This window comes from Hibiscus syriacus, unplaced genomic scaffold, assembly GCF_006381635.1.
Source record: "Hibiscus syriacus cultivar Baekdansim isolate YM2019G1 unplaced genomic scaffold, ASM638163v2 tig00111273_pilon, whole genome shotgun sequence".
NCBI lineage: Eukaryota > Viridiplantae > Streptophyta > Magnoliopsida > Malvales > Malvaceae > Hibiscus > Hibiscus syriacus.
This window is the reverse complement of record NW_024063040.1, coordinates 1,458,450-1,530,538: the sequence shown is the minus strand read 5'-3', so window position 1 is coordinate 1,530,538 and position 72,089 is coordinate 1,458,450. Positions and strand designations below refer to the sequence as shown.

General features: G+C 34.3%; 4 protein-coding genes and 2 pseudogenes across 6 annotated transcripts; 3 read left to right on the top strand and 3 right to left on the bottom strand.

The window, feature by feature from the left end:
• The first annotated feature begins 20,993 nt into the window (after nt 1-20,993).
• On the top strand, nt 20,994-25,293 carry LOC120157692 (annotated as a pseudogene).
• Nucleotides 25,294-31,628: 6,335 nt separating this feature from the next.
• Nucleotides 31,629-33,041, top strand: LOC120157497 (protein DOWNSTREAM OF FLC-like). Its single transcript, XM_039168601.1, has 2 exons — nt 31,629-31,854; nt 32,564-33,041. Exons 1-2 carry the CDS (start codon nt 31,701-31,703, stop codon nt 32,890-32,892), a joined length of 483 nt encoding a protein of 160 aa, XP_039024532.1. The 5' UTR covers nt 31,629-31,700; the 3' UTR covers nt 32,893-33,041.
• Nucleotides 33,042-36,436: 3,395 nt separating this feature from the next.
• LOC120157549 lies at nt 36,437-37,655 on the bottom strand (annotated as a pseudogene).
• A 6,045-nt stretch (nt 37,656-43,700) lies between these two features.
• On the bottom strand, nt 43,701-47,463 carry LOC120157597 (endoplasmic reticulum-Golgi intermediate compartment protein 3-like). Its single transcript, XM_039168689.1, has 13 exons — nt 47,067-47,463; nt 46,888-46,961; nt 46,606-46,689; nt 46,284-46,364; nt 46,073-46,153; nt 45,571-45,663; nt 45,140-45,322; nt 44,967-45,034; nt 44,810-44,861; nt 44,593-44,646; nt 44,414-44,506; nt 44,182-44,248; nt 43,701-44,011 (listed from the first exon to the last, which is right to left on the bottom strand). Exons 1-13 carry the CDS (start codon nt 47,206-47,208, stop codon nt 43,920-43,922), a joined length of 1,164 nt encoding a protein of 387 aa, XP_039024620.1. The 5' UTR covers nt 47,209-47,463; the 3' UTR covers nt 43,701-43,919.
• Nucleotides 47,464-48,829: 1,366 nt separating this feature from the next.
• LOC120157596 (probable beta-D-xylosidase 7) lies at nt 48,830-52,055 on the bottom strand. Its single transcript, XM_039168688.1, has 6 exons — nt 51,614-52,055; nt 51,231-51,530; nt 50,896-51,065; nt 50,719-50,816; nt 49,595-50,356; nt 48,830-49,506 (listed from the first exon to the last, which is right to left on the bottom strand). The coding sequence occupies exons 1-6, from the start codon at nt 51,998-52,000 to the stop codon at nt 48,917-48,919; spliced, it is 2,307 nt and encodes a 768-aa protein (XP_039024619.1). The 5' UTR covers nt 52,001-52,055; the 3' UTR covers nt 48,830-48,916.
• A 9,532-nt stretch (nt 52,056-61,587) lies between these two features.
• LOC120157598 lies at nt 61,588-63,555 on the top strand. 3 transcript variants are annotated; one of them, XM_039168691.1, is made up of 3 exons: nt 61,588-61,908; nt 62,027-62,089; nt 62,165-63,555. In XM_039168691.1, the coding sequence occupies exons 1-3, from the start codon at nt 61,740-61,742 to the stop codon at nt 62,260-62,262; spliced, it is 330 nt and encodes a 109-aa protein (XP_039024622.1). In that variant the 5' UTR covers nt 61,588-61,739; the 3' UTR covers nt 62,263-63,555. The 3 variants fall into 3 exon arrangements, 1 of the variants encoding a protein (XP_039024622.1); XR_005519154.1 differs by having other exon boundaries at nt 61,588-62,089; nt 62,226-63,555; XR_005519153.1 differs by having other exon boundaries at nt 61,588-62,089; nt 62,188-63,555.
• The last annotated feature ends 8,534 nt before the right edge of the window (nt 63,556-72,089 follow it).

Here is a 72,089-nt window from a genome sequence, read left to right as displayed (position 1 = left end):
AACCTAGGTCACTTGGAAAACCAAACATGTACCCAACCATAGAGTCAAGACCGATACTTGGTCAAAAATAGACAACATGATGTATATATTTTGTATTTTAGTATATAAATATTTAACTCAAATTCATAATATTTTTTTATATATTTTTAAAAATTATATTAACTTATTAATATATATTTTTTTATTAATTTAATTTAAAAATGTTTTATTTTTATTTAAAAATATATATTTTATGTTAAAATATTTTGAAATTAAGATAAAATATAATATATTTAATAGTTTAAAGTAATAATATAATATATTTAGTAAATTAAGATAAATATTCAAAAAGTTAAAATAATAAAATATATTTTTTAAAATTTAGATAAGAATAATATATATTTTTAAATTAAATTAATAATAAAATATATGTAATAAATTGGTATAGAATTTTTTTTAAAGCTAATATATATAAAACATTATAAATTTGTTAACTGTTAATTATAATTAACCTGTAGTGATCATATCTTAATTAAATAAAAAAGAAAGTGATCATATATTATTATTTTTTAAAATCAGCTATAAAAGATATACAAAAAAAACAAATATAATTGATTAATCACGTGGATACAACTATAACTTCTTTTCGAAAAAAATCATCTGTAACTTAAAAAAATGGGTAGGATGTAAAGCAGAACCCGGCCTTATTTAATTACCAGAGTCGTGGAATGTGTTGAAATATTCATTCCCGTATTTATGGTACCCAAATAAAGCATTTATAAAGTATGATACGGATTTAATGTGTTTCATGACTTTTTCGACTTCGAAGTAAAATCCTGCAATCTTATTTAATATTATACGGTGGCTCTAGAATAGTTCTTATATGAAAAATTGATATCGTCAAATATAATACTTCAATTTTATTTTAATATATACTTTTTTAATCATAATGTAAATTATTTTAATTATTTTTATTATAAAAATGTACGTATCATTCTAAAACCATGCATTGTGACATGCATTAATTATATATTAATTTTTAAAATTTCAAAAAATGTAAAAAAAAAATCTTAACATTTAAAAAATAAAAAACTTCTCATATACACATGATATTCCAACTTATAAACTCAAAAAATAACAATAATCTTTGAACTACTAAAATTGCTTGATTTGTTATTTTAAATATTATTTATAGACGTTTTGAAAAATTTCATATATATTCAATATATATTATATATCATAAGATGTGTTTTTATTGTGTCACATGACACTTCCATTATGTCATATAGACATTTCAAATAAAAATAGACTGAAATAATTCAGATTGTAACTAATTTATTCTAAATGATAAAAACCCAGTAATTAATAAAAACTTAAATTTATAAATACCAGTTATAAATAAAAATCATTTAAATCCTTTATTTAAATAATATCAATCAATCAATAAATTATTTATAATAAAAACAATTATCTAACCTAGTTTGAAATAAATAAAGAAAATGGAAAGCTTATAGCACAGCATAAACCTCGAACACGTAGAAGAAGTTCCCTCAAAGGTGGGCCCATTTGGAAAAGGTCAACAAAAATAGGTTAATTATAAAATGATGCTTTCCTTGGCTTCCATGACCATGAACGCCATTTCCAAAGCTTCCTCCAACGTTGTTCTATTATAAACTAGAATCTAGGGTTCCACAGGAACTTTTGTTTTAATCTTCCAGATCTTTGCTAATTGTGTCTTCTTTTAATGTTTAAATAGGCCAAACCATTGAGTTGCCTTTATAATCCAATGCAGCAAAACATTTCACATGTTTATTGGAAAGGAACGGATTCTTTAGTAAAACATTTTAGGGTAAATTACATATTTAGTACTTATACTATTAATTTTAGTTCGTTCTAGCACTTAGATTTTTTATTTTTAGAAATCATACATAAAGTTTAGTTTTTATTTCATTTTAGTCTCGATATTAAAAACTTTAGTTTTTTTCATTTTAATACCCGTTCAAAAATCTAACGTTAAGTTTTGAAAAATTGAAAGTTTAGGTACTAAGACGGATCAAAATTTATAATTTAGGTACAAACCCATTAAGTTTTTAACGACGAGATACTAAAATGAAAAAAAAAAAAATAAACTTTAAGTATGGTTTAAAAAATAAAAGGTTAGGTACAAAAACGAATCAAAACTAGTAGTTTTGGTACTAAATGCAGAATTTACCCAACTTCTTGGTTTCCTGTCACTACAGCATCACAATTACATTGCACTGCATTTGCATGACACACTTGACGAAGCATAACGAGTAAAACATTTTCAGTTGGTTAAGGGAAGATTTATAAATTTTTTTATTAAGTTAATGCGATTATAAAATAGTAATAATTATTCATATTTTTAATTATTTTACAATAAATATTCAATTATATTGATGTGATCACTGGTGCTTAAATCTATGTTTAAAAATAATAACGAATTCTTTAGACATTAAGATAAGTTGGTTCGTGCAAAAGATTTATAATTTTAAACATTCAAAATTATTGTATAAATTAATTGATTTTAGTAATTGAAAAAATGTTATTTTAAATATTTTGAGTTTGAGCATATTATTTGCAAGATTATTTGTGAGTTTATAATTAAATGATTAAGAGGTTGTTTGTTTATTTCAGAATCAGAGGCTCTGAATGATTTGACTTTGAATGTAACATGTTGTTTGATAACTGGCTCTGAATTATTCAGAATGTACTTCTGTGCTGAATCATTTAGCACTGTTTTGCTGAATCAGTCAGCACTGAATCATTCAGATATGCGAAACAAATGGTTCTATTAAGAGGCAAACAAACAGCCCCTAAGTTTTTCGAATATATATTATCTTATAATTATTTTAGACTAATAAAAAATTGAATTTATGAATTATTTGATCTTCATTATTACTGTTTGTGTTTATATATTAAATAATAAAAATATATTTTATAAATATAAAATAATTTAAATATTTGAATTTAAATTAAAAAATAAATTAAAAAAAACAGATGGAATATCCAGTTTTTCACCAGCTAGCATGACAAACCTAATCCCCTCCTTCACAAGGAACTTCTGCGGTGAGACGATTAAAAAACGGTTAAAAAACGGTGTGACCTGTTAAATAAGTGACCAGTTAAAATTTAGATTGGTTATGTTATATCATTTAACCGAAAATATTATCAAGTGTAATAATATATTAGGTAGCGCTTATATAATGTAATAGGTAGCGCTAAACAAGTATATTTAAACCGGTAACATTGCAAATTTACCTATTACATTATAATTATCGGTTTTGATGTTTTTGGGATTGATACAATTTTAAATGTATCGACACTTTATGCGTGCACCTCGTTGTGCTTTCATTTTGGGAAAAAAATATCGACACATATTGTAAACCAATTTGCTAATTAACCAATATATTTTTACCAGTTACATTGTAAATTTACATGTTACATAATAATTATCGATTTTGATGTTTTTTAGATCGACACTTATGCGTGCACCAGTTTGAGTTCTTCAATCAACAATTTCAATGACACAAAATCCTAACAAAAAAAATAAAACTAAAACTGACATAACTTTATCCTATCGAGATAATAAGAGTATATTATAAGTTTGCGTTGAAATATGTCTGTTTCGGGAACTTCTGTAGTGCAGCGACTAAAAAACGGCGTGACCTGTTAAATAAGTGACCGGTTAAAATTTAGACCGGTTATGTTATATCATTTAACCGGAAATATTATCAAGTACAATAATATATTAGGTAGCGCTTATATAATGTAGAGAAAATAACCTCAGTGACCAAAAATCCCATATAATATACGATTTTAACCAACTTTTTCCGGATTTGCCAAAATGACCAACAAAATCGCAATGCGATCGCTAATTCGCAACGCGATCTCCATTATCGCAAATACGCGTTGCATTTTCGCAATGCGATAGTTGAAAATCGCGTTGCGATGGTCTACAGTATCGTTGCGATTTTCCCAATTCGCAATGCGAATAAGTAAATCGCAACGCGAATTGGGAAATTCGCAATGCGAATAAGTAAATCGCAACGCGAATTGGGAAATTCGCAATGCGAATAAGTAAATCGCAACGCGAATTGAGAAAATCGCAATGCGATACTGACTATCGCAATGCGATAATAAAAAATCGCAACGAGATACTTACTTTCGCAACGCGATACTGACTTTCGCAACGCGATAATACATAATCGCAATGCGATTTTCAAAGCGCCATTAGTATCCTGGCCAAGTATTTTATTTTTAAATTCCAAACATGAATATAAATATATTGGAACACTGAACTGTCCACAGTATATCCCGTAATCGCAACTCATAACCTAAAACCTAAAATCACAACTCAGTCCCATCTCCATCTCTCACTCTCTCACCCATCTCCGACGAAATCCGTCCCCATCTCCGGCGAAATCCGTCTATCTAAATCTCTCAGAGCCACCCTAACAATCAGAAATGGAAAATCAACCAAATCAACCAACGAGGGTTAGTTTTTTTAATTATTTTCTTTTTGAAATTTTTGCATTATTATTAGGTTTTTCATATTGAAATTGATGATAGGTTTACTGGTAATTTCAATAATAGATTAACCATTTCACTTAGATTGCTTATTAAATCAACCAAGAATCGCAACGCGAAATGCAAATCGCAACGCGATTTTAGTTTCGCGTTGCGATTCTCTCATTGCGATAGTCATTTTCGTGTTGCGATTTTCATTTTCAGAAACTATTCTTCTTCTGCAAATTGAAACTTGAATGAATTGCATTACTTCAACCAAAAAACAAAGACAAATACGAAATTCACAGTGTTTCAATTTAAGTTTGAAGAATAAACTACTACTATTTATGTTTATTATTGTTTTGGTATATCTTCACAGTGTAGTTTTTGGTATATCTAATTTAGTATGTTTATTGTTTTTGTAGAACTTTTATTCGGCTCAATTGACCTTGAGAAATAAAGTCAGCCTGGCCAAAACAATTGCGTCGAAGCTTTCACCTGCACAAAGAAAAATGTTTGAGGATACATGCTTCGGGCCATGGCTGAAAGTACAACATCCCGGTGGAGATGCGATGTTGACACACCTGTTTCTTCAAACCATGACTAGAGATCTACCAGAGACTATACAACGTCGTGATGAAGAGATATGGTTTGATTTTCCACCGGCGTATACGTGTTTGGGCGGGAGGAGTTTTGCTTAATCACTGGTCTACGCTTCGGACACGATGATGTAGGTCGGTACACTAGACACATTACCCGCCCATCATGGCTATCCGGGTTTTTCCTGAGCTGGAGAGGCCGAGTCTACACGTAGAAGACCTGACAAGATTTTTGAATAATAAAGATGGTTTTACTCGGATGGATTGCATGCCGGCTTTTTAGGCAGAGAGGCCAGACAACCTATTCCAAATGATCTAATCAAATTGGTAGAAGACCTAAATGCGTGGAACCTGTTTCCGTGGGGCTCGTATTTATGGAAAGCTACATGGAATAAGTTATCGTCTGCCTTGGATGATCGAAAAAGTTTGCATGGCGATGGTTCCAAATACACTTTGACAGGCTTTATTTGGGCCTTTAAGGTAAGAATTTTATATAATGTTTCCAAAATTATAAGTAATTATTTAACAATTACTAATGTTTGTTATATTGTTTGTAGATTTGGATATTTGAGGCCTTTCCCGCCATGAAGACATATGCAATAAAAACTTCAAATAATATTCCCAGGGCTATTTCCTGGAAGAGGAAACGAACCTTGCAATGGGAAGATTTACTACGGTATACGACAATAAATAATGTAAGTTAACATAAATACTACCATATGTTTATAAACAAGTTATTACTAGTACACATTTAACTTTGTTTAAGCTTTTATATTGTTAGGAGGCCAACACTCCTCTACAGAGGCTGACACCCACGGAAGCTGAGCTTGCCACTGATTGGTGGCAAGCTAGTAAGCGTTTTTTTGATGGAACGGTTGATGAACAGCCTCCACTTCGGGAGCCATCACCTTGCCCAGAGCTATCACCTCACCTAGAGCCATCATCTGATCGACCCAGCTATACACCTCCACAACGACAGCCATCACCTATTCTTTCACATCATCGAGCCTCTTCTCCACCATCACCGCAAGATAGGCGACCGGCAAAGATGTCACGACGTTTATCTCCCTGTTCTCCACCTCCACCTCAACGGGATGAGTTAGGGGAGTTACGTGATGAGGTCAATGCCTTGCGTGAGGAGGTCGGTACTTTACGCAAAGACGATGGTGCATGGCGTGTTGAGGTGTCTACATTACGCGGTGAGGTAGCCGCTCTACGTGAGATGGTAGCATCGTTGCAGAATGAGGTTCATACTACGCAACGAGGTAAGTTTAAGATTTTCATACTCGTAATTCATTCGGTTGCTGCCAATCTGTTTTTGTTAGCATTTGTTTTGGTTTTGTTTTTGTCTTTGGTTGAAGTAATGCAATCCATTCAAGTTTCAATTTGCAGAAGAATAATAGTTTACTTTCGCAACACGAAAATGACTATCGCAACGCGGAAATGGCTATCGCAATGCGAAATGAAAATCGCAACGCGAAATGAAATCGCAACGACAAAATCGCAACGCGAAATGAAAATCGCAATGCGATTTGTGTTTCGCGTTGCGATTTTGTCGTTGCGATTTCATTTCGCGTTGCGATTTCATTTCGCGTTGCGATTTTCATTTCGCATTGCGATAGCCATTTCCGCGTTGCGATAGTCATTTCGCGTTGCGATTTTAAGTTTCGTGTTGCGAAAGTAAACTATTCTTCTTCTGGAATGTTTATATATGTTATCCTTTTAAATGTTTATATAAGTGCTTACTTCTGGAATGTTATCTGAGCATTTTGTGAACTATGATAGAATAATGATTTAGGTGAATACAATGCTAGTTTGAAACATATTTGTCTTTGTTTAATATCATGTCTGTTTATTTACTGATTATGTATTAATTTTTTTTAGCGGCCCGATAAGGTGGATGCTTTACGTCGGGTTTTCCTTGCACGACGGAGTTCACGCATCAGACGGCGTGGACGTGCTATTACGTCTCCGTTCACCCCAATGGTGCGAAGACTCCGCAAGAAGAAGCCCGACTCACCGGTCATCCCTCAAGAGTCCCCTCCAATCGTTCAAGAGGCCCCTATTCTCCCTCAAGATTCCCCCCCACCGTTCAAGAGGCCACTGTCATCGTTGAAGAGGTCCCTCCCACCATTCCAGAGCCCGATTCACATGGGGTAATATATCGAAGTATTGAGAAACCCCCACCGGTTCCGGACATGATGGAGAGAGTTGGCTCTCGTATGAGTTACCGGCTAGTACCCTTCCGGTATCTGAAGTGGAGAGGAGACAACTACCGGAAACAATTGTGGATAATACCCTTTGGGCTAAGACCGCAGTTGTTTTATCTACATGAGCGGAGCCAAGGGTGTTACACTGACATCAACAAACTCAACGATGAAATGTTTTTGTTGCTTGATCGGTCTTGGTGGGGTGTGCTATTAGGGGTTGAAGACAGTGGCTATTTGGATGGGGAGGTAAGACTATATTTGTCTTATATATGATTTGATTAATTTGTTTAAAAATTAATGTAATTCACTAATATATGTATTTTTTGTAAAACAGCATATCGATGCATGGGTGTTACGTCTACTAATAATAAGGAAGCTTAGGAAAAATAAAAAAATTCGTTATATACAATAATGCCGACGGCTTTTCACGCAGTTCACTTGAAGAATCAACGAGATGAATCATTTTTGTTGGGCAATGGACAAGCTAAACTTTATCCTGCATGGTGGGAGGTCGATACGGTTAGTGTTTATTTTTTAAATTTTTTAAAGGTGTTAATAATAATAAGTGCGCAAATAAATGAATTATTACTTATGATCGCAGATGTTTATCCCTGTTTTGGAACGTCGTCACTGGCTTCTCGTCCAACTTCAGCTCCCTTCCCTGAAGATAATAGTGTATGACAGCATGATCAATTACATATCACTGTCTGATTTGAGAGATTTTCAAGGGATGGAGCTCTCATTTGGCTAAATTCTTGGATGGGATTAAGTATTGGAGTCATTCTGGACAAGAGCCAAAGAAGTTCAATGTCACAGTTGTCAGAGACGAGACCGCGCCACAGCAATCGCCGGGAGCCAGAGGGGATTGTGGTCCTCTCGTATGCCTTTGCTTGGCGCGTTTGACGACGGGAAACACAGAGTTTTACCTCCCACCGATAGAGATAGAGCTGCAGTAGGCTTGTGGTTTCGGCATTATATGGCTAGAGCAATATATTCGAGACGCTGCCTACCTGCATTCGCGTTATGAAAGTGTCCATTGTTAATTGGTAAGTCAAATGCAAGTTTTGTTAACATATATACTCCTTTTGGTTTGAAAATTTGGTTAAGTACCTAGAATTCAATAATTTGCTGTTTGTAGGTTTTAGATGTGTAGGAAGTCTTGTTTGAGCAAATGTTTGGTTTCTGCAGGTTAATCCTTAAGTGAGCTGCGTGAAATGGATGTACGGGGTCACAAAGTTGTTGATTCTTGATTCAATAATTGATGAAGAAATAAGAATTATTATTATTTTTTGATTGTTTAATTGATTTGTAAAAGATGATTTGTAAATGTTGATTTGTTTAATTGATGTGTACATAATTTGTGTTGAAATGTAATAGTTGATTTGTTGATTTTCAATCTGCTTTATGTTGAAGGCAAAACAGACTATCGCAACGCGAAATGGCTATCGCAACGAGAAAATCGCAATGCGAAATGAAAATCGCAATGCGAAATGAAAATCGCAACGAGAAAATCGCAATGCGATTTCATTTCGCATTGCGATTTCTCGTTGCGATAACCATTTTCGCGTTGCGATAACCATTTTCGCATTGCGATAGTCAAATGAATGTCTAATAAGTGATGACAACTGAACAGATCATAGCAATGTTCAAACTCAAGTTACTAATACATGCCTAACTGAAAATGTTAAAAGTGCACACAAAATACACATAATGCAAGTTTTGTTAACATATATACTCCTTTTGGTTTGAAAATGTTTGGTTAAGTACCTAGAATTCAATAATTTGCTGTTTGTAGGTTTAGATGTGTAGGAAGTCTTGTTTGAGCAAATGTTTGGTTTCTGCAGGTTAATCCTTAAGTGAGTTGTGTGAAATGGATGTACGGGGTCACAAAGTTGTTGATTCATTGATTCAATAATGATGAAGAAATAAGAATTATTATTATTTTTGATTGTTTAATTGATTTGTAAAAGATGATTGTAAATGTTGATTTGTTAATTGATGTGTACATAATTTGTGTTGAAATGTAATAGTTGATTTGTTGATTTTCAATCTGCTTTATGTTGAAGGCAAAACAGACTATCGCAACGCGAAATGGCTATCGCAACGAGAAAATCGCAATGCGATTTTCGTTTCGCATTGCGATTTTCTCGTTGCGATAACCATTTTCGCATTGCGATAGTCAAATGAATGTCTAATAAGTGATGACAACTGAACAGATCATAGCAATGTTCAAACTCAAGTTACTAATACATGCCTAACTGAAAATGTTAAAAGTGCACACATAAATACACATAATGCAAGTTTTGTTAACATATATACTCCTTTTGGTTTGAAAATGTTTGGTTAAGTACCTAGAATTCAATAATTTGCTGTTTGTAGGTTTTAGATGTGTAGGAAGTCTTGTTTGAGCAAATTTGGTTTCTGCAGGTTAATCCTTAAGTGAGCTGTGTGAAATGGATGTACGGGGTCACAAAGTTGTTGATTCATTGATTCAATAATTGATGAAGAAATAAGAATTATTATTATTTTTGATTGTTTAATTGATTTGTAAAAGATGATTTGTAAATGTTGATTTGTTGATTTGTTGATTTTCATCTGCTTTATGTTGAAGGCAAAACAGACTATCGCAACGCGAAATGGCTATCGCAACGAGAAAATCGCAATGCGATTTTCGTTCGCATTGCGATTTTCTCGTTGCGATAACCATTTTCGCATTGCGATAGTCAAATGAATGTCTAATAGTGATGACAACTGAACAGATCATAGCAATGTTCAAACTCAAGTTACTAATACATGCTTACTGAAAATGTTAAAAGTGCACACATAAAATACACATAATGCAAGTTTTGTTAACATATATTCCTTTTGGTTTGAAAATGTTTGGTTAAGTACCTAGAAAATTCAATAATGCTGTTTGTAGGTTTTAGATGTTAGGAAGTCTTGTTTGAGCAAATGTTTGGTTTCTGCAGGTTAATCCTTAAGTGAGCTGTGTGAAATGGATGTACGGGTCACAAAGTTGTTGATTCATTGATTCAATAATTGATGAAGAAATAAGAATTATTATTATTTTTGATTGTTTAATTGATTTGTAAAAGATGATTTGTAAATGTTGATTTGTTTTAATTGATGTGTACATAATTTGTGTTGAAATGTAATAGTTGATTTGTTGATTTTCAATCTGCTTTATGTTGAAGGCAAAACAGACTATCGCAACGCGAAATGGCTATCGCAACGAGAAAATCGCAATGCGATTTTCGTTTCGCATTGCGATTTTCTCGTTGCGATAACCATTTGCGCATTGCGATAGTCAAATGAATGTCTAATAAGTGATGACAACTGAACAGATCATAGCATGTTCAAACTCAAGTTTACTAATACATGCCTAACTGAAAATGTTAAAAGTGCACACATAAATACACATAATGCAAGTTTTGTTAACATATACTCCTTTTGGTTTGAAAATATTTGGTTAAGTACCTAGAATTCAATAATAATTGTTAAAAGTTTATGCATGTTAATCCTCGTTGCCTTTTTCATTTCGCATTGCGATTCTATCGTTGCGATTTGCAGTTCGCATTGCGATGGTCAAATGATGGCCTTTCGCAACGCGATTCTGACTTTCGCAACGAGATAATACAGAATCGCAATGCGAGTTTCAAAGTTCGCAACAGGTTTTAGTTTCGCAAGCCAAATTTTTTTGTATGTATATATACGCAGCAGCAACAACTCATAACCTAAATCCCTAAATCGCAACTCATTCCATCTCCATCTATCACTCTCTCCGGCGACATCCGTTCCAATATCCAACGACATCCTTCCCCATCCGGCAACAGGTCTTAGTTTCGCATCTCTTGTTTAGTTACAACCATGAAATCATCTAATGTTGATCATGTTTGGATAGATTTGTGTTTTGGAGGGTCATGGGAGAATGTTCATGGTGTTTTACAATATATGCCTTTACCCATGAATCTTCAACTAAAACTGTCATTAAAGAAGTTAACTTATGAAACCCTAAGTTACGTGTTTCAAAAAATTGAATTTAGAGCCCCTAAGTGTATTTAGGCTATCTTATCAGAGAAATGGTAATTATTTTGTTAACCGACAATGAAGATGTTGAACGATTCATTGCTTACAATGTTTCAAGTGATGATGTTACATTGTATATTGTTGAACCTAGAAGTAGTATTGTTGGGTCAGTAGCGGGTAGTAATCAACTAAGTGGGTCTCAAAACCCACAGCCTTTCTCTAATCCAAATCCAAATCAACTTTCAGCACCAAATTCCGGTTTTCGTATTGACCAATTAGACGATGATGAGCCAAGAGAAAAAATTGTGAGTACTAGTCGTATTCGAAATTTGATCTTGGTCAATACCCGGACTTTGATATTGGTCAATACACGAATTTTGATGATGTTTCAGAAGAAACAGACCCTGCGTGTAATGATTTTGATATTGGTCAATACCCGAATTTTGATGATGAAACACCCGTTGTCGAGGAAGATGTTGTTGATGATAATGAGGAGGAAGTTACGACTGTGAATGAACATGTTGAACATCCATTCTGTAATTCATATAATCCTGAAGAAAAAGAAGAAGAAAAGTCCCCGAAGAAAAGAAAATGCCACGGGAGTATAACTGAATATCCCAGAATTACTTCAGTTACCGGAAGAAGAGTTGGCAAAGAAAGCAGTTGATTGTTACACAAAAGTTATTCGTATCAAGAAGATGATTGTTTGATACAAAGGAAGACTTGAAGATAGCTTTGTATACGAATGTGTGGAAGATGGCTATCAACTAAAAGTTAACAAATCAAGCAAAGATCGTTTCGAAATAAGGTGTACGGTTGACAAAACTGTACGTGGCGTATGATTGCAAAGAGGATAAAAGATTGCGCAATGTTTCAAGTTAGGACCTTTATTGATAAACATACATGTTCAAGAACCCAAGTTTTTCCTCACCATAGACAGGCAAACAAAAAGTGTTAGGTGGTTTTCTGGCTGAGTTAATGTTTTTGAATGGCAGGGTATATCGGGGACATGAAATTATGACTGACATGATGCTCGGTTCAAGATTAGTATATCATATTCTCAAGCTTGGAGAGCCAAATGTTATGCCTTGGAATTGTTGAGGGGGTCGCCAGAAGCATCGTTTGCCCAACTGCCGGCTTATTGTCATAATTTAAAGCTGAAAAATCCTGGGTCGGTAACTCATATCAAAACAGATAGAGATGGACGCTTTGAGTTGCTGTTTATCGCCATTGGTGCTGCGGTTAGTAAATCATATATTCTGTTGACTCATTTTCTGTTAGTTACATGCATTTAAAATTTAAATGATTATATTCTTGTGTATATTATTTTGTAGATTCGTTCGTTTATTACTTGCATGCGCCCAGTTATTATAGTTGACGGAGCACATTTGAAAGGTCGATACCTTGGAGTAAACTTATTAGCAGTAGCCATGGATGCTAACAATGAGATATTGCCAATAGCTTACGGGGTTGGCAAATCTGAAACCTCCGATTCATGGACATGGTTTATGGGGCATCTTAGGGATTGCATAGGTCCTATTAGCAATCTGACAATCATATCCGATAGGGCAAACTCAATTGACAACGCTGTTAGAAGGTGTTTCCCAGATGCTTTTCATGGACTTTGTGGTGTTCATTTGTATAGAAATCTAAAATCAAGGTCTGCTGGTATAAAAAGCACAATGGACATACTGGAAGGCTGTAAAGGCTTATCGGGAAGTGGATTTCAATAAGCATATAAATTGTTTAAGACGTGTTTTGCCTCAGTGTGCTCAAACACTAGAAGATGTCGGGTTTGAAAGATGGTCAAGAGTACATCAACTTGGAGCAAGATATGGTTTCATGACGTCTAATAGTGCAGAATCAATTAACGCTCTAAGTCGTCATTCCCGGAAATTACCCATTACTATGTAATGGAGTTTTTTCGAGCCTCTATTCAACAGTGGTACTACAAGAAAAAACCATGCAGGTATTATTTCTTTGAATTTACAGGAACATTGGGATATATTTTACTAAGTATTATTTATTTAAATTTATAGGAACATTGGAACATCGTGTTACACCATGGACTGAAAAAAGATAACGAAACGTGTTGTGAAGTCAACGTCATGGAGAGTTGAACCATGTTCAAACACTTTGTTTGAAGTACTGGATATAACTTAAATGGGCTTGTCGATCTAAATGCAAGGACGTGTAGTTGTATGAAATGGCAAACATCTGGTTATCCATGTGGCCATGTTATAAAAGTTGCTCTTCATCTAAACCAAGATGATTCAAGCACATACGCTATGGATTGCTACACTACAGAAGTATATCGACAGACTTATGCCGAGATTGTCTACCCTATTTCACATCCTTCTGAGTGGGACATACCAGATGACTTACAAACAGTTTTGCCACCAACCATGGACAGAAGGCTACCTGGCCGACCAAAAAGTCACGATCGTATACCGTCTAAGGGTGAAGAGAAGAATAGATCGACATGTAGTCGGTGCAAGGAAAGTGGTCATACAAGGTTGACATGTGGATCACCAGTGCCATCACAATCATCTTTTCCTCTACCAAAATATGGATCATCATCAAAATCCAAAGCTCATATGGTGTCAAGAAAAGGCAATCAAAATCGCAATCATCTTTAAAATCCCAATCACAACTGGCTTCACCTTTTGGGTCTGTTAACTTAGGTGATTTTTAAATGCAAACGTTGTATTATGTAGATTTTGTGTGAACTGTTAACATTTTCAGTTAGGCATGTATTAGTAACTTGAGTTTGAAAATTGCTATGATCTGTTACAGTTGTTATCACTTAATAGGCAATCATCTTAATGTCCATCGCAACGCGGAAATTACTATCGCAATGCGAAATGAAAATCGCAACGAGAGAATCGCAATGCGAAATGAAAATCGCAACGAGGGAATCGCAAAGCGAAATGAAAATCGCAACGCGAATTTAATTTCGCGTTGCGATTTTCATTTTCGCGTTGCGATTCTCTCGTTGCGATTTTCATTTCGCATTGCGATAGTACTTTTTGCCTTCAACATAATGCATATTGAAATCAACAAAATCAACCATTACATTTCAATCAATTAAACAAGCACAAATAAGAATTATGTTAACATCAATTAAACAAATCAACTTGTACAAATCACCTTTTACAAATCAATTAAACAATCAAAAAATAAGCAATAATTATTAGAGAAAATAACACTTCTACTATTGAATCAACTTTTGCAGCCATACATCATTTTCACGCAGCTCACTTCTGAGATTAACCTGCATAACCAAACATTTGCTCAAACAACACTTTCTACACATCTAAAACCTACAAACAGCAAATTATTGAATTCTAGGTACTTAAAACCACAGCCTATAAACATACCAATTGTTTATGGACATTTTTATAACGCGGATGCAGGTAGACAGCGTCTCGTATATATCGATCTAGCCATATAATGTCGAAACCACATGCCTACTACAGCTCTATCTATATCGGTGGGAGGTAGATACTTTATACTTCCTGTGATCAACGTCCAACGCCAAGCATACGAGAGGACCACAATCCCCTCTGGGTCCTTCGTTTGTTGTGGTGCGGTCTCGTCTCTGCTAACTGTAATATTGAGCTTCTTTGGCTTCTTGTTTCCAGAACGAGTCCAATAATTTATCGCATCCAAGTATTTAGCCAAATAAGAGCTCCATCCTTAATAATATCTCTTAAATCAGCCAATGATGTAATTTATCATGCTGTCATATACTATGCCTTAAGGGATGGGATCTGAAGCTCGACGAGAAGCCAATGGTTACGTTCCAAAACAGGGATAAACACCTGCAATCATAAGTAAATTCATTCATTTGCGCACTTATTTATGAATACCTTTAACTCAATCTAAATAAACACTAACCTTATCGACCTCCCCCATGCAGGATAAGTTTAGCTTGTCCATTACCAACGCAAATGATTCATCTCGTTGATTCTTCAAGTGAACTGCGTTAAAAGCCGTCGGCATTATTGTATACCGTGTATTTCTTTTATTTTCCTTAAGTTTCCTAATTATTAGTAGACGTGACACCCACGCATCGATATGCTGTTTTACAAAAAAATACATATATTAGTGAATTACATTAATTTTTAAACAAATTAATCAAATGAAAATATAAGAAAAATATAAGACTTACCCCTCCATCGAAATAGCCATTGTCTTCGACCCCTAATATACGCCCCACCAAGACCGATCAAGCAACAAATAGATATCATCATTGAGCTTGCATATGTCAGTGAAACACCCCTGGCTTCGCTCGTGTAGATAAAAATCAACTGCGGTTTAGCCCAAAGGGTGTTATCCAGAATTGTGTCCGGTAGTTGTTTCCTCTCCGCTTCAGATACCGGTATGGTACTGGCCGGTAACTCATACGAGAGCCAACTGAATCCATCATGTCCGGCACGTCAGAGGTTTCTCAAGAATCCTACATATGACGCCATGTGAATCGGGCTCTTGAATGGTGGGAGGGACCTCTTCAACGATGACAGTGGCCTCTTGAACGGTGGGAGGGGACTCTCGAGGAATGATAGGGGCCTCTTCAACGATAGAGTGGACTCTTGAGGATGATAGGCGAGTCGGGCTTCTTCTTGCGGTGTCTTCGCACTATTGGGGTATACGGAGACTTAATAGCACGTGCACGCCGTCTGATGCGTGAACTCTGTCGTGCAAGAAAAACCCGACGTAAAGCATCCACCTTATCGGTCCGCTAAATAAAAATACAAATATCAGTAAATAAACAGACATGATATTTAAACAGTGAAACAAAGATAAATATATTTCAAACTTTCAACCACAAGACAAAACAAAGACAATACTAACTTCACAGTGTTAAAGTAAAAGTTTAGCAGTTTTGGCAGCAACCGAATAATTTACCAAGCATCTAAGTGAAATGGTTAATTTAAGTGAAATTACGAGTAAATTTATCATCAAGTTAAATATGGAAAATCTTAAACTTACCTCGTTGCGTAGAGTATGAACCTCATTCTGCAACGATACTACCATCTCACGTAGAGCGGCAACCTCACCACGTAAAGTAGACACCTCCACACGCCATGCACCATCGTTATCGCGTAGAGTACCGATCTCCTCACGCAAGGCATTGACCTCATCACGTAACTCCCTTGACTCATCCCGTGGAGGGAGAACAGGGAGATAGAAGTCGTGGCATCTTTGTCGGTCGCCTATCATGAGGTGATGGTGAGAAGACTCGATGATGTGACGGGATAGGTGATGGCTCTCGTTGTAGAGGTGTATAGTCGGGTCGATCAAGTGATGGCTCTGGGTGAGGTGATGGCTCTCGAAGTGGAGGAAGTGGAGGCTGCTCATCATTCGTGCCATCAAAAAAACGCTGACTAGCTTGCCACCAATCAGTGGCAAGCTCAGCCTCCGTGGGTGTCAGTCTCATTAATGGAGTGTTAGCCTCCTAATAATAAAAACTAAAACAAAGTTAAACGTCTACTATTAATAACTTGTTTATATATGATAGTATTTGTGTTAACTTACATTATTTATTGTCGCATATGGTATTAAGTCTTCCCAATCCAACATACGTTTCCTCTTCCAGGAAATAGCCCTAGGAATATCATCTGAGGATTTTAATGCATATGTCCGCATGCTGGGGAAAGCCTCGAATATCCAAATCTACAAACAATATAATAACAAACATTAGTAATTGTTAAATAATTAATTATAATTTTGAAAACATTATATAGAAATTCTTACCTTAAAGGCCCAAACAAAGCCTGACAAAGTGTATTTCGACCCTCGCCCCGCAAACTTTGCGGTCATCAAAGGCAGACGACAACTTAGTCCAGGTAGCTTTCCATATATACGAACCCCACGGAAACAGATTCCATGCATCTAGGTCCTCTACCAATAATATAGCTCCTGAGGAATAGGTTGTCTGGCCTCTCTGCCTAGAAAGCCGGCATACAAAAGTAGTAGAAGGCATACTCGGACAACATCGACGTCATTCATCCGAGTAAAACCATCTTTCTTATTAAACAATTTCTTCATGTCGTCGACGTGTAAGTTCGGCTTCTCTATTGACTCATCAGGAAAAACCCTGGATAACCATGATGGGCGGGTGATATGACGAGTGTACCGGCCTACATCGTGTCCGAATCGTAGACCAGTGATTAAGCAGAACTCCTTCCGCCCAAAACAAGTATACGCCGTGGAAAATGAAACCATATCTCTTCCTCACCACGTTGTATACTGTCAGGTAGATCGCTAGTCATGGTCTGAAGCCACAAATGGGTCAAACTAGCATCTCCACCCGGATGCTGTACTCTCAGCCATGGCCCGAAGCAGGTTTCTTCAAACAATTTTCTTTGTGCAGGTGAAAGCTTCAAAGCAATTGTAGTGGCTAGGCTAACTTTATTCCTTAATGTCAATGAAGCCGAAAAAAATTTCTACAAAAAACAATAAACATACCAAGTTAGATATACCAAAAATTACACTGTCAAGATATACCAAAAACAAACAATAAACATAAATAGTAGTTTATTCTTGAAACTAAAATTTGCAACACTGTTTTGTCTTTTGGTTGAAATGAAAATCGCAACGAGATAATGAGATTGCAACGCGGAAATGACTATCGCAATGAGAGAATCGCAACGCGAAATGACTATCGCGACGAGAGATCGCAACGCGAAATGAAAATCGCAACGCGAAATGAAAATCGCAACGCGAAATGAAAATCGCAATGCGATTTTGGTTTCGCGTTGCGATTTTTATTTCGCGTTGCGATAGTTATTTCCGCTTTGCGATTTTCATTCTCGAAACTATTCTTCTTCTGCATTACTTCAACCAAAAGACAAAACAAAGACAAATACTAACTTCACAGGCTAAACAGTTTAGCAGTATTGGCAGCAATCGAATGAATTTAATAAGAAATCTAAGTGAAATGGTTAATCTATTATTGAAATTACCAGTAAACTTATCATCAATCTCAATATGAAAAACCTAAAATAATGCAAAAATTTCAAAATAAAAATAAAAAAAACTAACCCTCGGAGGTTGATTTTCCATTTCTGAATGATTGTGAGGGATTTTTGACTGTGAATGGTTGTGAGGGATTTCGCCGGCGATGGGGACGGAAATCTTCGGAGATGGGGACGGATTTCGCCGTAGAGAGTGAAAGATGGAGATGGGACTGAGTGTTGTGTGTTTGGGTTTGAGGTTATGAGTTGCGTGCGATTACTGTGGACGGTTCATTTTCCGATTTATTAAGAAAAAATACGTGTTTGGAATTTGAAAAAAAAAATACGCGTTAATACGAATGGCGCTAAGTAAATCGCGTTGCGAAAGTCAGTATCGCGTTGCGAAAGTAAGTATCTCGTTGCGATTTTTTATTATCGCATTGCGATAGTCAGTATCGCATTGCGATTTTCTCAATTCGCGTTGCGATTTACTTATTCGCATTGTGAATTTCCCAATTCGCATTGCGAATTTCCTAATTCGCGTTGCGATTTACTTATTCGCATTGCGAATTGGGAAAATTGCAACGATACTGTAGACCATCGCAACGCGATTTTCAACTATCGCATTGCGAAAATGCAACGCGTATTTGCGATAATGGAGATCGCGTTGCGAATTAGCGATCGCATTGCGATTTTGTTGGTCATTTTGGCAAATCCGGAAAAAGTTGGTTAAAATCGTATATTATATGGGATTTTTGGTCACTGAGGTTATTTTCTCTATAATGTAATAGGTAGCGCTTATATTGACATATTTTCTAACTAAACAGATATATTTAAACCAGTAACATTACAAATTTACATATTACATTATAATTATCGATTTTGATGTTTTTGGGATTGATACAATTTTAAATGTATCGACACTTTATGCGTGCACCTCGTTGTGCTTTCATTTTAGGAAAAAAATATCGACACATATTGTAAACCTATTTGCTAATTAACCAGTATATTTTTACCGGTTACATTGTAAATTTACCTGTTACATAATAATTATCGATTTCGATGTTTTTTAAATCGACACTTATGCGTGCACCAGTTTGAGTTATTCAATCAACAGTTTCATTGACACAAATTCCTAACCAAAAAAATAAAACTAAAACTGACCTAACTTTATCCTATCGATATAATAAGAGTATATCATAAGTTTGCGTTGAGAGATGTCTGTTTCTGGGTTTTTGTTATTTGAGAAACTGATAACATGGTGGGTTTCCCAATGTTATTATTTTGTTACTGCAAAGTTTTTATTTTTTTCTTACTGAGTTTTGCTTAAAATATATAACTTTTTGTATTAAAAAAATAAAAATTCTGAAATAAAAATGATCACACAAGCATACATTTTTACTATTGATTTTGTCATTTCGAGATCGATTTTATCATATTTTTACCTGTTATATTGTTATGGATCGATACATTTTTATAAAGTATCGACACTTTATTGGCGCTATAACTTCTTTTCTTTTAAATTCCAAAAGTGTCGATACTTATAATAAAGTATCGACACTTTCAACATATCCGATAGTTTTTTACCGGTTTTGTTATATTTTTACCTGTTATATTGTTATGGATCAATACATTTTTATAAAGTATCGACACTTTATTGGTGCTATAACTTCTTTTCTTTTAAATTCTAAAAGTGTCGATACTTATAATAAAATATCGACACTTTCAACATATCCAGTAGTTCTTTACCGGTTTTGTCATATTTTTACATGTTATATTGTTATGGATCGATACATTTTTATAAAGTATCGACATTTTATTAGTACTATAACTTCTTCTCTTTTAAATTCCAAAAGTGTCGTTACTTATAATAAAGTATCGACACTATCAACATATCTGGTAGCGCTTTACCTGTTTTGTCATTTATAGACCGGTTTTTGTCATTTTTTACCTGTTATATTGTTATGAATCGATACATTTTTATAAAGTATCGACACTTTCAATATATCTGGTAACGCTTTACCTGTTTTGTCATTTATAGACCGATTTTGTCATTTTTTTACCTGTTATATTGTTATGGATCGATACATTTTATAAAGTATCGACACTTTCAATATATCCCGTAGCGCTTTTACCTGTTTTGTCATTTTTTTACCTGTTATATTGTTATGTATCGATACATTTTTATAAAGTATCGACACTTTCAATATATCTAGTAGCGCTTTACCTGTTTTGTCATTTATAGACCGGTTTTGTCATTTTTTTACCTGTTATATTGTTATGGATCAATATATTTTTATAAAGTATCGACACAAACCGACAAGCTAAATTTGCCGATTGTCAAATTTTTTAATATTTCTTCATGATTTCCACCTATTATATTATTATTACTCGATATTTCCGGTAACACTAAACTAAATTTATCAAATATCTTTTAATATATCCGATAATACCATATATTAATTGTATATTAATCTACATTTCCAGAAACAATCACCTTCACTTACCTTTACCTTTGCTCTCCAATTTTCAGTCATTTTTTCCTTTATATCCATTGTTTGCTACTAAAATTTATATTTTACTTTTCATTTATTATTATTATTATTATTATTTTGCTCTCTTTTGCTTTGCAGGATTCCAAGTACATTCTCTTCGGGGGGAAAAAAGGATTCCAATTCCATTTCTTCGAAACCAAAGAACGTTCCCGCAAAACAACCCCTACCCCCACCAAAAAAGAAACAAAGAAAATTATCGCCGGAAAATATTATTCCCTACGCCGGCGCCGTTTCCCGTCTGCTCTGTTTTCGGTCAGTCTGTCAAATGCAATAAGTCCAGAAGGGAAACCAAGAAATTCATATAGTAGAAAAAGCTATAACAAAGAGTTGGAAAGTGTAGAGAGTTCAAATATGCACGAAACACTGTTAAATGAACAGAACGACGTCGTTTCTAACACCAAGAAGAAGAAATCCGACGACGAGAAAGACCACCTCTTGGTTGCTGTAACTACCCCTATGTCTCACAACCATCGGAGCCGGCGCGTGACTCCCACCACGACTGCTACCGCCGCAGGTGCGGATGCTGCCATCGAGAAAGTTCTCCCCAACGGCGATATATACACTGGTAGCTTCTCCGGCAACGCGCCTCATGGATCGGGAAAGTACCTCTGGAAAGATGGGTGCATGTAGGCGAGTGGAGGCGCGGGAAAGCTTCGGGGAAAGGGAAGTTCTCGTGGCCGTCGGGCGCCACTTATGATGGGGATTTCAAGTCGGGTCGGATAGAAGGAGTCGGGACATTTATCGGATCCGACGATGAGACGTATCTTGGGTCTTGGATCTCCAATCGGAAACATGGGTACGGCCTTAAACGTTATGCCAATGGGGATTACTATGAAGGGTCGTGGAAGAAAGACCTACAAGACGGGTACGGACGTTATGTTTGGAGTAACGGGGTCGAGTACACCGGGGAATGGAAAAATGGCGTTATCTCCGGTTGTGGTACCTTGACTTGGGCGAACAAAAACCGGTACGAAGGGCAATGGGAAAACGGAGTCCCCAAAGGAGACGGAGTTTTCTATTGGCCAGACGGAAGCTGTTGTGCCGGAGCTCGGAATGAAGATAACATGAAGAAGGTCCAACAGTTGAACGGGATACTGTATAACGGGAATGACGGGAAAGAGCATTGTGATGGAAGGGGAAGCTTAGGGGAAAGGAACATAAATTTCCCGAGGATTTGCATATGGGAAGGTGATGGTGAAGAAGGAGATATTACTTGTGATATAATTGATAATGTTGAAGCCTCGATGATTCACAGAGATGGGGTTAGGGGGTTTAGAAGAAATCCTTGTTGTTTTAGTGGGGAAATCAAGAAACCAGGGCAACTGATTTCTAAAGGCCATAAGAATTATGATTTAATGCTTCATTTACAATTGGGTATCAGGTTAATTTTCCCCCTTCTTTTTAGTAAATATATATGTTTTTGATCTTTGAATTTGAGGGTTTGATTTACTTTGTATTCTGTTGGGAGGCATGCTTCGCTGTTGCGGGATTTGAAGCCGACGGATTTTGATCCAAAAGAGAAGTTCTGGACGAGGTTTCCAACTGAAGGATCGAAGCTTACACCACCCCATCAATCGGCCGAGTTCCGATGGAAGGATTATTGTCCGGTGGTGTTCCGGTATGTTCCTTTTGTTTTGAGTTTATATATATATATATCTGCAATTTTTGAGGATAAAGATAGCTTTAGTTATGAGCCTAGCTTGATTGCATACTAGTTTACGTTGATTCTGTTATAAGTCACTTTTGGCTATAGTTCACGTTTCACTTGTTTTTCACCATCTTGGTGATTGGATTCCCTTTTCCGAGTTTCAGACATTTGAGGGAGCTATTCCAAGTCAATCCTGCTGATTACATGCTAGCTATTTGCGGCAATGATGCCCTCAGAGAGCTTTCTTCTCCAGGGAAGAGTGGAAGCTTCTTTTACCTTACTCAAGATGACAGATTCATGATAAAAACAGTAAAGAAATCTGAAGTCAAGGTTAGTTTCCACTCATTTGACTTCAGTTTAACATTGTTTTGCTTAGACTGAATCTGAAGTTTTATTATCAATGTCAGGTTCTTATAAGGATGCTTCCGAGTTATTACCAACATGTTTGTAGGTATGACAACTCCCTTGTGACAAAATTTTACGGCGTGCACTGTGTCAAACCTGTTGGTGGCCATAAGGTATGTGTTTGAATTAAATGGAAAGAACTGAACACCTGTATTCAACATTTTGTTCATTAACTTAAATCATCTCACTTGCCTGAAAACTATTATTATTGTTAAATTCCAGACCCGGTTCATTGTGATGGGTAACTTCTTCTGCTCTGAGTACCGAATCCATAGACGGTTTGACCTTAAAGGATCATCCCATGGTCGCTCAACTGATAAGCCAGAAGAGGAAATTGATGAGACAACAACCCTTAAAGACTTGGATCTCAATTTTGTGTTTTGCCTCCAAAGAAATTGGTTTGGGGAACTTATGAAGTAAGCTATTTAACATTTTTATTCCTCCCCTTGCAGCTCCTCGCTTCTTCTTATACCAATTCATCTTTCTTGTATTTATCGTTATTTTCGTATAACCAAATGGTTTCAGGCAAATTGACCTAGATTGTGAGTTCTTGGAGGCTGAGAGAATTATGGACTACAGTCTTTTGGTTGGACTACACTTTCGTGATGATAATAGAGGTGATAAAATGGGATTATCACCGTTTCTCTTGCGAACCAGTAAGGATTCTTTTGGTTGGATCACGCATTCTGTTTTGATGAAATTTGAATGGAGAATATCTGTTGAAATAAGAATACAAATTTGACTAAGCTTTCCTATGCAGGCAATAAGGATTCATATCAAAATGAAAAGTTTATGCGGGGCTGTAGATTCCTTCAAGCAGAGCTACAAGACATGGATCGGGTTTTAGCTGGCAGGTATGTTTGGCTTTTTCTATTTTTGTGGTTCTAACGATGCTTAGATTTAAAATTACTAAGCTTTCCTATGCAGGCAATAAGGATTCATATCAAAATGAAAAGTTTATGCGGGGCTGTAGATTCCTTCAAGCAGAGCTACAAGACATGGATCGGGTTTTAGCTGGCAGGTATGTTTGGCTTTTTCTATTTTTGTGGTTCAAACGATGCTTAGATTTAAAATTTCTTGGTTACCTGTTGATTCTATGTGTTATAACCATCGTGTTCTGAAGTTGGTGGTGCGTTGTCTTCTTCTGCTGTGATGGAATATGCCGACATTCGAATTTGATCACTTCCTATGGAAGTGGAATAATTGATGGTTATGTTATCTCATTTCGTGAATGATCTTGTCGTTATCATTTCGAGTACGACAATTCTTTTGTGGGGCATGTGGCAAGTATGGTCCTTTATGATCCAAGATAATAGCCAAAGGTTTCCTAGGCATACTATTTGTAGATTTTCCTTCTCTGTGAAAAATTGTATGGCATACAATACCTTTTCGTGAATCGAATTTTCTATGTTACTCCGACTCTTCATTTCTATACCTGTCTTGACATATATAGGGACATTGGTATAGAGATATGAAAACAGGAAAAAAAAATGAACATTCTTGTGTCGGCTATATACCTTTCCCGACATTCACACACATGTTTGAGGGGAACACTTGGATTTGAATGAACATGTTAGTTAGAATGAAATTCCAACTTTTCGGTACTGAATTTTCTAGTGTGGGTAATTTCGTATTGAAAAAAAACCCTTTATATATTGATTAGAGGATGAACAAGTAGTTTATTCGGATTTGGTGTTTAATTTTGCTTTGTCAGGAAACCATTGATTAGATTAGGAGCAAACATGCCGGCAAGAGCGGAACGAATGGTGAGAAGAAGTGATTTTGATCAGTACACAGGGTGGAGCAGGTCACTTTTCTCGTAGTGGTGAAGCTTGCGAAGTAGTCTTGTACTTCGGCATCATTGATATATTACAAGATTACGATATCAGCAAGAAGTTAGAGCACGCATACAAATCCCTACAAGCAGATCCTACTTCAATATCAGCCGTTGGTCCAAGACACTATTCAAGGAGGTTTCGGGATTTCATCGGAAGAATTTTTGTTGAAGAGAGGTAGGGGGAGGAACATCATGAGAAGGCAAATTGGACTTGAAATGTCCGACCTCTTGTCACTTTGGATGTCGATTGCATCATCGAAAGAGTGCCATCGGTTTTTCCTGATTTGGAGGACACACTTAAAGAAGCCATCCAGCGATGGCTGAATTTTGATGACCGGCGAAGTGTTGTGAATGGGTAAATTTGGATGATCATCCCACCATCATCGTAATCATACATTGGTTGGGAAATCTGGGTTGACATTTTGTGAAGAAACGCAGGAGAAAGTGTACAGCTTATCATTATAGAAAAGGATGGGAATAGCTCAGGAGTTTTCTTTTGGGTGAGATATTCATGTATATCTATGAAAAGCCTTTATGCTGACATTTGTCTTTTTCCTATTGGCTGTATTTCCCTCATATGCTTCAGTGCTGTTTTGGATGGTCTTGGAAAGGCTCCCTTTTAGTTGGATAATTGGTTTCATATCTCAGTAAGCATATATTTTAATAATAAAGTTTCATTAATAACAAAATTTGAATAATAAAAACTAAAATTAATTTTTTTTTATAAATTATAGTTTTAATACAACATGAAAGATGGATTATAATCATATATATATATATTTTTATTTTCTCACATTTAAAAGAGATTGGAATGATAAAATAAAGAAATGTTTGGCAAAACCAAATTTGGCACAAACACACAAGACAAGACTAGACTTGGGTATTTTAACCATCCAAATAAATTTGCGCTGTCAAATATGTCTACCACGTGTCAAAAGTCAACATTTTAATTTAAATTAAATAATTTAAATATATATATGTATATAATAAACGGATGAGATTGATTGATGAAATATTAACGAGTCCCATGATGCTTCAAGTCCATAAAGGGGTGTGTGGCCATATGTCCGGAAAAAGGCTTAATCATATCAAACATTATGGTTGTCCAGACATGGACTATGTCTGTCTCTCCCCCTTATTTAATTTTGACATTTTCTTCTAAGCAATTATCTTCCCATATGATCAAATTTATCATTAATATCAGCACCAATATGGAATTTAATTCAATTAATTGTCCAACTTAGATAAACCGGTTCATACTAAAAATATCAGCCTGGGTTCAGTTGAATGGGCATTGCTGTCCATTAAGGGACAGCGATAGGGATTGGTGCTGTGATTTCTGTGGATGAAACCAAATGAAGTGGGACATGAACGATGTCATTCATTGTTAGTTGGTTTTGGGGACATTATTTAAATCAAACATTCCATTGTTGCATCTGCCACTTGAAATTAGGGTAGGGCACCTACAAGCCATTTCACAATGTTGTCCCCTACTTGTAGGTTTATTAATGGGTCAGGACGAGTGGACGTCATTTTCCAAATTGGAGTCCCAGATCACAATTTTATGGAAATGTAAATTAAATTATATGAAAATATCAATAAAAATTTCCTAGAAAAAAGAACCACCAGGGCGTACTTGGTCTGGACATAAGGTTGCTGAAATCCAAGAAATCTGAACCACAGCCCGACCCATTTGCAGATGTATGAAGATGAAAGTCCAACTTAGATGTCATATGGACAAAACCAACACAATTAATAAAAAAGAAGAAGAGGAAAATACCATAATAAATATCGACATTTGAGGGTAGCCATTGAAGAAAAAAGCAAACCCTAAAAAACAACGTTGAAGAAAAATCTATAAATTTCTCCCAAACTCATGCATGTATGCATGCCAATTCCAGATCTCAAAGAGAAACCCCCCCTTTTTTATTACGATCAGATCATCAATGGCGATGGCGGGAGTAGCTGTTTTAGTAGAGGCTTACGTGATCGGATCTTTATATAAAGAGAAGTTGGAGGAAGAAGAAGAAGAAGAAGAGACGACAGATGTTGATGATGATACCAACTTTTATGATGCCGAAAACGAAATCCCTCCCGATGATAGTTTTAATACAATCCCTTCTCCCCAGGTTTCTAATTCTACCAAAATTTCCATTTGAACACCAACTCATGGGATCCACAAAACTTTCTTCTTCTTTTTTCCTTCTTTAATTTATTAAATGTTCATTGTTTATGTGCATACGCGAATTAAAGAAAAAAGAAAATTCGTGTCATTATGGACAAACTAATTTTGTACTTAAATAATTAATCAAATTATGACATGTAATACTTAATGTTATGTCAACATTGGATATGTACTAATGTGATGTCAAAATTTAATTTAATTGTTAAAATGATATTTGGCATGCATACCATTTTGAGAAATATTTTCAAGTTTAGGTTTTAAAATAAATAAATTAAAATACCAACTTCAATAAATATTTGTCTATGGATCAACTGATATATTAGGCCTCGTGATTAATTCAGTTTTGTAGCTAATTTGTACATTGTTAAATCGATTTGTTCAGTTATGAAATTTCGTAACCAGCAAAGGAGGGACAAATAGGACTCTTGCCCCCCTTTATTAAATGGAATATTACACTTTTAGCCCCTAAAAGATGAATTTTTTAGTTGTCACTTTTAGTTTCTTGGTTAAATATAAAATGTATACTTTTTACCTTTTCAAAAGTTATTTTGTGTAAGTTTTTTTTTTGGATAAGTAAATTTTTATTTATCCAATGAAAAGGTACATCAAAACATCCCAATTGGGATTTAAACAAAGTTACTTACAACAAAAATCAGTTTAAACCCCAATAATTACATAAGTTCATATTCACATAGTTAGTCCTATTGAAGTTTCTGTCACTGAGATTGAATCGAACGAGGTCTTTTATATCTTTTAAGACTTGATCCATTGTTCTTGATTCTTTCCTGAAGATCCTTCGATTTCTTTCATCCCAGATCAAGTAAATGTATGCTGTCCATGAAAGTTTCAGGATGGTGGTGAGGAGTGATTTGCCTTTCCAATGTTGAGAAGCCCATCCAATTCTTGTTTCCCAGGTAGTATGCATGATGCACATGTTAGAAAGACTCATGATAGAGTTCCATAGAGAAGTAGCAAAAGAACAGTCCATAAACAGGTGATTTTTAGTTTCAGTCAACTCTCGACATAAGCAACATAAATCATCAGAAACAATACCCATTTTAGAGAGTCTTTCCCAAGTAGGAAGTCGGTTAAGAATAGCCATCCATGAGATAATACTCAGCTTGGGAATGTGCAGTGAAAACCATATAACTTTATGCCATGGTACCTTTGCATTTTGTTCTCTCAATTCCTCCCATAATTCTCTGGTTTTCGAAATCCCTTTGTTAATAATAGGGATGGCTTCAGTCCTTATTTTGTGTAAGTTGAATTCAATGAGCAGTCTTAAATGAATTGTTATTCTCCTTTAAAGTTTTGAGTTCAAACAGTTGTGTCTACAAGGTATGTGCTCGTTGTCAATGGTTAAAAAAATATATTACTATATAATCACCACATACTATTAAAAAAATAAAATTAAGTTAATTTGGAGTAGATCTTATAAGAATTTATTACATGAATGGTTTACTCTGGTTTACTCAATCCAATTTTCTCCATTCACAATATCACAATATAAATTTTTAAATTTACTCAAATGACCTAACAATTAATCTCACTAAATCAACTGATAATTAATACAAATATTCGTCTTTTACTTTTTCAATCGCAAAATTCTAAAAAACTTATGACTGACACTATCCGAAAAGGAGAAAAAGAAAATACATAATATTGATATAATATTAAAAAATTATATAATTACTTTGTCTTTTTTTTGAAATATTTTAACCCTTAATATTTTAGTTTTAAATAAAAAACCTCTAATATTTAATTAAATAGTTATTTTAACTCATATTATCTTTTAGGAGAATTTTGACACTTAAAATTTTATTTTGAGACAAAAATCTATTTGTGTTGATAAAAATTATTAATCAACAAATAAAGACATGTACTTGTTCTTGCACCACTTGCTAGCACTGACAAACCGGGACATGTACTTACTCTTGCACCACTTGTAGTTGTAGTCAGGAGTGGATGCACTAAATTTTTATAGGGGTCAAATTTATCCTTATTATTTTAAAAAAATGATTAAATTTTGTTTAATGTGGTAATAAAATAAAAATTAAAATATATACCCATTATTTTTTTTTAAATATTAAAATTTTAAATTTTATTCTTAAATTTCTAAATGCGTCATTGGTTGTAATAGGAGCACTTTCCTCTTATCATTTTTGTGTATTACCTATTCTCGATTGGAGTCTGTAAGATTAATCCAACAATCTTTTTTATAAAAGAATATATAAATTTTATAAAAAAAATACAAATACGATAGATATTATTACAATAGTATTTTTTTTTGAAGATTATTACAGTAGTATATTATTAAATAGTATATTAAAAATGCTAAAAAGGTACTTAAATAAAAATATTACATGCGAAACATGTGCTTTGAAGATGGCCAGGATAATGGTTAAGATAATGTCTTTAAAAAAGAAATTTCTCAAAATAATTTATCTCGGTTATTATTGTTAAAATACTTTTAAAAAACTCCAAGATTACATGGAGTCTTCAGTTAAAGATTTCAATACAACTATACATTTTTAACTTTGGGAAAACTAAAGACTCAAAGATTACGTGGAGTCTTCAATTAAAGATTCTAAGATTACTATTCGTATTTCCTTTTAGCGGAAAATAATATGGTAATAGTCTTATACGAGAAATTATATTTTTCCAATGTAATATATGAGCAAGGAAGCCGAAGATTGCCTTTTTCCATAGTATTATGTGTATGTGTTATAGGCGTGAATTTGGCCAATAGGCCTGGCGAGTGAAAAATTTAGCAGATTAGATTATCTTATAAGTTAATTTAGATTTACACAATGTTATAATTAGGGGTGTTTAAATTTTTGAACTAATTCGGTTAACCGACCGAATCGAATTAGTTCGGTCGGTTAACGGTTAATTTTTTTTTTAGAATTCTGTTAACGGTTAATTTGGCTCGAAATCAGTTAATTAACCGAAATAACCAAAATTAAATTTTAAATATTAAATATATTATATATAATATATGGGCTCAGTCCAAACCATTTAAAATTTAATTAATAATTTAAGATCCAATAACTTTTAAACCTAAATCAATATTAATTAATTAAAAAATTTATATAAAATTTTTATTTTATAATTATATATTATTTAAATTAATTTTAACATGTTTTTTAATTAAAAAATATTAAATATATTATATATAACATGTGGGCTCTGTCCAAACCATTTAAAACTCAATTAATAATTTAAGATTCAATAACTTTTAAACCTAAATCAATATTAATTAATTAAAAAATTTATATAAAATTTTTATTTTATAATTATATATTATTTAAATTAATTATAAACTGTTTTTTTGAATTAAAAAATATTTAATTTTTATATAAATTAAAAAATTTCAGTTAATTCGAAAATTAACCGAAATTTATTCGGTTCGGTTAATATTTTCGAAAAAAGTTTGGTTCGATTAACGATTAAAGAAAAAAAAGTTTGATTAATGGTAATTCGGTTCGATCGGCCACCGAATTAACCGAATAAACAACCCTAGTTATAATATTAGGGCAAGTTGGTCATAATTACATGACGAGTTTATTGAAATAATATTTTTATTTGAATTCGTCACGTCTAGATGATAAGTTCTAATAAAATATAATTTTTTAATTATTTTTTATAATATCGAAGTGACAAGTTTCAAGAAAATATATATTTTACTTGAACTCGTCATGTCATGTGACGAGTTCCAAGTTACTATATCAAATGTCGTAGTTCTTTAAATAAAAAATCTGTTCTCATATTAAACTAAATGGGGTAAATTATACCATTCTACATTGAATTTTAGTTTCTCGTCTATTTTACTCACCGTACTTTCATTTTTTTTAATTTGTGTACTGAATTTTACATATTGAATCATTCTGCTTACTCTGCCATTAATAATCTAACGTTGTGATGACATGTCATTTATTATTATTATTATTTAATATAAAATAGTTGAAAAATATAAAGGGTAAATTACACCGTTCCTTATTGAATTTTACTCTATATCTTATTTTGTCCATCCAACTATAAAGAAAAGGATTCAAAATAACATTATTTTAGTGTATATTTGAGTTTTTTTTCAAAACGACGTTGTTTTGATACTTGTGTTATGTCATAACATCATTAAAAAGTTAACAACAAAGTGAGCAAATTAAAAAAATGAAAATAAAATAAGTAAATTAGGAAAGAAAATAAAATTCAATAGAAAACATTGTAATTTACCCAACTAAAAAATTAGCTCTCATATGGAATTGGGCCAAAATTGCCGTGAATTCATTACTCCTTTTGCTTTACAAAGCGTGATTGGCGGTAGGAAAATAATGAAAGAAGTGATTGCTTATGCCAACCCCCACTACGCTTTTGTTAACTATGCTCAACCCCCGCCCATGTGACCTCTATTTGCCAGCTGCGGAAGCAATCAATATCGTCCCCACTTTAATCCTCTACGCTCCCCATCTTCTCTCTTCTATACATTTACCAATATAAGCTCGCCACATCACCACCCTCAAACGACCCATTTACCAAATCGACACCACCCCTCCTACTTTCCCATGACGCCATGCAAGAACGGCAACTTTTATCATATCATCTCCACCGCACACGAATATGCTCTTCTGACGCGGTTTACCAAGTTTACCCTTTTCTTTTTCCCAACCTTTTTGTTTAATTTGCTTATATCACTCCATCGTTTTTCAATCTCCACCCCTTCCATCACGTTCTCTAGAGGAAACCCTCCAAAAAGAAAAAGGTCGAAAAATGGCGAAAGTATTGTTGTTCATCGCTCTGTGCGTGGTTCCATCTCTGGTTAGTGCTGCACGGATGGTGATGAATCCATTGATGGTTCAAGGTCAAATTTACTGCGACCATTGCCGTGCTGGCTTTGAAACACCCAAGACTACAAACATGCCTGGTACTTTCACCATTCCTACCATTTTTATATGCCTTTTTCTGTGTTTTTGTTTGTTTTGTTGCTGACATTGTTCCATCTGTTTTGTTTTTTTTAGTTTGCGAACTTGTAGTTTTGGGTTTCATGAGTGTAGAGAAATTAGGGTTATGTTTGGAACATAAAGATAATGGAATAACCATGATTTTTGTGCTAGTGGTTAATTGATCCTTTTCACTACTAAAGCCTAAAAGTTTTTAGTGTCAAGTTGACTAGCAATAGCCAAATTATAGTTTTTTTTACTTAAATTTTGACAACCGAGAGAAGATTGATTGATTCTATGTTGTAATTTTTAAGGAAAAAAGGGTTTGGTTTCAAAATTATGTTGCTCATAATTTTATGTCACATAGATTTCAGTGCGAGTTTAGATATGGGTTTATTGTATCATACACTGCTATTTTTCAGTTTTTTTCTTCATATATTTGGAGTATCATAATACTTTACATCCAATGAAGAGTTGGAGTAACATTAGTTGTACTAAACCAAGAATGGCGCCTTATGGGGATGGAACTTCTATGTTTTCATTGTCTAATTAACTGTTGACATTTTGGGATCTGGGTTCAATTATAAGAAGATAAGAGTACAAGGCTAAATGATGTTACCTTTTAGGGCAATTAGTGGTACATTTGTTGCGTTTAGTTCTGGAATTTTAGTTCACTGATGATGTGCTTTATAGGTGCCAAGGTTAAGGTGGTATGTTCCGACAGGAAGACTGGTGAAGTTGTGTACGAGAAGGAAGGATATACGGACTCAACCGGACAATACAAGATCAGTGTCTCCGAGGATCATTTAGATGAGGTATGTGATGCTCTTCTTGTGAAGAGCTCGCAGCCCGAGTGTGCTCAAATGACGCCAGGACGTGAACGTGCTCGTGTGATCTTGACCAATTTCAATGGCATTGCATCGAACACCCGTTTCGCCAACTCTATGGGATTCATGGCCGACGAGCCCGAAGCTGGTTGTGCTGAAGTTATGAAGTTGTACCAGCTGGAGGAAGATAACTAGAAGTTGTGATTATGTGTAGCTTACTGCTCGACATATGAACGTGTTGTCCGCTATCCGTTATTAAAAGTGTTTCTTTGTTTCCCCTGTTTTGAGGAAACTCGTTTTCTTTGAACTCTAATATAAATATTCTATTTGTTTTGTCTTTTTTATAGGTTTTAGTTTGGTCATTTTGCTTTTATTCAACTTTTTATTCTCAAATTAGAAAGTCATAATTATTTAAAGCTTATTGGCTTAATATAAAAATAAGTATCTAAATTATACTCAAAATTAATATTTTGGTATCTAAAGAATTTTTTAGCTAAAAATAGATGCATAAAGTTTTCTTCGTTACTTTTTTAGATGTTTATCGTTAAAAAAATCATTAAGTAATGTGTCGCGTCTAATTTTTTTTAAATATTTTATTTAAAAAAATATAAGCGTAACATGTGTCACTTAATAATTTTTTAACAGTGACATTTAAAAATGTAACAGAGAAAATTGTATACACCTATTTTTAACTTTATTTAGGCACTAAAATGTTTTTTAAGATATTATTTAGACACTTATTTTTGTATTAAACTTTATTTAATTTATATTAATTTTAATTATTTATTACATAAAAATAAATATTCTAATTTTTTTGAAACAAATATGTTCATTATATTAATTATTAAAGACATCATCAGAAGAATATCAAACAATGACATACATAAATAAATCACTACGACGTTCTTTAGCACCAGACATAGAAGAGGAGAACCGAAAGAGTTTTTGAAGTGGATGAATGCAAAATTAATCTCCTTAATTGTTGTCTCATCTTATCGTCATGAGAAAAACTTAAGGAAGAAAGAGAAGTCGTCGAAAAGATATCATGACCCAAACAAAGAAAAATACGACCATGAGATGACATCATGAGAAGAGGGAGATTTTCAAAACAAACACTAACCGACATATATATTTGAAAGCCAACAGAATATCATATACAAACGAACGAAGAAATCAAATATAAGGAAAAAGAACAACTAAGAAATCTCATAGGCCTACAAACTAAGAAGAAGATCAATGGAAGCTGCATAAGGAGCCAAAAAAAACTTTGATAGCCATGATACCTTTGAAAAAAAATAAAGAAAAAATATTATTATAAATACATCAAAATATAATTGAAAATAATAAAATCGAACAACAACAGACTGAAAAGTTAAAAAGAATAAAAATGATAGGAAAATTATTAAATAGTTGAGAGTTTTTGAATAAATGTTGCTTTGTATACACCCGAATTTATAAAAAAAAATTAACAAAGAAATAATATCACATGCGTATAATTCAGTTATTTGATTTTTTAAATTATTTGAATTTTTTAATTTTTAAATTCAAACCGAATTATTCTATTTGAATAATTTTAAAAAATTGAATTATAAATTTATAAATATCACATGCGTCTTTGCCTCTTAGGTAGTTTATATGCAATTTGATTTCTTTTAACATAAAAAATATAAGAATAAAAATAAATTAAAAATATTATAAATTTCTAAATATTTTATAAAATAAATATATGTAATTTTTAAGAAATATTTAAAAATCTACAAACAACTGTGTAAATATAAAAAAAAAGTTATTCCTAAATGTTGAGTACAAAATTCGAGTTTATTGTTAATTCCATAAACAAATTTTATTAAACAAATTTAATTATCTATATTTCGTAGATGCTAGGTTTTAAAAATAAATCAGTCTAAATTTTAAAATTAAAATTAATTTTATAAATGCAAATTATTAACTTTTTCAGGTCCTTAAGTTTTCTATATTTGATCCCCTATACAAATATATTAATTTGTTAACATAAGTCGTCTTTTGAATTTTTTATATCAAATTATTGTTCATTAAACATTAAAAATATAAAAAACTAAATAATTTTATAATAAATTTAAATATTATTTTTTGACATAAAATCTAAGTATTATTTTATTCATGGAACAATAATACAAACAAAATTATATTAATCCAAACCAAAGGATCTCGTTCAAAGTACAAATAATCATCTTTGAAATCCATATTGCACAAGCGCTCCGATCCGTGAATAAATGTACCTGAAAATCATGAAAAACTAAAATTATAAAGGGTGAATGTATATCAAATCTAATTATATTTTTATGATGATACTTGTTTTCGTCCGAGACATTTCAAACTTTAGTATTTATAAAGTATATTTATATATAAGTATAGTATAAATAAAATAATATATATAGGTTTTGAAAAATAATATATTATATAGTTTTGATAAATGGTTTTGAAAAATAGTATATTATATAGGTTTGAAAATAATATATATATATATATATATATATAGTTTTGAAAAATGGTTTTGAAAAATAGTATATTATAAAATATAGTTTTGAAAATAATATAGTATATATATATAGTTTTGAAAAAAATGGTTTTAAAAAATATAGTATTAGTTTTAAAAATAGTATATATGTAGTTTTTTTAGGTAATATATTTTTTAAAATAAATATTTTTATAGTTTAAAAAACATATATAGATTTCAAGAAAATATTATAATAATTATATATATATAATATTTAAATTTAATTTAATTTTATTTGTCCTTTTTATTTTAGGGTCAGATTTGTAATGTCCAAAGAGCCAAGGTTTAAGTTGAATAATCTAGTGGACGAGTTCAGATGCTAGTCATCAAAAGAGCTCGAATTGGAGCCCATTCGAAGCAGTCGAAGTGTGTTGCCAAGCAAGTAGGGTTTTCATCCAGGCGCCGGCTATCAAGAGCCATTGGATCTGAACCAATCCAATGGCCCTGATTATGAGGAACAAGTTAGGGTACGTTTGGTTTACGGAATATAAGATTACCAGTGAGAATAGGATTACCGGAATGTAACATTACCTAACACATTACTGTGTTTGATTTGTTTGGTCGTAATGTAAGATTACTGTGTTTGGTTGAAGCAATAAAATATTACTGAAATGTATATTTTACCAAATTGACCTTGTTCTATATTTTTTAACAAGTAAAATTCTAATTATTTAAATAAAAATTATTTATATAAAAATTCATTGATAATATATTTAAATAAAAATTATTTATATAAAAATTCATCGATAATATTATTTTATTATTTAATATATCATTATTTTAATTTTAATTAATATTAAATTTTACATAATTTATTTAAAAAATATATTAAAATTTTTCTTCAACATAATTATATAAAAATATATCATGTTCAATATTAGGAATTTTTAACTTTCACTATAATATTGAATCGACCATGAAGATGATTCCGTTGGATAATATTTTCCACACAAAATAGCTGCTGGGGTATCGATTCCTCTAAAGGAGGCATCGATACTTCTATGCAAAGAGGTATTAACAGTAGAACAAGAAGCAAAGAACATCGAGAAAGCTCAATCCCAAAGTAGAACAATGGCAGCACAAAGCAATATCAATGTTTTTCTTAAACAAAACTGTTTCTAATTTCCAACAAAAATTACGATCAGACACCTACCACATAAACAAAAACAACTAGTCTTGACAGGATTAAACCCAAATTATATTTTAATTCATTTCCCTAATTAACTCATTGATGTATTCTCACGGTTGCCGGCATCTCCTCATTCGACATAGTGGTTCCTCTTCTTATTTAGACCACCCAATAGTGCCTTGAGCTGGAATGGCCCAAGGAAGTTGTTGGCCTCCTTAAAATGAGGTCCCACAGTCATTATCTCGTGGATGAGATCTTCTACACAGATTATGCCAAATTTGCCCAGAGCCTGATAATCAATACAATACAAAAGCTTGTTTAGTAATTGACCGTGTCACTTTGTCTCTTACTCCTTTTTTACGCATTCGAACATGGATGCAAGGACAAAAGATATGTTCAAACACAAACTCTCCTACTACTTGCATCCAAGTCCTAATGACATAAAATTCTTGAAAGCAAAAATGATACTGACCTGCTCAATGACTTCATTGTCAGTCAATTCAATTCGCTGCTTGTTCAACTTCCCATAACCTTTTTTGTAAATCAATTCTCTAACACTCTTGAGGTTCGAGTATCTAGAACCATGTCATCATTCAGAAATAAGATAAGGCAAGCATATAAAATTAATAAAATGGAAAGAGATGATGCAAATAAGGTAAAAGATGCCCGTAAGTCACATAAGGTTCAACTAGGTGAAGCATGTTCACTTTAAGGAAAACACCATTGAAAATATGTATTTGATAAGAACAAACACAACAATTTAGATTCAGATTTTCCAAATTCATTAACAACAACCATCACCCTACAGTGTTGGAAAGAAATACGCCATAAAACTATACCAAAAATATAAAAAGATTGAGGTTAATTCAATCAAATAACAAACACAGGGGAAAATGAGAATTTGATTCTCACAAACCATATTTCTTCATAGATTCAGTAAGTACCTGTCTCAAACGTAAAGTTGCAAGATCTTTCTTGTCATAGGGTGCATGGCATTGATACTGAAAACAAACATTCATACAACATTACATATTATAATTTAGACTCATAAACCGATAAAAAATCACAATAAACACGTACCCACGGATTCGAATAATAAACAAAAGCTTAGCTGAGCCTCGTACTCCTTTGCATATTGCTTAGCCCTATTGAAAATTAGCTTCCGGTTCTCAGCTTTCTTCTTCTTGGCAGCTTCAAGCCCCTGTTTTTTGGCAAGCTTCCATTCTTCATTCCTCTTTCTCTTCTTCAAGAGTGACTCCGGAACCAAAGTCTTAACTTCCTCACCCATTTCTACCCAAAAATCATATAAAAAATAGAACAAATCAGAAAACAGATTCCATATAATATCTGATAGTCCCTAAACAATAACGCCCTCAAAAACATAAACACAAACTAGAATCAAGGAAGATGGTTATCTGAGTAAAGCTTATCACTACATAAGATCTTCAAAATAATTAAACAAAGGAAAAATTCATTTTTTCTAATAAGCAATTATATTGAAAAAAATGGAAATTGAGTGAGTACCTAGTGATTTCATTAACTATAGAGCAACACCATTGAAAGATAAATAGATTGTTAATAAAATATATGCACTTAATCTAGAAGAAGAGGGGTTTCTGGGTATTGGAGACTTGGATACGGTTCTTGTTGTTGGAGGCTGATGAATCCACTACCTCTGTTGTTCCCACCATTCTCGTTGTTTAGAGAGACAGAAAACAAAAACCGGAGGATAGAGTGGTGGAGCGTGAGGAAGGAACGAGTTGTAACACCCTCCACCCGTATCCGACTCGGATACGAGTCTGAGGTGTCACCTTGACTTTTTAACCTTTGACTCTTGACGAAAAATCAAGGAAATTTAAAACTTTCATTAAAATAACATTGTTACTTTACACAAGTTAACCAAAATAAGATAAAACTGATCAGAGCATTTGTAACTAACCCTTTTCTTACATGCCAACACACTATACACAACAAAATACCTACTTTATCAGTTACTTCTGATATGATCTTCTAGCAGTGTTGTTGTTCTTGCCACTCCTATTTCTGTTCTTCTCGATTCTTGGTACCTACGTGTAAATCACTTACACGCTAAATCACAGACTTAGTGAGGCATAACATAAATATATGTCTACACATGTATACCAATAAATTTATGAACATGCATTCTTACCATTGATCATGACATTTCAACTTGCATATATTTATTACACTATAACATATATGATGATAACATGCACATATAAAACATATTCTTATGCTAATTTCACTTTAATTTATCTTTGGATTGCCCATGTACATTATTGAGAACAGAAGGTACACGAGTACATAAAGGTTGTGCACTATGCTGTCACCACAGCTCGTATAATTCCCTCAAGGGGCACTGAATATTTATTCCGAAGGACCACTATGTCCCGAAGGACCACTTATTGTTCTGAAGAGCCACTATGTCCCGAAAGACCACTGTATATGTCCCGAAGGACCACTCCTTAATAACCATATACATAATACAATGGACCAAATAAGTGTACCAAAGTACCACATATATGTTCCACAGAATTACATATATGTCCCGAAGGACCACGTAGAACCCTCGACTCTTGGCATGCCAATTTTACCTACAGCTCTCATATTAACTCACATGGGCTTAAATATGAATACATTTCTCATTTTCATATCTTCTCATCACTTTTCATATAAACATGTATTTCACTTCATATACACACATGTGATCACTTTCATTATTTCACATATCTGGATTGATCCTCTGACAATTTTATTCTTTCATATAATATCATATTAAAGCATAAATGAACTATACATGAAATCATTGTATCCAATATCTATATATGTGGATGCATGTACATGAATATGAAATCAAGAATTTAACTATAAGAGATAGACTTATTGCAAGTCTTATCTCCATACAATTCTATCAAGTATGGACACTCACCTTAGCCTTGCTTTGACTCAATTCTAATCCCTTGATTATTCCGGAACGAGATTACGTTCTAAATCTACATAGTAATACATTGATACATATCAGTATACTAATTGATATATTCTAAACTATCGCTCCTTAGGCTAAAAAGAAAGCTATTTTTATCTTTTAATGAAGGTATACATCGATGCATTACACCATGTATCAATGCATCCCTTTACGGGTGCATCGATGCACTATCTATGCATCGGTGCATAAATCCCATTCGAAGTTTGTCTTTTAAGCAGGTGCATCAATGCACGCCTTATGCATCGATGCACTAATTGTATTCGATGTTCAATTATTTGATAGTGCATCGATACACATTGAATGTGCATCGATGCACACAACCCATAATTTGTATTTTAAGCCCGAAAATATCAATTCTTCACTCAATTCTTCTATTTAAACCCTTATCATATCATTAAACCCAACCATCATTACTTAAACAAACTTATATCCATGAAACTCATCTTTAACCTCAAAATTCTATCCCTCATATGTAATTCAAGAATCATACTCAAATTTCAATATGTTCTAAATAAAATTCTAACACTTCATATTCCTTAATTAGCATGATGACAAGTCAAATTTATCTTCAAATTCAACTTATCAACTCTTTTCCATAAATTCATTTAAAACCTCATTTTCTTTAATCTCTTATAACTTCTTCATCTTGTTACTTTAAAACAAATTAAGCTTTCCATAAGCTTAATTAGCATCTAAGGATCAAAACCAGACTTAAATTTCAGCAAACCATTAGCCTTTAAGAATTCTCACCTTTGTTTTGCCTTCTTCACGTGTAGAAGAAAAGAAGAGAAGAAGAGAACTCTGAAACCTTGTTTTTCTTTCTTCTCTTCCACGTGGAGCTTAAGCTAATATATAAATCCCTTCTTTAATTATTTGTCCTTGTAAAATACCATTTTATCCTTCTATTCAAAAGACCATTTTATCCTTCTATTCTTTCTTCTTTGCAATTTAACCCTATACCACATTACAATACTATTCAATTATTCTATTTTAGTCATCAAATTATGAATTTTTACAATTTAGTCACTAACCTTGTATTGAGGATGTTACACGAGTGGCTTTGCAAAGGGATTTCAATTTTTGGAATTCTAATTTTGAGAACACAAACCTATAACCAGGTCGAAGAAGAAGATTTCAACCGAACGAAGTGGGGGAGAAGGCTATTTTAGACAACAAGGACGGGAATAATGAAATACCTAAGGGAGATGGGGGATAGATATTCCTGGGAAAGAGAGATGAAAAATTACTCTTGGTATTAATTTTTTACTGATACTTGGTAATATGACCCATCCAAACATATGTATATTACTCTGGGAAAAAACATTCCTCCTAGGAATGAATTATACCCTGAACCAAACGGGGCCTTAGAGTTTTTTATAATCCCTGAAGGAAACACACGTAGCCAAGGGATAACCATTGGATCTGACCTAATCCAACGGTCCAAGATCAAAGAAGTTTAGGGTTTTATCATAACCCAAGTTGACGGATCGCACAGCTGCATCATGACCGTTGGATTTGAACCAATCCAATGGTCTAAGATTAAGGAAGTTTAGGGTTTTATCATGACCTTAAAATTGACAATGGAAACCAACTGCCAAGATTACAAGCCGATTTTGTATTCAGATTAATCTAGTGGTCCCTAAATGGTGCATGGAGTGCACGAGAGACCTCTCATCTCTCTCACGCTCCAGCAATCAATATTCCAGAAGATAATGCGTTCGAGAATCTGTCATTTTCCCCATCTGTGCAAACCGTTGCACCAGACTGTACCGGCAAAGGCGAACGGCATGTGAATATATCATCAATAAATGACTAAGCAGACAAGAGGATTCAGGAGAACCCTTCGATGAACCCACAAGAATAAAATCCACGGTGAAGGGCTCCTTAACCCTTGAAGATCACAAGCAAATGAAAAACAGAGGAACATGAGGAGTAATACATATCATCAGCAAGCAAAAAAAGAAACGAGAGAGAGAAAAAAATCTAGAGAGCGTGAATAAAAAACCTTCAGTCTTTCTTTTCAGTTAACAGAGAGCCTTATAAACAAGAATAGCAACCAAAAAGGGGACCATTTTCCCCTTGTTTATGAGCGAACCAAATACCCAAACAAAAAAGGAAAAAAATTGACCTTCCCTGTACGAAAAGGAGCACCGTCACCATCCCCTAAGGTCCGAACCCCATTGATTCGTAAAGGGTAAGCTTCTCACGCCTCCTAACCATTGTCGAGCTATTTTGTGGGTTTGTGGGTCTGGTTCGAAAGAGGGGTAGGTCTCAGGTAAGGTTTTTCGGGGGGTTTTTTGATTGTGACTTGGGTGTGGTATGAGTTTGGAGTCCCTCGACTCATCATCGGAGTCCTGAGGGTGATTGGAGGCCATGGTGGCTGCCTTGCCCAGATGGGAAGGGCGAGAGTGAAAAGGAAAAGAGAGAGGATTGAGAGTAGAGGGTGGCACAGTTAGAGAGGAGAAAAGATGAAAAAAATGAAAAGAAAAAATGATTGGTTTGCATCTGACCCAAAATATCATGTATATACTACTGCCAAAACGACATCGTTTAGAGGTTAGGGCAACCCGTGTCTGGTGAGTGGGGTAATTGCGTGTGAGCTCCATCAGTTTTTGAACTGCTACGTTTTAGTCCTCAAATCGAGTCTTTTATGTTTTTAATTTTGTCTTCATATTTCAGGTGCTTTTCTTTTTAGTCCTAAAATTATGTTATTCTTAATTTTATGTTGTTTTCACAATTAGCCTGTAATTTTGTTACTTTATAATCTAATCCCGCAGCATGCTTGTTTAATTTACTGGCCAATTTACACTTTGTATGCCTAGTTTTGGTACTTGTTGTTTTCATCCTTCATGGTAGTAATGAATACATACAAGCATGGATTATATGCAATAGATTTTGTTTTGTTTATAGTTATTGATATTTATATATTTTTTAATATATGCGGTATGCGCATTTTCTTGTATATACTTATGTATCATATCATTATACTTTAATTTCGGCCTTAATATTCTCCTGCACATCGCAAGCATAACAAGATAAATATGTTACTTTAATTATTACATGAATTAGCATGATAGCTATTTATCACATGTTATGTTAAAACGACCATAATAGATACATAAGTTTAACCATTTTAAAACATTGAGAATCCATTAGCATATTTATAAAGCATATATATATATATATATATATTCGTATTCGCATGTGCTTATATTATTCTAGGTTCAAACATTTATTCGAGTATGTGACAATTTTTAGTTAATTTGCATGATGCCCTCATAAGCATTACTTGACCATATTGAATAATTTGACTAAGGGTAATACCTTTTCATTTTAAGGTTGACGTGAGGTGGTTGTTTTAACTTATGAGAAAGTTACTTCCGATAATTTTAAAATAAAATGTATCCCGTTAAGTGAAACCCTAAATTTTGATCACATCTAAAATTTGAGAACAAGAGAAAAAGAAATGTTTATCTATTTAAATTCTTCGAGAAAAGATCGTTAGAACTTATCTAAGGTTCGATCTCGACATCTTTAAATAAGCAAATATTCTTCTTCTCTCTAAAAGGATTGGTAATTTTTATTTTAATTTGTTTAATTTCGTGCATTTGAATATTACAATGAAACCATAATATTTCTTTATTTCGATTGGAGTAAGAATTGATTGTCTCAAGGTATGAGAGTTAGTTTCTTCTCAATTGGAAATAATTAAATATTATTAGGTTTCATTCTAAAATTCATAGAGTATTGTTTTAAGGGATCTTAAACTAAAATTAAATTCGAACTTGTAAATTTCATTGTAAAGACAATTAATTAATCGATTAGGTGTCGATTTAGGATGTTGTGGAGGTGCTAATCCTTCCCCACGCGTAACCTACTCCGAACACAATTTTTTGGTACGCATACTGTAAATTTGTTGTTTTAATTAAAATTAATATTTTTATTAAAATGACAAACATTGTTTTGGGTGCCCAATCACACCCTAATTAAATATTGGTGGCGACTCCTTGAACCGTATTTTATTTTATTTAAAGGGAATCCCAAATTTTTTGAAGCGAGGGATTTTAAAAAATCACATTACATTTTTAATTATAAATCAATCAAAAGATAGATAAAAAATGTGTTTTTTCTAAAATCCGAAAAAAAATCGTTTCGAAATATAGCGTATCATACTCTAATTTTATAATAACACATTATAGAGAACAAATCTAATGTTATATTTTTATGATAGCATATCATACTCTAATTTATCATTAATATATCAAATATTAATATAATTATAAAACATCAGTTTTTAATATAAGAATGAAACTCAAGCTTATTTGAGGACTCTGTGGTTTCGGGCAGCCTCAAACACAACTAAAACTCAGTAAATGAAGTATGAAATCAGTAAATTTCATCTATGGAAGGTGGAACAAAATTTTTCAGTTATGATATCGAATAAACAGATGTACATACGTTGGTGTGGCCCTCTCTCGGTTCGAATTTTCGTCTAGCTCCTGTTACCGGAACAAGAAAATGCAGCAATACCATGTCACTGGATTTGATCATTAACTGAGTTTGCCAAGTTCAATCTTCCTCTTGATTGCCTTCTGACCATGGTATATAAAAGAGTCAAACATTCCCGCCACTGCAAAAGCACCTGGAAAAAAAATTGGGAACAAATAATCAACAACTCCAATCCAATCAAGTCATTGTGAAGGCCATATCTCTGACTTAAAGGCTTCCATATATCCGTCTACAAAACCTTATTCTTGGGATCAAAGTTGATCGAGTAAACCAAATAAAGGAAACAAAGAAAAGGCTCCTTACCTCCAACAATAGCACAAACATTTGTTAGGAAATGCAGGAATGAGACATGCTGCTCCGTGAAAGTCACCTGCAAAATATGGTTGAAAAGAAGCTCAGAGAATAGTTGAGAGAACAGTCCAAATTCGAACTAACATTTATAACAACATTGAAAGTGATGTGGCATCTCTATGGCATCAAATGTTTATTTCAGACAAAGAAATTGTATAAAAACAACAGCATAGGAGTAACCAACCTTGATAGGAGAAAGGTCGTAAAAGAAGTAAACTGCAGGAAGGGATTGAAGCTGGCCTACTTCTGCAGCCTTAAAATGCTCTGTTACGGAGAACTGTCGAAAACAATATCCCATGAATTAATCATTTTAACCAAGTGAAAAGGATAAAATTGAATCATCAGCAAGTTTTTTAACCACACCTGATTAGACTGGATAGTGTGTCCAGTCACATCAGTGTACACCGTCGGTACAACCTACAAAATAGAAAGTACATTGAAAATTCCTCAAAGTTACCCTTTTTTATTTTAATCTCATTTAGGAACAATGATAAGCTACATGCAAGAGATGCAAAAAAAAAAAAAGGATTGGAGAATAAGATAGTAACCAACTAAAGATGAATTCATGCAGAAAACCAACCTTGATAAAGTACTGGAACATCCCATTTGGTTGTTCTTGTGTCCATTCAGCACTAAATTTGGAAGAAAAATGAGAAGGTCAAGACATATAAAATATGTCAACAACCAGCTCTTGTACATGATCAAGGTAAAATGATCAAGAGAAAGTTAGCACTCACCTATCAAGAGGATTCATGGCCCCTGGAAAGTAATCTCCGAAAGCTAATCTATTGATCTTGTGACTTAGCTATATCAAATATTCATGAAGCATTGTAACATTAGATCATCGTTTTCAGAAAAGACATGCTAACGTACGCAAAGAATGGAAACAAAAGGGCTGCATTCGTCTTACATTATAACTGTCCTTTGGAAATGATGCTAGAAAGTCATGTACATGAACATTTGATTGCTGAAAGCTTTTCCCAGGTGCAAAATGAAAATTCCCTGCCACCTTATTGATTTCTAAAGAGCCATATATATTGCAACCCTCACCTTCTTCATCCTTAATCTGCTGAAGAAAACCCTCTCTCTTGCACTGAACAGAAACAAGAAAGCATAAACCAGGGTCACATTAAAATAGAACCTCTGTGGGAGTTGGATATAGAAACCAAGGCCAATACTAAGTAGGCATTATTAGGAAGGGAAAGGGGGATTCAATATATCTAAGTAGCTATGAAAACAAAAACAATGAACTACAGGCGGGACTAACTGCATTTCTTATCTGAGCACAAACATCTGTGTGTGTCATTAAATCTGATAGTTTAAGCTCTTATGCAGACAAACCTGGTCGATCAAATCAAGGTATGGCAAACCCCAACCTCTCTTTTTGTATGCATGGTGAACTTCATCACAGGAGTTGCAACAATCATCATCAGCCTGCAACATTGAAAGAAAAAAGAATGCTCAGGGAGGAAAAGTGCACCATGCCTGGAGCAGAAAGATAGTCATTCTTGTAACCGGACTGTTTTCAATGATTATTCTCAACCTAAGCACAGACAACATCGACTGCCTCATCAACTACAGAATAAAATGCAACCCCCACCAAACCAAAAAAAAAAAAAGAGAGGAAATTTAGGGAATAGCCACAAGACAAAAGAACAAAGTAATGCAACTAAAGCAAAAGAGTACATCATGTTAGGCATACGATGACTAAATTGCAATCCTCTTGGGATCAAGAAAATAAGGTATTGGAACATAAAAAACGAGTCAAAGATCCATGGTATTCAGTAAAAACATGCAGCCAGTGGATTGACTTATATCACAGAGAACTATGGATGAAGCATACCTCTTCTGCCCCATAACATGAACCACAGTACTCCTCATTGTGCTTGAGCCTGCCACCATGCCTCTGTAAAGGCTTTTCAATCTGTATGAAGCGGAATAATTATGAGCAGAAAGAAAGAGGAAAAAAGAGCTGAATGTGTGGCTCCTCAGATTCTTTTTTAAAAAAATACTACTGTGAAAACAACTTCAAGCAATATTGCCATATAACAAACCTTGGGAGCACCAATTCCATCTTTCCTTGATTCTATAACATTGCCATGTGCATCTACCCGTTTCTTGAATATATCATGTTTCTGCATGTTTATAAAGATAAATGTTTAACAACTAGTGGACAATTTTAGCAGCATGCATGGAAAAACGTAACTTCTATGAGCATGCACATAAACTTATGCCTATATTGCATATGAAAACTCATCTATGTGCCCTTAGAGAGAGAGAGTAGATTAGGAAATTCCCTTTACAACACTTGATGACGTTGAAGAGAAATTCATCAATATAGAATAAAAGGCATAACTAACTACTCGCAATACATACCACGTCAAGGTGTTCCTCTCCACTTACGTCCATTGCGTCAACGCTTAGGATTGAGCATGCAAGATGAGGAAATGTGATATCAAACTGCATTTTCAAATCCAAAAGGAACAATAAGAAACTAGATAGGATAATTACAAAGGATTCAAAGCAGCGCTACATACCAAACAGAAAAGAAAAACTACGAAATGTGAAATTTAATATAGGTGGTTATATCCATTCTCATAATTCACAATATGATAATTCAGACCATATAAAAACAGTTGGATTAGCAGATGACAATACGTTGATGCGTAGAGTTCCCCCTCTTGAAGTGTCCACCACAAGCTTCGTTTCAGTCGAAGCATGAAGATATAGTTCTGCAACCAAGAAAAACAAATTTCAAATAATTCAATTCCAATGTAGATATAATTTTTTTTTTTAAAAATGAGATCCACATAATTGAACATAGTAAAGAAACTTACGGAGCTCGGAAAAGAAGAGCAAGAGCATAACAACGGAGGAGACGATAGTGATAATGCCACCAGAAAGTGTACGGCTGTAGAAATCCTCGTTGATCTTAGGGTAGGCGTCGAGTTTCTTCAACTTATTCATTATTCCAGCCATTAATTCTATTAAGTTTTTTTTTTTTTTTTTAATTAACTACTGGTATTCAATCAATCAATTGATTGACTACCAGTAGTTATTTTTTTCCTCTTTTCTTTGAATTGATTTATGAAATGATCCTCCTTATTTCCCTAAAATTCAAAAGAAATGGAAATTAAAACAATAAAATCCGATAGAACAAATAGCTTAAACCCCTCGCGCAAACTAAAATGTGTATTAAAGTTTCGGAACGAGGAGTCTAAGGGGATTGGAAGGGAGGAGCTAAGCCTGATAGGTCCCTGTTTGTTCCCGGCTTTAAATAGAAGAAGAAGGCGAGGCTTAATCCATTAGCTCCCGGCGGCATTTACGGTTTATAGTTGGTAATCGAGCGGTTCTCCCGCCTGCCTACCCTTTTACCATCTTTCCTTCTCTATTTTTCTGTCAAGATTGAAACAAATAAACCGTTAAGTTTCGGACATGTATGTCTAAATTTATTCATGATTTTTTTTATTAATAATTTAAATTTAAAAATTTAATAACACGAATTAACTTATCTAAGTGGTTAAAAGAATCATTGTTGTTTCTATAGGTCATAAGTTCGAGAGTATTTATAGAACATATATTTCTTTATAATCACGATAATTTACATAACATATATTCCTTTATAATCACCTTAGCTTAATAAAAAAACTTTAAAACTTTAATATGATCTTGTTATAAGATATTAATTTTAATATATTTAACCGTTAATTTTTTTCTATATATTGGATAAATAATTAGTTTTTAATTTATTAAAAATAATATACCCTATTTAAATTTTTTAAATGAAATCAAATAAATATTAATTATACAAAAAATAATTATATTTAATAAATACAAAAAATTAAGTTTAACAAGTTAAACACCTGGTAGGAATGCAAGTGAGACAAATTTTATAAAGATCTATTATATTTCATATTTAATTTGAGAAGATGAATGTAAACTTTCCGAGTGATAGGATAAAGATGAGGATAAAAATTAATCTCGTCATTAAAGAGGGGATCTATGTGAATATGATCTTATACTTATTTCTTATTTCTTATTGTCTATGCATGTCTCATATTATTTTCACATGTCAATATATATAATAAATATTTTTTTGTAATACTTATGTTACATCTACATGTATTGATTAATTTTTAATTTTTTTTATAATTATGTTATATTTATGATGCATTTGAAATAAATATTTTATAATCGAAAAATTTAACAAAAAATTATATAGTTGAAGAATTATTTTCGAATTTCGTCATATTTTTTTAATAATATCCAATATTTATTTATTTATTTATTTTAACGTTTTAAGTGTACCGGTAATATTTTTGCTTCCGTAGAATGGCATTTAAAATAATTTTTAATATTTTTAATTATCATAATTAATAAATTAATTGTATTTTACTATATTTATTGGACATCACCGCATGTATTCTATTACTTAGTAATATTTTTCTTGTCCATTTTTACACAAACACTTTCCTCTCATCACTGCGATTTTCCTTGTCACATTCACACTACGAAGAAAAGAGCAAAGTTTTGTTCCTAAAATATACTTGGTAGATATTATGCATATCTTATCTTCGATCTCAACTCGTATTTTTGAAGTACACATATTTAATGCGTATTTGGACATAATTTTAAATATACAAAAAAAAACATAAAAAAGGAAAATGACACATATTGGACACATGAATCAAATTACGATGGTAATAGGATGCTTATCATCTCCTACAAGAAGGAATTGTGTCCCTTCTTCCATTACCATTAAACCATATTCATTAGCTCTACCTAGATGCTCACAAGGCTTAACTTCAAACTGAATTTCACCCACTTCCCCTGCATTTAAAATCACACTTTGAAATCCAATCAATTGCTTCTTTGGCCTCCCATTTCCATGGTTTCCATGTCTCACAAATAGCAACACCGGATGCTTACCGGCCAAATCCCCATGATTTTTCACTCCCACATGAACCGTTAACTTCCCTTCACCACAGACTTCGGCGCCCAACTCCGAAACTAGCTTGTACCCTACGGAATCGGATGTCTCCCTTGCACGTAAACTTGAAGAATGGTTCAAATAAAGTTTGTTTCGGGACACACGGGTGAATGTATACGAATACTTTGAATAACTAAGGCCATAACCGAATTCGAAGACTTTGTCTCCTTTATAGAATCTGTATGTGCGTCCGGGATAGTCGGACAATGGTTCTGGTCGCATCCTCATGTCCGTCATTGGTACTTTGGTGAAATCTTGTGGATACCAAGTTATGGGTAATCTCCCTCCTGCATGACAACATGTAATGAACCGTCATTAGTCATAAACATTTCATTTTCATTAGCAAGAGTTGGTATCGAATCAACGGTTTGTTACCTGGATTGTGATCACCGAAGATTATTTCCGCAAGTGCAATAGCCCCACCTTCTCCGGGATAACCGGCCCACAAAATGCCACCGATTCTCGGATTATCCTTAGCGAAAGATACATCAATAGGACCTCCAGAAAGAAGCACTAAGACAACCGGTCTTTTTGCAGACTTTGCAACGCTGGTGATGAGTTCTTGTTGCCTTCCGGGAAGAAACAAATCGATGCGATCAAGCGCCTCTCTTTCTTGAGTTTGATCTAATCCCATTATCAACACAACATAATCTGCCCGTTTTGCAATGTCGACTGCTTTATCAATTGCAGCAGTAGAACAAGAAACCATATCGCAACCGGGGTGATAAACAGTGTTCTTAACGTAGCTCTTCAAGGCTTGCAAAGTAGCAAGGGACTTGCATGGAGGGCCTGCATAGTTTCCGATAAGTGTTTGCGGAGAATCAGCATTCGGGCCTATTACAGCAAGTGACATGGTAGATTTCGGAAGTGGAAGGAGTTTCGCATCGTTCTTTAAAAGGACAATGCCATTTCGAGCAGCTTCAAGTGCTAGGATCTGGTGCTCGGGAGAGCAGATTTGGTCCGTTCTGATATTGCTGAAAGGAAGTTGCTCAGGATTTCCATCGAAAAGACCTAACCTCATTCTAACAGCAAATAGATTATGGAGAGCTCGATCTATTTGAGATTCAGGCAGTTTTTTCTGCAGAAGTGCAGATTTGGTATAATTCTGCAAATAGGATCCACAGTCGACATCCATGCCTATAAATGCTCACGATCAGACAAAAATATAATTAACAGTATAAATAATCTTATAGAAACTAAATAGAAACCATTTTGATTACAGAAATACATACTTTTATGTTGTTTTATGACGCTGGTCATGGAACTGATCAAAGATAAATTATCAAAATTTGATGTTATACTTATAGTATAGCATCCTATGCCTACATGTTTGAAGCATATCCCGGCATGAATTGGAAGATATGATCTTCGAATATAATCGAACGGTGAGAGAAAGATGATGAAAATATGCAGAAACAAATATAAGTAGAAACATGGGCACATGTTGCAGAATCAAATATAAGTAGAAATATGGGAACACGTTGCAGAATCAAATATACCAGCTTTGAGAACATCGACCACTGCATCTTCAGGAGCCTTGGCGTATCCTTGACCATCATGGATGAGCGCAACCGCATCACAGTCCGATGTTATATACCTGATCGAAAAGTTGAATCAATCTAGAAACTATTAGAACTAATAATCATCGAGTTCATGATCTGTATATGCAAATTTACCCTTTGAAATCCCATTCGCCTCTCACAGTCTTCAACAAAAGGATGGAATCCGCGCAGCTCGGGACTCCATTAACTCTATTGTAAGCACACATTACGCCACTGGCTCGACCATCTCGTACACAGCTCTCGAAAGGCGGTTGGTATGTGTCGGCTAAATCTTGCACACTTACCTACAAACAAATCCAAAATCAAAAGTTTAAAAAATTAATGTTTTACTTGAAATAGTTGACAACAAATGCCAACAATGTTCTAAATTTCTTAGCAAATACTATAAAAATTCATAAGAAAAAAGTCAGTGAAAATCATCATCAACAACAACATTGGCGAAGACTTACACGAGCATCAAAGACAAATCGGTTCGTACCCTTCCAATTATCCAAATCATAAGCTGTAAAATGCTTACAACAAGCTGAAGCTTGCAGGTGGCCATGGAGTTTCCCGCCATGAAAAGTATCACCTTGAACACCTCTCACGTACGACACCGCATATTTCCCGACAACCAAGGGATCTTCCCCCGGTGTTTCTTGCCCTCTCCCCCACCTTGGGTCCCTAAATATGTTAATATTTGGTGCCCAAAATGTCATCCCATTCGCCTCCCCTGCATTATACATCGCTCTCGCTTCTCTTCCAATCGCCTCCATTAATATCACTCGGTGTTAAAAAAAACTGTGAATATGTAAGAAATAAGCTTAATTGTTCAAAGGAATGGCTAACTTACTAGTCCAATGCGGTACCATTGATATGGATCGAAGGAAGCGGCAGTGAGGATGACTTGAGGGAAGCTAGTGGCGGCTTTAATTGTGCCATCAAACTTGACGCCGGGGCCGACGTTGGCGACGCCATGTAAGGCTTCCGACCACCACTCGTATGCGGGGATTCCCAGCCGGGGGATCGCCGGAGCTGAGTTAACGAGTTGAGAGATTTTCTCATCTAATGTAAGCCTTGAAACGAGGTCCCTGGCTCTTTGAGTAATGGGTAATCCAGTTTGGCAAAATGGGAGGTTTTTGGTTACCGGGTTCGATGAATCACACGAAAACGGAGGTAGGGTTGAACCTCCATGGATGAAAAGCAGGGTGAAACCGATCAAGGGAACCAAAGAAATCATTTTAGCGAGTGAGAAGTGAGAACGATGAAGAAAACTGAAGCTGAAAGTGCTTATAGTCCAGAGAGGACAGAGATGCTTTCACATTCAGCGTGTTATTATTATTCTGTTAAATAAAAGTGGATTGACTTGATTGCCCATCCATTATATATTTCTGGATTGGGTTTTTGGGTAAAAGAAAAACTTTCTTTCAGGGGTGAACATCCCTATGTGTGGGACCCTCCGTTCGATTGGTCAAATTGAGCGGCGAGGTGAAAGCTTCATTACCAACGTTAGAGCAAAACTCTACACACGTACTTAATAAATCACTCGATGAAATTAATTTAATTTAATAAATATTTGTATATTTTACCTTAATTTTTTATATTATTGTTTGTCGGTGTTTACATTTATTACATTATAAATTTTATAATTAAATTTAAAATAGGGAAAATGAATTGTTTTCAATAAAGTGTAAGTAGTACAACAATACTATGGCGTACCGAGAAGTAAGAACCCTCGAGTTAAGATAGTATTCCATAAGGAAACCGAAATAGTTTTGTCCTCTCATCCCACACTCAAATGCCCTAAAACCTACAATTGATCAACAGGCAAACTTCATGATTATTAAGAGCCCAATTATATTGTAAACAAGTAGTTTATTGGTTGAGGACTTGTTTTCGCCATCCACGACATTGACTTTCTATAAAATGTTCAAGTCCCGCATCGGCTCCATTTATAGCTTCATCAATCTTTATAAAGAATCGAAGAGCAATCATTGTTCACCGAGCTAAGTAGCGTTAGCTTGTTACCCAAGTGGGGGTACTAGGATGATTGAACGGATGGCATGGTTCTTTTGGCAGGGATCACGTTTGCTTCTTCCTGGCTTGCCCGTTCCAAGTTATGAGTGAATTGTGTGATCTGGGCCAAGGCTTGGGTCTCGTGGTTTCCTAAATGAGAAGGCACCGCGTTAGGCTGGCTTCACAGAGCAACGAAAACTTCCTGCTCATGATAGTGGTCGGATTACCAGCCGGTGCATTGTGGTCCTAGATTTGTCTATCCTGACCGAGCTCAATCGGACAATCATCTTTTTCTTTTCTTTTGTCTTAATACTGATTATATTTGTGTACAACTTTAATAAATTTTATATTCACCCAACTCTATGATGTTAATCTTTTACTCTGTTAAGTTTTCAACATATGATTTGCTATCAAGTTTTTACTAATAAATTTGTTATGCCTCGCAAATACTTAATTGAACACCACAAAAATAAGGATATGCTTAAACTATCTTCATAGTATTCAGTATAAATATAAATACAAGGAATATAAATGATATAAATACATTTAAAAAAATGGAGTAATAATCGAGCGTCAAGTTCAATTAACTTGAAATCTACAGAAGAGAAAATTAAAAAATACATATAATATTTTTATCATCTGTATTATTTCATAAATTATTGTATAAAATAGTTACAGATGTAAAATTGTGATATAATGCGTCCTCCCTTTATTTAATTTTCCTTTCATACACTAATTTGACATATACAAGCAATATAAAACATTGACTTTCTCTTTAGCCTTCCACTTTTGTTTACTATATTTCCTTTCTTTCACTAATTTTAATCATAAGACAGTGTTGAAGAATTAATGATGGGCTTAATCCGGTTAATCAAATTAAAATATGGTTTTAGTAGGTTTGTATTTGAATTTTGAAATCTCAGAAATTGTAGATTTTTTATACTACTTTCAGATTTCGGACACTCTTTCATAAAGAAACCATAGTAAAGGAAACTTGGTTGATGTTGACCTTTTTCTAATTCTGCTTAAAGGTACAAATTCATACAACCTGAATTGTCTCACCCAGTGATAAAAAAAACCCAGTAAATATGTAAGAAATAATCTGAATTGTTCAGAAAAATGGCTGACTTACTAGTCCAAGACGGTACCATTGATAAGTGGTGGATCTAAAATTTAAAAATTGAGGATAAAAAATTTTATTACTCTATTTTAAAAGTATTTTGGCCGTTTTTTTTTTTTGGATATATCAATTTTTTTATTTATTTTTCTCTGTCAGACACCTTTTAGATTATTTTTTTTATCTAATACTTTTTGCAGTTAGGCGCGTCCCTGCAACGCGCTTTTCGCTGATCTGGCACCACGTGGGGTAAGGCGCCCCCTGAAACGCGTCTTATGTTGATGTGGGTTACACGTGTGTAAAGCGCGGCCCCTAGGGAGCGCCTTATGCAACGTAGAGAAATAGCGCAGGGCAGAGGGTCGCATCTTACCTTTAATTCAATTATATATAGCGCGGGGCAAGGGTCGTGCTTTAGATTTAACTGATACAATTATACCGCGCCTTGTATATTTATAGCTATTTTTCTCGGCTATGAATACCCTTCTCCCTCGGTAAACTCCTCGCATCTCCCCTCTCAACTTATAAATTAATATAACAATTCCGTCAACGAGTCAATAATTCCGGCAATCTTCTCATATTTAATTCAAAAATTTGTGTGATTTTTCGTTATAAGGTAATTTTGTTATAAATTTTTTTTATTATACTTATGGTTTATTATGATTATTTGAAAAAAATATTATACGTTTATGTATAAAAATTTTATTATGTTATATTTTCGTTCATATATTATTTATTTAATCAGGTTTGTTTCAGTTTTTTTTTGCAGATATAATATTGTCGTACTTTTAAACTCAAAGAATGACGCGACTTTCAACTATTGTTTATTATGATGGTGAAATTCGAGAAGATGAAATCGGCGTTGTTTTCGTATCAAATGAGCGTGTTAAAATATCATTCAAGAGAAACATAACTCTTGAGGAGCTGATAACGGAGATTTCGAGGAAGGTTCATGTTGAAAGTAGTAGAAGAATGTCGTTATTGCAGTACAGATTTCCAACATCATTGTTGTCATTAACTTATACAGCATTCAAACTTTCGAACAATGATGATGTTGAAGTGATGGTTGAATCTCAAAGTAATTATTCAGACGCCGATATTGAGATGTATGCAAATTTTGTTCAAGTGCGTGATGCTCGGGTTCAGTCATTAAGCTCCCACTATGGGTTAGCTGAACAAGTTAATCAAGTTGACAGCCCGGCGACAGTAATGCGTAATGATTTTAATGCCATAATGGGGAGACATTCATCCGCAACTCCTTACGATATGTACCGAGGTGGGTCAACGAACAATCCGTATAGCAACATCGCGTGCAGTTCAAGGGGAGACATTCATCTGCAAATCCCTTTGACCTTAATATGGAGATGTCATCGACGCAACAATCTGTGCACTATCCATTTGACACAATGGCTTCAAGCTCCAGGGGGAGGCATTCGGCTGCGAGCTTTTTCGATCTCAATGTCGATATGCCTTTCAGTTCAAGGGGAAGGCATGCAAGTAGTAGGTTCTTCGACCTAAATGTGGAGAGCATGGAAGAACCATCATCTCCACCAGAAGAACCACTTCGTGAGCCTGGTGCGGATGGTGTTGAGACTAGACTATTCATTCACCCAGAATCACCGCAATTCAACTCCGATGATGATGATGTAGATGAAGTTCCAGGAAATGTAGCACAAACTGACCCTCCTGCACACATGTATGAAGCTGATTATGGTGCAATATATGGGTCAGAATTTGCGGATATGTCTCATATCGGTGACTATGGATATTACTCATCAATAAATAATGGTAAGTTATCTTTAGGCATGGAGTTTTCAAGTAAAGAAGAAGCGATGATGCTATAAAAAATTACAATATTTGTAATTCTGTTCAGTCCAGAGTCGACCGCTCCACGACCAAAAAATATGTATACTACTGTGCCCGATGCGAAAACGGATGCAATTGGATGGTTGGTGTATCGAAAAGGAAGAGGAAAAACAACAGATGTGAACTAACAGTATACAACGGTCCTCACACATGTTGTGCTAGAGGGGTCAACCAAGATCATCCCAACTTGGACTCTGAAGTGATATGCTAAGCCATCATGCCCATGGTAAAAGCAAGCTCTAATATAGATGTTGCAGTGTTGATTTCAGCTATACAATCGCAGTATGGGTATACTATCTCCTATAAAAAAGTTTGGTTGACAAAACAAAATGCCATTGTCAAACTTCATGGCGAATGGGATACATCTTACAACGAACTTCTAGGTTGGTTTAGGATGGTGCGGACGTTGAATCTTGGGATAATTATGGACTTCGAAACCTCCTATGCATACTATAATGATCGAGTTCTACTCGAACGATGCCAATTCTATCGGGTTTTTTGGACTTACCCACAGTGCGTTAATGCTGTCAAATACTACAAGCCTATGGTCCAGATCGACGGGACTTTCTTGTATGGAAAATACAAGCAAGTTTTATTATGGACAGTTGTCTAAGATGGCAATCGCACAGTTGTCTAAGATGGCAATCGCAACATTCTTCCAGTTGCTTTTGCTCTTATCGAAGGAGAATATACAGATTCTTGGGCTTTTTTCCTCCGAAACTTACGTTCACATGTTATCACGAGGGAAAAAATATGTGTCATTTCAGATCGCAGAGCTGGGATCAAAGCAACAATGGAGTCTTTGGGTCCAATGTGACAACCACCCTTTGTCCAACATAGGTATGGTCTCTGACACATTACTGTGAACTACCATGGAAGGTACAAGAAGAATGATAAGAGTTAATTAATTGTGCCCATGGGTATGTGAAACTGATGTAGTTTGTTTTCTTTCGATCATTTTAATTTTGCAAAGAAAGCAAGTTAGTGACTATAATAAAAGAGTTAATAAGTGACAAACTGAAGAAAGTTTGAGAACACAATTATTAAATTTTATCAAACTAATAACAATTTGATATTTGAACATAATTTTAAATACAACAAACTTACAAAAAATATTAAATGGTAAATGATAACCAAATAACAATAACTTATATTAAATGGTAATAAACAAAATTAACCAAAATACATTAACAAAACTGTATAACAAATTTAACAAAATAAATTAAAATAAATCCAACCACATTAACGAAAAAAAGTAAGTATTAAATGATAAATAAAAAAAAACTACAATAAAAAAGTCTAATAAATAACTAAATACAAATATAATAAAAAAACAAAATCTATCGATGCCTGCGACGCGAATGTTTTCTGTAATACGGTGACTGTCGGTCTCGAGGAGGATTTCTTTGTATCACTGGTTGTGACTCCTCGTTGTCATCATCATCACCATCACCATCGTTGAGGATGAGCTGATGATGATGAAGCACCTCTATAGAATAAGGACCCTGGAGGTGTATGACTGACTATCCCATCGGCCTGCGAAAACTGGGAAAACTCATAAAACCTAGACATCGCCGAGTGTGAAAACTGTACAGGAGGTGTCTATGTTACGGCCATAGGTGATGAGGTTGCACCCGTCAAATATCCAGTATATAAACCCCAAGTAGGATTTGTAAACATAGACCCATAATATTCTTCAGGAGAGGTCATATAACTCTATAACAGTGGCGGGGTCATAAAACCAGGTGACGGTGACATCGGGTAAAGGAATGACGGTGGCAGCATCATATATGGCTGCGGTATGTAAGTCGCTGGAGACGGTGGCTGCTGTGAAGGTCCTGCTGGTGCAGCTGAGGACGAACCGGACACACATGCTCTCCATCCACGAGTCGAGGGAGAATGGTGTTGTGTCGATGAACGTCTCTGTCGCCGTCGTTGAAAGGTCCGCCCTCGTGTATCCTCGGGAAGCAGAAACGGTTTCCTGTTACTGTTGAACCAGTCATAATAACCGTCAGGAACCATCAACAGATCAAAGGGACCATTTCCATCCAAACATCTTAAGACTGCCCCTCAACTCAAGTGGGATCACCGTCCTCACATCATCATTAGAATATGACACACATTCAAACTAAAACAAAAATATATAATTTTTATCAAAATAATAATCTAATTATATAACTATAATCTAAAATCGATTTTTAAACATTAAAATGCATACATGTGTGCCAACCCTCTGATCGATTAACACCCTAATTTTTTCTAAATCATCAGGTAGCTCCTGATGATTTTTCCTATCAGTAGACCACCTATTCAAGGAAAAAAATTTATTATACACTGTATAAAATGATTAATATTCGAAATCAGTTATAATTACCTCAATAGCAATGGGAATACGAATTAGTTCTTGACAACGGGACATAAAAAGGGTAATCGATACCACACCCAAGACTATAGCAGCAGGAGACATCCGCAGATAGCATTTTTTCTGTAGTCAATCGCGCGACACATCTTCCTATACAGGAAAGCCAAAACTGCCGAGCCCCAACTGAGTGATCCGACCATATGAAAGTCACCAAGATGTAGCAACCACATACAGTGAACTTGGTTGCGCGATTTGTCCGGCATCAGCAACCCTTCTATCAGCTGCAGTATGCATGCCCGTGCATACATTTTAACTTCATCATCAGAGGCGTCCTCGCTCAACTCCCAAAAATTGGTATCTAACTAATTTAACAGTATCTGACCACCATTAAAACTTTAAGGGACACGTCCTAGATAGTCCCGGCACAAAGCAGTCCATGAACCGTGCGCTATCCCCGCTATCACATCTCCATCCACCAGAAGCCACAGGTGCATAGAAACATCCTCAAGTGTAATCGTCTACTCTCCGCACGGAAGATGGAATGTGTGGGTCTCCGGCCTCCACCGCTCCACTAAGGAAGCAATAAGGTCTGGTTCTATCTTACAGTGACCCTCATATCTACCTATGTGATCGAATCCAACCTCTACTAAATACGGCATGACACGACCATGTATCAATAACTTAAGGTTCCTAATAAAAAGATCTAATATACTGTATCTCTCATAAAATATAAATAATTCCAAAAATTAATTTTTAAACTAATAATCATGCATTAAATAAATAAATAAATTATTACTAATAATTTAAATTAAATTAAAACGTTAAAATGTTACAGTATCAACAAAATGTCAAGATATATGATTTCCATCCAAGTGAAGCAGACCACCTTCCATTTTATATCTGTAAAAAAATTAATTAAATACAATATTAAATAATTTAAATACTTAAATAAATTAAATATAAATATTAAATATAATAAAATATACCTTAAATAGAGAATATAGTATTTAAGAGAAGTTGAGAGGATTTGGTGTGATGAAAGTGATTGAGGATTGAGGTATTTATAGGGAGGGATGGGGTGTGAACGGTCGGGGTAGGTATGTAATTAAACTTAAGGCGCGTCGCAGGGGTGCGCCTTTCTGACGCGTGTCAGATTTGCAGGTAAGGTGCGGCCCGCGCCTTACACATGTGTATCTCAGTCAACATAAGGCGCGCTTCAGGGGGCGTGTCTTACTCCACGTGGTGCCAGATCAGCGTAAAGCGTGCTGTAGGAGGCGTGCCTTATTGCAAAGGGTGTTAGATCGAGAAAAAATAATCTGAAGGGTGCCTGACAGGAAAAAATAAATGAAAAAGGTGATATATCGATAAAAACGCCAGTATTTTGGGTGTACAAAATTTTTTATTTTTTTCTATTTTTATTAATAAACTAAATTAAATTTAATATTTTTCTTAAAATATTGTGTGTTTCAGTAATGGCTCCCTAGGGAGCCATGTACATTTGTCCCTGTCGTCGATATGGATCGTAGGAAAGGGCAGTGAGGATGACTTGAGGGAAGTTAGTGGCGGCTTTTAATTGTGCTATCAAACTTGACGTCGGGGCTGACGTTGGCGATGCCGTGTAAGTCCTCCGACCACCACTCGTATGCGAGGATTCCCAATCGGGGGATCGCCGAACCTGAATTAACGAGTTGAGAGATTTTCTCATCTAATGTAAGCCTTGAAACGAGGTCCCTAGCTCTTTTAGCAATGTGTAATACGATTTGGAAAAAAGGAAGGTTTCTGGTTTCCGAGTTCGATGAATCACACGAAGATGGAGGTTGGGTTGAACTGCCATTGATGAAAAGTACGCGAAACTGGTCGAGGAAACCCAAGAAATCATTTGTGTGTGTGAGAGAGAGTGTGTGTGAGAGAGTGAGTGATAAGTGAGAGCGATGAAGAAAATTGAAGGTGAATTAGGGGTGAGTGATTGATCGAGTTAAAAGATTTTGAATTATTTGAGTTAACGAGTATTATTTTATAATTTGAAGTTGATTTCAAAATTTTTTGAGTTGATTTTATAAAATTCGAGTTATTATTTTAATTTTTATTTAAATTTAATTGTAAATATTTATAATATTATAATATTATTTGACTCTAATTTAAATGTTCTTATATATATATATATATATATATATCATAAAAAGTCGATATACTCGACTTAAACTTAAAAATCAATATATTAATTATTAAAAATTTTGAATTATTCGAGTTGAATTTTACAATTCGATTTGAATTTAACACTTTTTAAAATCAAATCGAGTTTATAAAATTATAACTCAAAATTAATTCTAATCGAGTTTTTAAAATCAAGTCAAATTAAGGGTCCGTTTGTTTCACTGAAAATATTTTTCGGAAAATATTTTCCATAAAATAAATTATATTTTCTAAAAAACATTTTCTAAAAAACGTTTTACGGTGTTTAGAAGATGTTTAAATCTTTTTTCCACTAGTTGATGAATTTTTTAAAAATTATTTATTACAAATATTAAATACAATAAATAATATTATTTATCATAAAACTTAATATTATTATTTTTAAAATATAAAATAATTTATTTATTATTAAAATATTATTTTTATAATTTTTAATAAAATATTAATATTGGTATATTTTATTGAAATAAAATATTATAAATTATATTAATTATTTATTAAAGTAATAGTGTTATATTATATTTTAAAAATATTAATTAGTATATTTTAAATATCTTTTAAAATTATTATATTATATATTATATTAAATATATAAATATATTATTCATTTTACTAATTTAATAATATTATTTATATGAATTAATAAATAATAAAATTTATTAATAATTTATTATATATTATTAAAATAAAAATATAATATCTTATATTATTATATATATGATTATTTTATTATAATATTAAAAATAAAATATTATATTATTTGAAGTATAAATAAATATATTTAATATTTTAATAATTAATATTTTGATTAAAATGATATTAAAAATATTTTATTAATATTATATTCATAAAATAAAATTATTTTGAATATTTATTCTTTGAATTGAAAAATTCGAAAAATAAATTACAGAAAATCAGACGTAAATCATTTTTCAAAAACAAACGACACTAAATTTTATTAATACCTAACCGAAACTGGTTACTGTTCAATGAGAACAGAGATGCTTTCACTCTCAGTGTGTTATTATTAATCTGTTAAATAAAAGTTTATTGACCAGATTGCCCATGCATTATACATTTCTGAATTGGGCTTTTGGGTACAACGGAAACTTTGATCCAGGGTGAACATCTGACATCTCTATGTATTGGGACCTTTCGTTTGATTGGTTGAATTGAACGGCGTGGTGAAAGCTTCTTTACCAATGCTTTTTTTTTTAGCAATGAAAGGCTGGCTTTAATCGTGTCGCTCAAAATGGACAACAGCTGTACAAGTTCATAAACAAAATAGAAAACAAAACGCTAAAAGGTAACTCAAAAGCCAACCGTCATTCTTCAGCTGAGAAGAGAAAAACACCTTCCACGAACACAGCCAGAAGAAATGAAAAAACACATCGAACCTTGTCTTCAACCAGACCAAACTCAACGCTTATGGAGGATCTAACCACCTCTTGTGCTCCTCTGCTTGGATTTCTGCTCGAGAAGGTCCCTCCTCCACCCAATACCTATCCTCGTTCCCAAGGTCATCATCGGCTGCCAATAGATGCGCCACCTTATTGCCCGATCTCGGGACAAAATAAAACTGACATGCATGAAACGGGTTCGTCGTCCTTTTAATTTCCCAGATCCAAGCACTTAAATCCGAAAGGTCTTCTTCCCGATATTCTAACTTTTTAATTACTGATTTTGAATCCCCTTCGATGATCACTCGTTTGAAGCCGAGGTCCTCTGCCAACTCCACCGCATGCAAAGCCGCCTTCGCTTCTGCCATAAACGGAGAGGTAATATTCAAACACAATCTCCTACAAGCTTCTAAGATTATGTCTTCTTTATCCCTTATAACTACCCCTGACCAGGCCACTTTTTGGTTTTGAATAAGCTGAGCATCGAAATTCACCTTTACTGCTGGGTCAACAGGCGGCCTCCATCGGGCGACGGGGCTGTAACACTCTAGTTCAGTTAGACCAAAAATTCCATGGATTACAATTGAAATAGTGGCCCAAAAATTTTCTTTTAAAATTGTTTGTAAATCCCTGAAATTTAGATAAACTAAGTTTACAAATGAACGGGGAGCTCTCAAAATATATCTACAAAAATAATACAAAATATTGAATTCCTAAAAGAGTTACGACTAAAAATATAATACAAATCTATAATAGTGCATACCCTCTAAAGAAGACTTAAGAAATACTCTTAAAGGTCTCTAAAAATATTCTATGTTGTATTAAAATATTTTATGACGATAGCTCCCTACAATCTGTCCCTAAGAACCTTTGCATGTAAATACATTCTTAACGCTGAGCTTACGAGCTCAGGGTCTTACTAAAAACTGTATTATACTATATGCGTTCACTAAATGAGATGACAAGTGACACAGATCTGAGTATATAACTAACAGACTGTTAATCTGTGGCTGACATCATGGTGTGACTGAGAGATTCTGCATCTCGGAGCTCACGCACCCTTTTAGCACTGTCAAAGCACCATCAGGTATTCTCGGGTGAGATCCAGAATTCTGCATCGGAACTTACACCCACCAACTTACTCTATCGAGTCTTAGGGTATCTGGCTCCCTAGTCAGCTGTTGTAGTGTTGTGTCATTGACTTGGATTCACTGACTGTCGTATTTTTGCTAAAAGGAACTCTGATGTCCTAATTGTTTCCTAAGCGTCAAACAAAACTAGTTTTATGTAAACCTAGTTATTTCTATTTCCACTGCTATGATATTGATTATTGTTTTTGCTTGAAGTCTTATTTGAGGATATACTAAAGTGTTGGGGTACTTCGAGTCCATTTCCCTTAAAACTAGCCTTTTTGTCCAAAACAGACTAAAAGTATCGATACTAGCCCAAGAGTATCAATAGTCCTGAAAATTTTTGATACTTTCTACAAGTATTGATACTTTTAAACATTCTGAATCACCTAGTTTCGATACTTTCTGGGATTTTCTAAACTATGACCCAAAGTATCGATACTTTTGAAAGAGTATTGATACTCTTGTCCAGAAATTCACGAGTTTGCCCGAGAAGAAGAAGTTTTGATACTATCCTTCTAGTATCGAAACTTAACCTACAAAGAGCATAAAATATGTGCAAAAACTCCAATTCTACTATCCCTAAGACCTTAGTGAGGTCTCCAAACATTATTAATGTTCTATGAAGATACAAAGGAGAATAAATAAGCCTTTAAACATGTTTATAACTCTAAAATATGAAATCTACCATGAGAATGCTTCAAGCTTATGCAACCTACTACATTTCATCTAAATGACATACATATGGTATAGTTGAGTCAAGAGTGAGTTACATTTGATGTTATATTGCTAGAAATGTCAAAAGCTCAGCCCAAAGTAAGTTTTTCCTTCCCCTTAACTTTGAAGCTTTCTCCAACCTTTTACACTAAACAAAACCAAATGCAAGAGTTACTAACTGTTGCTAGGGATTAAGGAGGGTTTTAAAACAAATCCTAAGGCTAGAAATATCTGAAAATGGGTTGGAACTATCTAGTTCCTAAAACTTTCTAAACCCGTTTCTTGCAACTATGGTGAAATGGGTATCTTGAGAGCTTGATACAAAGCTTGGGATATAAGAATAATGATTCTTACCTTCAGGTTGCTGAACTAGGGTTGCAAGACTACCAAGTTTCTACCTTTACTTGTTCTTGGTAGGAAGAAAGAGCTATGGAGATGAAGATTTGAAGAGGAATAATAGACAAAGAAGAGTTGAGAAAAAGAGGGTATATCAGACGTGATATCACCAAACAATTAAGGATTTTAGCCTTATTTTTTAACAATGGTAAAATTGTTTCTTTGGTCCCTCCAATTCTGACTGCAGATTAAAAACACCATTTTTATTCACTATTGGGCTTACCTCAAGCTCAAATTCTCTTGAATTTGGGTCAAGGCTTCCTACAAGCTAAAGAATTAAACCAAAGCTCATCTAAGGTTAGCTCAATACTTCTAACCCAGGATTCGGGGCGTTAGAGGGGCGACCGAGGCTTGTATGCAAACATTGGCTTTTGAATGTTCTAAACAGTGTGCTTGAATAAAGGTAGTCATCTCATCAATTCTAGCAACTTTTCCTTTATGGATGCGTTTATATATTTCGAACCACAGAGTCCAAATGGTTGTCATGATTATTGGGTGTTTAGATGCATTAGACTATTTCACATCCGGGAGAACCATTCACCAAAACTAACATTTGAAAAATGTTGGGGCCAGAAGAAATTCAGTTTTTGCCAAACTTGTTGTGCTATTGGAAAATCCCTAGCTATATGTTCCACATTCTCGATCTTTGCTTGACACCGGGCACAGTTAGGGTTATTCGTAATGCACTTCTGAAGCAAATTGTTATTTATGGGAACGAAATTGGACAGAAATTTCTTCAGCTGAAGTTTTATCATTCGTTGACAGGCATAGTCCCAAACAACATTTAACACCTTAGTTTCGTTTGGGGATACCTCACTTTTATCCAACAACAAGCGATAAACATTATGCACACTAAAAACACCCGACCATTATCCACACCAAACATGTGTGTCTTCCTGCGTATACCACGATAATAGAATACTCAAGATCAGCTCGGCTTCTTCCATGTTGAACGTTTGACGAACTAAAACTTCATTCCAACTTCTTTCGTTCTCAAAGATTAAATCAGAAATCTTTATAATTGAATCTTGTCGATTTGAGACCACCTACCGATTTCTTACCCCTGGTAGCCAATAATCATTCCATACTGAAATCGAATACTCGTTTCCTACCTTCCATCGTAATTATTTCTCCAATAAATCACGGGCACTCCAAATATTGCGTCAAATGTAGGGCATGAAGGATCCAAGTCTTGATTCAAAGAAAACTCCATTGGGAAAGTATTTCGCTCGAAGGAGACGACTAACCAACGACCCTGGATTCATTAATAATCGCCACCCTTGTTTTGCTAACAAAGTGGTATTAAACTTCGTCATATCCCTGAATCCCAACCCTCATCCTTCTTTCAACCTGCTCAACATCTCCCACGAACACCAATGAATACCTCGTTTAGACTCTGATTTCTGCCACTAGAAACGAGCCATGATATTTTCTAACTCTCTACATAACGTCTTGGGTAGAAGAAAACAATTCATTGCGTACATTGGAATTGTTTGAAGAACAAATTTAATAAAAACTTCTTTCCCTCCTTGGGACAAAGCACAAATACACCAATTCTTATTATGTTTCGAAACTTGTCCTTCAAATTTGCGAACTCCCCTTTCTTATTACATCCTACTATCTTCGGAAGTCTAAGATACTTTTCCGGATTCGCTGAACTTTCCAATTCGAGAATACGCTTGACATCTCTTCGATTTTCTTCAATAACATTCGAACTGAAGAAAATGCCCGACTTGTCTAAATTTATCAACTGCCCCAAACATTCACCATAAACATTAAGAATATGCTTGATCTGAGTTTCCATATAGGGCATAGCCTCCCCAAAAATAAGACTATCGTCAGCAAATAATAAGTGAGAAATAACCAGAGCATACATGTTAATCCTCACCTTGTATTCCCCTCTCTGCACTACTCGTCGGAATAACACTGAAAGATCTTCACTACATATCAAAAAAAGATAAGGACTGAGAGGATCCCCTGACGGAGTCCCCTCTTAGGCACAAAACGCTCCCCGTAACCTCATTCAAAATGACCGAATAAGATATTGTATTAACACATCGCCTTAAAATTACAATCCAATTCGAGTCAAAACCCATCTTACTCATAATTGCCCAAATGAATTCCCATTCAACTCTGTCATAGGCTTTACTCATTTTCAATTTCAACGCGAAGAAACCTTTTCGCCCTCCCTTTTCTTCATGAAAGGGAGCAAAAGTTCATAAGCGATGATTATATTGTCTGTAATCAGCCTCCCGGAAACAAAAGCATTCTGAGCTTCATCGATACAACCATCCAAGTAACCCTGCATTCTCAGAACGATCGTCTTGGACACAACTTTGTAAATAACGTTACACAAGCTAATTGGGCGAAACTGGGTCAATTTTGTTGGAGAAGTAGTTTTCGGAATCAGAACGATACGAGTATGATTGATTATATCAATCGCCTCGCCCCCTTCAAGAATATCAATACAGTAATTGGACACCTCAGAACCTATCAGATGCCAAAAACATTGATAAAACAACACACCCAACCCGTCCTCACCCGACGCCTTCGGTGGGCATAAAGATTTCACCACTTTCGTAACCTCCTTAGTGAATGGTCGGAGTAAGAAAAGAATTAATCCCGCTTGTTACGCTAGCTTCAATCCCCTCCAAAACATCATCATTAATTCCAGAAAATTTAGACTGAAATAATTCCATAAAATACATGGTTGCCAAATGCCCCATGCCCTCCTCATCAACAATTATCTCACCCTCATCAGTCTCAAGAGCCCGTATACGGTTGTGCTTTTTCCAGCTAGAATCTATGAAAAAAACCCGTATTGTTATCCAATTCACACGAGCTCTTTGTTCCCAATACAACTCTTCCTTATCCAGCTACAAATTCAATTGCAACCTTGTGTCTACTATGTCACCCAAAACCTCATATGTTGGAGTCAGTTCCACAAGATCTGCTAGCTTCATTACCAATGTTAGACCAAAATTATACACACGTACTAAATAAATCACTCAACAAAATTTTATTTAAATAATTTTAACATGATTCAATAAGTATTTGTATACTTAAATAAAAAACAAATATTAATCAATACAGATATGAAGTAGGTAAACTTCCTGTTTGTCAAGAGTCCAATTATATTGTAAACGAGCAGTTTGCACCCATTGGTTGAGGACTTGTTTTCGCCATCCACGACGTTGTCTTTCTATAAAATGTTGAGATCGCGCATCGACTCCATTTATAGCTTCCTCGATCTTTATAAAGACTCGAAGAGCGAATCTTGTTCGCCGAGCTAAGTAGCGTTAGCTTGTTATGGAAGTGGGGGCACTAAAGTGATTGAACGGATGGCATGGTTCTCTTGGCAGGGATCACGATTGCTTCTTTCATGGCTCCTAAATGAGAAGGCACCGCTTTAGGTTGGCTTCACAGAGCCATAGAAAACTTCTTGCTTGTGATAGTGGATTACGAGCCGGTGCATTGTGGTCCCAGATTTGCCTAGCCTGACGGAGCTCAATCGGACAGTCATCTTTTTCTTTCGTTACTTTTTGCTCAATACTGGATATCATTTTTGTACTTCAATAATTTTATATTCAATCAAGTCTATGATGTTAATTTTACTCAATTAAGTCTTCAACATATGATTTGCTATCTAATTTTTACTAATATACCTATTTATTATGCTTCACAAATATTTAATTAAGGCTTAATGTAAAAATAAATGCTTAAATTTTATCTCAAAAATGATTTGGTGTCTAAAAATTTTTTGTTAAAAATTGAAGTCTAATGTTATCTTAGTTACACTTTTAAGTGCCTCTCTTCTATTTTTAAATTTTTTTAATAATAAAAATATTATTTTTTAATAAAAAATTAAAAAAATTAATTTATTTACAAAAGAACCCAAAATTTGATGAAATTATAAAAAAAATCTAAAATAACTAAAATCTTTCCTTTCAAAACATTACCAACCGTGGAACGTCAGAGGAGCACCCACAGAGCGACGACGAGGATGGGTTTTAAGCGGAACTACACGGTGGTCAGAATAATGGTGACGGCGTGGCTTATGAATGTCGGGATCGGCCGAAATCAACAAAAAACAGCAACAGTAGTGACGAACCTTTGAACGCTTCTACAGGTGGTCAGAATAATGGTGACGGCGTGGCTTATGAATGTCGGGATCGGCCGAAATCAACAAAAAACAGCAACAGTAGTGACGAACCTTTGAACGCTTCTACAGTAGCAGCTTATGACGAAAGGCCAACCGGGTTTGATCAGAAGTCTATGCCGACACTAACGACGGTGGCGGTGACAGTCACGACCGACTGGCCGACAACCATGGAAGGGGAGAGTTGGGAAGGGATAAGGGGGAAAATCAAGAGGGGCTACAGTGAGCACGAGGGGTTTTTTTTAATTAAAAATAATTTTTTATTTTTTAAAATTTAAAATAAATTCTCAAAACAATTAGGACTCGACACATGTCACTTAACGATCAAATTTAATAACCGTTATGGTTTAGGTACCTAAAATTGCTTTGATGAAAACGTTAGCACCTTAGCAAAAAAAAATTAGGCATATAATATTTTCCGAAGTAAACTTCATGTACTTATTTTTGTATTAAGCCTTTAATTAAACAATACAAAATATGGATATCCTTAAACCCTCTTCATAGTATTCAATACGGATATATAGTGAATACGAGTACTATAAAAAAAATGTGTCGGCCGCGGCATGGAGATGGATAATGGCTTCCAAATAAAACATATTAAAAAATGAAGTAGAAATAGAGCATATGAAGGCCAAGTTCAATTAACTTGAAAACTACACAAAAGAAAATTTAAAAAAATATAATATTTTTTATCCTTCCACAAATTATTGTATAAAAGAGTTACAGCTGTAAAATTGTAATATAATGTGTCATTTCTTTATTCAGTTTTCCTTTCATTCACTGGTTTTACCTATTCAGACAAGATAATACATTAACCTTCTCTTTCCTTAGCCTTCCACCTTTTTTACTTTATTTCTTTCCTTTTACTATTTTTAATCACAAGATAGTATTAAAGTGTTAAAAATGAGTTTAGTCCAGTTAATACATAAATCAAATTAAAATATGATTTTAGTATGCCTGTATTTAAAATTTAATATCTCAGAAATTGTAGATTTTTTTTTTGAATTTTCAGATTCCGGACCCTCATCGATAAACAAGATATAGTAAAGCAGGTTTAAAAGATGTTGGCCTTTATCTAATTCTGGTTAAAGGTACAAATTCGTACAAGCTGAATTCGGCATAGTAAAAACAGATAAATTCAAGAAGGAGCTCACCTTTCAGGCAGCCTCGGAGACACTCATAAATGAACTACGACATCAGTCTATTCCAACCACCGAATGTGTAAAAAAAATTCCGTCATGATTACAAACCAAATCTAATAACCAAACATAGCTGTGGCCTTCTTGCTTACTCGATTCGCCTTTCCCCCACACACCAGTTAACGGGACATGAAACTGTGTCGGATCATTAACTGAATTTACCAATTTCTATCTTCCTCTTGATTGCTTTTTGACCATGGTACACAAACGAGTCTAATATTCCCGAAACTGTAAAAAACACCTGAATAAAAAAATGGAACAAATAATCAATAACTGGGGATATCTGTGAATTAAAAGCTTCTGGTAAACTGTCGACCAAGCCATAGTCCTGAAATCAAAGCTGTTCTTGAATTACTGGGAAATAAATTGCTAGAAAATAATCAAAATGATTAAAAACTTGGAAAGACGTCATCTGATTTGACCTCAACATAGAAAATCCTCGGGCATAGTTTTGTTCACTCAGCTACAGAGAGATGACTCACGAGTTATCAAACCTATACGTATGCCCCCATAAAACATAAACATGAACTTCTATTTTTCATTCTCCGCTCTCTCTTTAAAGAAATAATAAGTACAGGGTATGAGTATTTGAACTTCCGAAGTAAATTCTAGATTTTAGAAGTCCGATCAAGAAGATCTTGGGTTCTTGCCTCATACAAAATTTGTAAGAGAACTTATCCCAAATTAATAAAAAAATGAATCAAAGGATCATTACCGCCAACTATAGCACAAACATTTGTAAGAAAGTGCAAGAATGAGACGTGCTGCTCTGTGAAAGTAACCTGAAATGAAATTTAAAATAAGCTCAGAGAAATAGCGGGAATCAGATGTCTGGACTCGGGTTAACATCCATAGCTACTCCTTAAGAGAACTTAGGTCCAATGCTTGACCCCTTAGGATCTCTCATATATATTAAAAGGAATCTTGAAAGTGATGTAACGTCTCTATGACGTCAATTGTTTATTTCAAAACAAAGAAATTGCATAAAAACAAAAAGCAGAGGAGAAACCAACCTTGATAGGAGAAAGGTCATAAAAGAAGAAAACTCCTGGGAGGGATTGAAGCCGGCCTATTTCTGCACCCTTAAAATGCTCTGTTACAGAAAACTGTCAAAAGCAATCTCTCATGGATTGATCATTGACTTAAATGACATATGAGATAAAATCGAATCCTTTTGCAAGTATTTTAACCACACCTGATTTGACTGGATAGTGTGTCCACTCACATCCGTATACACTGTAGGAACAACCTACAAGACAGAAAGTATATTAAAACTCCCTCAATCTAAGGCCCTTTACTTATCTAAAGCTCATTTAGGAACATGGTAAGCTAATTGCATCAGACACAAGAAAATAAAGAATACATGCCCCTGAAGATATGACAGTGTGCCATAAGTCTACGTAGGATGCTAAAAGGTTGGTGAGAAGACATGCTAATTGATCTTGTTGAAGGTGTCATTCTCTCTTGTTTTCACAGAGAATACAGAACACATTGTATTTCGGTTTATATTGGCCCAGAACTAAAGGTGGTAAATTATATTCTCAGGAGGATCTCATTCTTATCTTTATTGATCAGTTTGCTAGTCTCATTACTATTTGAAAATGGAATTGTTTCCTCAATAACATTGACGGCATGCATTAAGTTTAAAACAATTAAGTTAATCATTCAGGCTTTAATGCTCTGTGATTTTATACCGTTCAATGAGGAGCAGGCATATACTAACTTTATCCCTAGTCTAGCAGGCATATACTAACTTTATCCCTAGTCTAAGTTCTTTTATAGTAAATTGTGACCCTTGATATGAAATAACAGTTATATACGTAGAATTGTGTGTGGAAGTGTTACCTGCAGCAGCCTGCATGCCTGATAGGCTGATGGAATGAAAAGGTTACCAAAAGGCAAACAGTATAGATCTAGGTCCTGACTACCGAACTAGATGGAAATTGTAACTGATAACGATTGGAGAATATGATAACATGAACTAAATGTGAATTCAACCAGAAAACTTACCTTGATAAAGTATTGGTACATCCCACTTGGTTTTTCTTGAGTACATTGAACACTGAATTAGAAGAAAAGAAGTATCAAGGAGAAGAATTTTTTTTTTATAGGAATATCAAGGAGAAGAATAAATGTAAGATATGCCAACATCTAGCTCTTGTGCATGGCCAACGTAAAAAAATTAAGCAAATGTTAACAGGTACCTATCAAGAGGATTCACTACCCCAGGGAAGTAATCTCCAAAAGCTAATCTATTGATCTTGTGACTTATCTATATCAAATATTCATGAAGCATATAACATTATATAAAACATTTTTAGATAAAACACGCTAATGTACACAAAAATGGAAACAAAAGGCCTATATCTTACATTAAAATTGTCCTTTTGAAATGCAAGCAAGTCATGTACATGAACATTTGACTGCTGAAAGCTTTTTCCAGGTGCAAAATGAAAATTCCCGGCCACCTTATTAACTTCTAAAAAGCCATAAATATTACACCCCTCACCTTCTTCATCCTTGATCTTCTGAAGAAAACCCTCCCTCTTGCACTGAACAATAGAAACAAGAAAGCATAAACAAGGGTCACATTCATTAAGCCATGTAAGTCAACTGAGTTAAGACCAGTATGAAAGGGGAACAGACAAAACCTTTGGGTAGGCCAACCAGAAAGCAAAGAAAGAACAATAATACATAGACAAGCATACACTGTTGCCCACTGGGATATTAGTTCGGGCTTTTTTTTTTTGCATGTTTCAACTAGAAAGGGGGAACAG

Bases quoted from the DNA above. Each gene is read 5' to 3' on its own strand.
- LOC120157497 (XM_039168601.1), top strand. From the start codon at position 31,701: ATGGCGAAAGTATTGTTGTTCATCGCTCTGTGCGTGGTTCCATCTCTG. The intron at 31,855-32,563 runs GTACTTTCACCA...TGTGCTTTATAG, and splicing joins CAAGACTACAAACATGCCTG to GTGCCAAGGTTAAGGTGGTA.
- LOC120157597 (XM_039168689.1), bottom strand. From the start codon at position 47,208: ATGGCTGGAATAATGAATAAGTTGAAGAAACTCGACGCCTACCCTAAG. The intron at 46,154-46,283 runs GTTTGTTATATG...CGCTTCATACAG, and splicing joins ATGGAATTGGTGCTCCCAAG to ATTGAAAAGCCTTTACAGAG. The intron at 44,012-44,181 runs GTAAGGAGCCTT...TTTTTTTTCCAG, and splicing joins TGTTTGTGCTATTGTTGGAG to GTGCTTTTGCAGTGGCGGGA.
- LOC120157596 (XM_039168688.1), bottom strand. From the start codon at position 52,000: ATGATTTCTTTGGTTCCCTTGATCGGTTTCACCCTGCTTTTCATCCAT. The intron at 51,531-51,613 runs GTAAGTTAGCCA...ATATTAATGGAG, and splicing joins AATGGTACCGCATTGGACTA to GCGATTGGAAGAGAAGCGAG. The intron at 50,817-50,895 runs GTAAATTTGCAT...CTTTTCGATCAG, and splicing joins GGCGAATGGGATTTCAAAGG to GTATATAACATCGGACTGTG.
- LOC120157598 (XM_039168691.1), top strand. From the start codon at position 61,740: ATGGAGGATCTAACCACCTCTTGTGCTCCTCTGCTTGGATTTCTGCTC. The intron at 61,909-62,026 runs GTTCGTCGTCCT...ACTCGTTTGAAG, and splicing joins AACTGACATGCATGAAACGG to CCGAGGTCCTCTGCCAACTC. The intron at 62,090-62,164 runs GTAATATTCAAA...ACCCCTGACCAG, and splicing joins CTTCTGCCATAAACGGAGAG to GCCACTTTTTGGTTTTGAAT.